Here is a 72,089-nt window from a genome sequence, read left to right on the forward strand (position 1 = left end):
GCACACACACACACACACACACACACAGACATGCTACAAAGGAATAAAAATGAACTGATTTCTACTTCACGACACAACTGTAAGGATCTTGCAAACACAATGCCAAACAAGAGAAATGAGACTTAAAAATCAATGTGATTAGACTTATAAAAAGTTAAAAACACAAAATTTTTGTATATGAGATGGAACTGCAAAGCAAAGTAAGCAGATATTTTAGCTAGCAATGGGATTCAAATTTTTTTTTTCTATGAATCATTCTAACCTCCCCCATAGCCACCTCTCTTCTAATCTCTTCTGCAGACCTATTCTACTTTTTTCCCCTCAATAATTTTATTTTCTTTTTTCTTTTTTTTTTCTTTTTATATTCCCCATACAATTGCGACCCCCTTATTTTGACCCCAATCCCTCCCCTCCCCGCCCCCCACCCCCCATAGAGTGTCTCTGGTTCATAGTTGTTTGTTGATTTTGATTTTTACTTTCTTATAGTTATTCTACTTTTAAGGACCCTTCTGATTACACTGAGCCCACTGGGATAATCCAAGAATAAGGTCTTTATGTTAAGGTCCTCTGATTAGCTAACTTTATTGCACCTGAACTTTAATGCCACTTTGCTATGTAACACAACATATTCACAAGTTCTATATATCAGAGAGCAGGAAAGCTGCTATTCCATCTACTAGTTGTATTATTTAAGTTTTGAAACATTTTTATGCCCTAAGTTTCTTTTCAGTTCACCTAATGTGACATCTTGAAATTAAAATCACATTTAAAATTGATGTACAATGTAATGCCAAATTTCATTACAGTTCCTCCAGTGGTTTTTACACATTTACTATGCCAATATGGAAATTAAGTTGAATAATTTCTAGCTCAAAGCCAAATGTAAAATGAAGCAAAATATGTAGATATTTTGTAAAAACATAGTGAAACTCTGGCATAACTGTACTATATACTGATATTATCATTATCTCTTAATTATCTTCAAATTCTGATACAGATATATCTTTGAATTAATTGCAGACACTGTCTAATTCTACATTTAGCAAAAAAATGATTTACCATATACATATTTTAGCAAAGAGCTTCACTATGAAATATGAAAGCAATGGAATATGAAATAAAATAGCATTACCCAATAAGCCTCCTTACATCTGTTATTCTCAAACAGCTAGCAAGAGTTCTTATATTCCCAGTAAGATAAGTTAGAAAATAATTGCCACATTACCAAGTGAGACTTTCTCAGCTAAGTATTGATCTATTTCCTGCATTTACAATAAGTGAAAACTTGTTTTTATTTTTTTCCACACATTAACAGCAAGAAATATTAAAAATATCTTTTTAGCAAAACTTGTAATAATACACCCAAAACATCTACTTCACTGATTTTTTTTTTGACTGTCACATTATTATGGAAGGCATTTCTTTCTTTCTTTATTTTTTTTTAAGAATTGGAAGGTACCATCTAATATGACCATTTCATACTACATAGAAGACAAAGCACAGGGAAGTTGATTTCCATAGCCAAAGAAGACGTGGTAACAGATCTGGGATTGAAATTCAGGCAAGAACACTTCAAATCACAGAAAATGTGCTAGAACTTTGGTTTCCAGACAGTGCTTCAGCAAAAAAAGGTTACTATTTGCAGAAATGGGCAACATAATTCTCCCTTAAAAGGGTCACTACAGCAACCAATCCATCCTTCCTTCCTCTCTTTCTTCCCTCCTCGCTCTCCCATTCTTACCCTAATATATGTACCGGAATTAAATGAACATCTGTAACCCAAACCTCCATGAAGATGACAGAAGTGCAATTTAAAAAATTCTTTGGAAAAATCTCAAAGTAACATATCCCTTCTTAAACCTCTGATATTGCTTTCCTTTACTGTCAGAAAATACCTTATTTTACCAGAGAAACATTTTTCCAGTCAGCATCCCAAATTATCAAAGGAAAGATTACTTTAAGGAATTTCTCAACACGTTTAAAAATTACGTTCTGCAAGTACTTTTAATACTTAGTGACTTATTCATTCATTCAATAAACATTTATTGGGAACCTATTATATAAAAGTAAACAATCTGAGATTTTAAAATATAATCAGTGGAATAGCACTTAAGAACACATCTTGTTTGATAGTTTCAATCATCTATATTTTATCTAAATTATTTTTTCACATAATTTGTGATTTTTTTCAGAATACGAATCACATCTCTGATTACTAAAGAGACTTGTTTCTAATATTACCCTGAATTTCTCCATGAAAAACTACTAGCATAATCCTAAATTTTAATGCATGATATCCCCAATTCTTTGCTTAGCATTTTTAAATCCCCCTTTTTATATACTTGTCCTTCATTAAAAATTTTATCACTTCTCAAAAATCTGTTTGCTGTTGACTTAAAATTCCAATGTGATTATTTTCTTCTTGATTTATTTCATTTAAGACTGCAAACTTCTTAGTCTGAATTTAACATGAAATAATTGCAAACATGAGAATTTAGTAACTCAAATATACATTTTTTGGTGAAAAATTACATTTCTGGGACTTGTGTTTAAGTGCTGTTCATGCTTCACTAAGTTATGAATAGAAGCCAATAAGTAACAGTATTTATTTTCATGGATAACACCCACAAATGACCCAGGTTCTATTATTTACAGTCTGGGACCCTGTTAGTGTACTAGGGCAGATGTAACAAAATCAGATGGACTGGGTGGCTTAAAACAACAGAAATTAATTTCCTCACTTTTAGAGGGACAAGTCCAAGATCGAAATGCCACCAAGATCAGTTTCTAGTGAGACCTCTTTGAGGTATGCAGTTGGACACCTGTTTGCTATTTCCTCAACTGGCCTATTCCTGTTATGTGCAGGCAGAGAGTGAGTGCTCTGTTATCTCTCCTCACAAGGACACTAATGCTACCAGAGCAGGGAATCACCATTATGACCTCATTTTATGTTAATTACTTCCTTAGAGGCCCCATCTCCAAATACAGCCACACTGGGAGTTAGGGCTTTGGACTGTGAATTTGGTAAGACAAAACACACAAATGATAACAGTTTAAATGGCCAAAAGCAGTGGTAATTCATCTTCTAGCATAATAAGGGAGTTCGTGTTAGGAGGGCTTTCCTGGCCAGGAGATGCCTGAATACACACAGGTACAGTAAACCTTTAGCAATGTGCCACTCCTGGGATTCTCTTAAAAATGACTCCACTGCACTGATTCATTAAGTCAGTTGTAGGCATAGTTTGTTAGTGAAAGATATCCCTACATAGCACCTTGCCCAGAAATACAGGCTTCTGAAAATAGGCCTGTCTGATGTAGCTATTACTTTCTGGCATGTAATCTATGACCAACATAAGCCACCATGAAGAAGGTAACACAATGTCTCTGATGTGGAAGTTTCCAGTCTGCCAAATTTGCTCAAGCTGCATTGGCCTCACTCACCAGATATCACAGCCACTCATGGTGATTTTCACCAACGTTTAAGATGTCTGTGATACACAGAGATTGTCATCCCAAATGCCTATTTCCTGGACTAGCAAATAAGGGAAGATACAACATGTGTGTTACATAACATATATGTTATGTATTATATGTCATGCATATACATGATACACACATCATGTGCATGATACATATGAGAGGAATTAAATGTGCATGTGTGTATATGTGTGTGTGTATCTATATATATGAGAGAGAATATGAAATAATCTGGCTCAGGATCCCATATTTTAAATTGTTCCCACAGAAAGTTCTAGCTTTAACAGTTATCTTTATTTGTTCTTCCTTCGAACTGGACGGCAGTGTAGATAGAAAAGCCCCGCTCTCCTTGGCATAGGACTCACCACAGGTTCCTCTAATTGTCACTCACAGCGACTAAACTGTTAAGTTCTGAAAGGAAAATGACTTTGATGTCACCATCCTTATATGCATGCCCGGAACCTATCACGTGTCTGATTTCACATCAGCAGGGCCACTTTGTCGTCCAGGTTGTCATTGCAAAACTCCAGGGGCACCACTCTCATAAATAGGATGTGAATGGCACCCCTGAAGTCATGCAGTGCACAACCTCACAAGCATTTATGGTGACCCTGGACCTCATCAATGTTTATTAAATTAATAAAAATATTTTCCTGCTTATGATTTGTTGTCAAATGTCAAATAAATATGCCAACTTGTGACACACATAAGAGTACATGGCAAGGACAATGGCATTGTATAATAAATAAAATGGATTTCTATTTTAATCTAAGACTAAGAGATGACTTTGAAAATTTGTGTTGATTTCTTAGTGAAGTGACAGCACAGGAACACCTCATTTGAAAAAATACTCTAGTTTGAGAATAAGTGCATTTCAGTTTCCTGTGAAAGAGAGGATTTCACAAATTCGAACTTTAAAAAATAGAGCTAAATTAGCAAACGAGATTCACTTACTTGGGTGAGCAGAAAGCATTGGGAACAAAATTTACAAATTTATATATTTTAACTTCATCTCCAAATGTCTCCACAAAATAATTTTAATACTTAAATATACTTTGAGAATGTAGCCACACTGAGCAGCAGATGGGCTCTAAAGGTAACGTAAAATACTTTCTTTCCCCAGTGAGGATCAAGTTCCCTTTTTTATAAAGATTTATTGATTTATTTATACAAGAACTGGGGTACAGGCCAGATGTGTGGGAGGGTGAGAGGATTCACCAGAAACAGAGCAGGGAACAGAACAGGCAGACAGACCAAAGACACTGCTGAGGGGGACAGTGGGTGCGACAGGAGATGTCTGCCACGTCATGTGGGTATCTCCCTGGCTGGCCGGGAATCAAACCCACACTGCAGAAGCTGCGGACAGCTTCACAGTGCGGCACGCAACCGCCTGTGCCACCATGGAGGCCCTGGATCAAGTTCCCTTTGACAGATACAAAATAGCAATCATGACAAAGTGATAAAGGTTCATGCCTGAACTTACAATGAGGCTAAGGAAGTGATTGAAAGCTTTGCCTTTTCCATTTGTGCAAGAGGTTTCGACATTTCGGTGTCTTTCTTAACCACTTTGGCTATGATTTTTTGCTCCTCTTATCAGTTCTAAGTTCATGTAAACTGTTAGCATAAATGTGTGTGTGTATGCGTGTGCACATGTGTATAAAAAGGATATTCAGAAGTGTTTTAGTTTGTATCAAGTAATGCTATCTATGCAAGTTTAACTCTTCCCAAAATGTATCCTTGCGATCATTCCAAAACTGGGATTCTATAATATAATGTAATCCTTTGCAACTAGAATAAACTGAATTGAAGTTATTTTACTCACAAACACAACAATTGTTAGAAACAATATGGGGGGCTCTTGGAATATGATATTCCCAACTAGTCAATGTTTGATGTCATCAAAGAGATGTAAAAATATGACTGACCAGTTACATGGGCCAAGCCATTTTCTTTAATGAAAAAATAATGAATTTGCTGATTGCTATTATAACTTTGGAATTCCATTTAAAGAAGATACTTGGGCCTCCCTGGTGCGCAAGGAGTTAAGACACAACCTATGAAGCTGGCCGCAGCCACTGCAGCAAAAGTTCGATTCCCAGCCAGGGAACTACCCACATGGCGCAGCAGACCTCACCTGACTCGCCTGCTGCGCCCCTCAGCAGTGTATTTCAGTCATTCTGCCTGTTCTGTTCCCTGCTCTGTCTCTGGTGAATCCTCTCACCCCCTGCATCTCTGGCCTGTACCCCAGCTCTTGTATGCATGAATATTTAAAAAATAAATAAAAGTAAACACTCTTTCAATATACATAAAGAGAAATTTAATTACTAAAACAACAAAAGTAACTCAGTAAAAAATAAACTGGATCTCAAAGTAAGGGCCACTTAGGGCACTGGTTAGAATTCTGAATTCCTATAATAAAATCCAGAATAAAATCGCAGGTGGATGGAAGGTGATGGGGATGTGATTATTAGGGAAGCTCCCGGAACATTCCTGTCCATGCTAAATCTTGAGAACAACTGAGTAGAAACCGCTTTCAAGTTCATTTAATAGTTTAGTTCATATGGCTGAAATGTTGGGGTACTTTCTTACTAAACATGAAGCCATTAACAAAGCTATGGGTATTTAAAATGAGACTCACATTTAGCTTTATTTAGCTTATAGTTAGATAAACGCTAGCTAAAACAATTCAATTTCTGCGCTGAAAGACAGAGTTACCAAAAACAGAAATGGTCTGAGATTTTCCTTGATTTGCAAGCTAACAGATTAGCCCACTGTTACTTCATGCATGCCATGGACATGGACAGGCCATCCCAGGTTAGAGACCTTGAGATGAAGAGGTTTACCCAGGAGAGCCTTGATCTAATCACACCAATCCTTAAAAGTGGAGAAACTTTCCTAACTGAGGTCAGACAAAGAGACAAGCAGATCAGGACCAGACACAGGTTGCCATGCTGGCTTTGCAAATGGAGGAAGGGATCCACAAGCCAAGGAAAGAGGCCAACCTTTCGAAGCTGCAAAGCAAGGACATGAATTCTAACTAGAGTGTTCAGAAGGTGTCCTTACTGACACCTCGACTTAAGGTGAGTCCCTTGTTGGTCTTGTAACCTCCTGAACTAAGATAATAAAAAACGTGTTGTTTCCTGTTACTAACTTTGGGGTCATTTTTAGCAATAGCAGTGACCGAAAACAAATACAAGCAGTGGTCAAAGTACCAGCATTTTTCGTGCCAATTCCCCCAGACCCAGCACCGACAGGGCATTTTAGGGAGGGCTGACAGAGACTTGCCTGCAGGACAGGAGTCCCAAGTTTAGGGGATCTGAACCTTCTGTAACAAGAAGCAAGTAAGCCTGACTTCTGCCCTAGAGGAAGATAGTCCCTGTCTCCCAAGGTCGTTTGTTCTACAAACATCCTTGAAAAAGATTGTCTGAAACAAAGGGCAGTCCATGTCTCACTTGCAAGATACAGACACCCAAGAGACCCACAGAGAATTGTTTCCCAACACAGGGTGCTATTGAAATTCACTATCCAAGCGTACCTGCATTATCATAGTTTTCATAATTTAAACTAAGTGACTGTGGGTTTTAGCATAACAATAAGTGATAAAATTAATAAAAGTCGATACAGTAGTGTAAGAAATGCCTGCAATGTGAGACTTAAAAATAAAATCCATATTATAAAGCCAAAATTAATATGTGCATATCCTGGGTTTGCTATATTTATAATGGTAAACACATGGCAACAAATGTATCTTCATTATTGAAATTACTGCAGGTGAGAAAATTTCATTACTGTGAGTCAAAACCTTTCGGATTGAAAACCACTTTCCCATTGGAAAGAATTGTTTCTGTAATGGAAGTTTTTGATAATGTGAATTTTTTTAGTCCTCTCACTACCATATTACAGGAAAAACAGACTGCTTTTTTGCTTTTTTAAGGTGTGATTTATTTTGCTATAAAACTTACAAATAGGTTTTTATTGGAATTTTGGTTAAATTGGCCCAAGTTGCAAAGGAATAAGTATGAATCGCATCTTCCAGTAAAAAACAGCTGAAAATAACGGTTGTATAATAACCTTTCTTGTCCTTCTTGAGTTGATAGACTAACTCAAACTGTAATTACTCATTTAAGAACTGCTTTGCATCTTCTAGCTGATTATTAAATGAAATAGTATCTACAGATGACGATTTATTTTCAGTGTAGGAAATATACTGGGTCAGGCAGTTTGCCTAAGAAATATTACAGTCACCATGGTGGGCATTATGACCCCTAAGTCACAAGGTCCTCCACTCTGCTCAGGTTAGCCAACATTTATAAAATCTTTTATGTTTTCTGCTATCAAAATAGTCTGCTCATGGTGACAACCAGGAAGGTCCCATGTTCTGTCAGAATTTAGGGGGAAGAAGTCAAATTTGTCATTTAGTCTCTCTAAAGATTAAAATAATAGCAGGGCAGATTAAGAACTGACCTATAACCTTTTTAGAAGATATTCAAAAGGTTATGCTTCTCAAGTTCTAGCTCAGGTACTTCCCCCCAAGCCCCAATCTGCTAGTTAAGCTGCTGCTTGTCAACCTCCAGCCCACCCCTTTGTCCTCTGCTTTGTGAAGCTCTAGCTGAGACCACAGATGCCATTTCTGCAGTTCTAATTGTTCCATGTTAGGCCATACCATTAAAAAGCGCTCTTGGGGGGGGGGGCTCCCTGGTGGTGCAAGGGGTTAAGCACCGCACTAGGAAGCAATCCGCAGCCTCTGTGGCACAAGTTCGATCCCCCGGCCAGGGAGGGAGCCACCCACGTGGAGCAGCAGACCTCTCCTGTCTCGCCCGCTGCTCCCCTCAGCAGTGTATTTCAGTCAATCTGCCTGTTCTGTTGCCCACTGTCTCCGGTGTATCCTCTTGCCCCCCCCCCCACATCTCTGGCTTGTGCCCCAGCTCTTGTGTGCATAAATGGATAAATCTTTTAAAAATAAATAAAAAGCGCTCTCAGGAGACAACAGGACTCATGGTAGACGGGAAAAAGGCTGGAGGAAGGAGGTACAGTTCTATAGGAATCTCCCTTCAAGACTCTTAATTTTAGTATCTCAGCCTCTGTCTTTTATTCCTCAGCCATCAAGATGGTAGCCGTGTTTTCCAGTTACTACCGCTCTTACCTTAGGGTCTTCCTTTGACCCTTTCAGTGCTCAAATAATTTAGAAATGATTATTTTAAAATAATTGGTGTATATTTGTGTTCCAGCTGGAGCCTGGCTGAGTTGGCCGCCAATGTACACATGAATCACCCCACAGTTAACTCTAGGGGAGAATGCAGAAGATCTTGAGGAAAATAAATTCCAGATCACACAGACCTTTCACAGTCCATACATCGTCTGATGCCTGCTACTAGGAGCCTTGACTTCTGTAAACATGAATTGATGACCAACTGTTTCTCGGGTGCATGTTTAATGGGAGGTGAACTTTGTTCTCAGGTAATGCATTTCCAGGATACTGACAGAGGCAGTGCCAGAAAGATCACCCCACACAGGCTCTGAGGGGTAAGGCCTTGTTAACGACGAAAAGGGGAAAAGATAGACAAGATCATGAAGGGACTTCTTGGTCTTGCTTAGGCTTCAGATGGCATCAATGATTCAACTCTGACCCCCAACACATTCAAGTCTTCTCAATGAAACTTTTTAGTGAAGTGCAACACATATGCAGAAAAGTATACAAACAGTAAATAGAAAGCTCAGATGATCAGAGGCTAGTGGGTTTAGTAGAAGGGTCCCCTTGGTTCAGTCCTGAGTTTCAATTCTGTCCTTTCAGCACTATCAGAATGATATAAATGGCTCTGCAGTTTTCCAGTGAGACAGGATGTATTTTTCAAAGCTGACCACAATATACCCCACCCCACGTTATTCTGGCAACATCGTGCTGACATTAGGAAGTAAAATCTATTCTTTGAACCTAAGTGGGTTGCTTCCATGGTGGAAGTGATATAACTCATTTCTGTAACTTAGTCACACAAGGAAACATGACTTCCTTCTGTCTGGTCCTTTTGGGGTCATTCTTGGAACCCAGACCCATGCTACAAAGAAATCCATCACGTACAGAGGCCACGAGGTTCCAGACAGTAGCCACTATCAAGTGCCCAGCATGTAAGTGGTGAGACAATGAGTCTTCATATGATCCAGCCCCTCAGTTTCAAGGACTGCAGCTTCCAAAGGCAGAACACTCTATCCCTTCCAAGCTTTGCATAAATAGCAGGAATCATGAGCAAAGTCATGCTGCCACTGTATTAAGCCACTTAATTTTGGGATATTTGGTTACTCAGAAATAGATCATCTCAACAAAAAACTTTGTTTAGATTTTAGCTGCAGAGAACAAATAGGCAGAGAAATACTATTAATTGCTCGGGGAAGAGGTGGTCACTGATCTGCCTTTTTCACCAGGATCTCAGCCCCAGACATTCTGGATTTCTGTCAGTCCCAAACACTGATCTTTCTTTCTTAAGTGCAAAGAGACTGCCCAACTCTGTTCACTTCTCTGTTTTTTTTTTTTGTTTGTTTGTTTGTTTTTTTTTTGTTTTTTTAAGGGAGGGAGGCTTAAATTGAGAACCTTGGGATTTTTCTTTTTTTCCCCAGATGTATGGAGGCCTAATTGACTAATAATATTGTACAGATTCTTCCTGGCTTCTTCATTGAAGCCTTCTGACAGAATTCTCAATCTTTTGCCACATGTCAAGAAGTGGTACATGCCAGAAGAGGGAATGGAGTTTGTAAAATGTTGGCTTACATCTCTGCACTTCCCACTGCACCTTAAGTGGTTATTTCTTATTTTTCTTTTTTTTTCCTGGCAACAATGGTCACACAAATTATTCCATCAGTGATGAAGATGGAAGCTCACACTGCATTTTTTAAGACCTGCCCCAGCCCCTCTCATTGCCCCCCCCCCAGGCCAGTGCTAACAGAGAACAGAACTATGTGAGCTTAACCTTAAATAGTAGGCAATGATCTGGGAGAGAGTTAGTAGATAGCGCTATAGTAAAAGTAGCAGGATTAGAAAATAATATTAAAATTAATTAACGAGGGCCTCCCTGGCGGCGCAAGGGGTGAAGCACAACACTGTGAAGCTATCTGCAGCCTCAAGTTCCATCCCCTGCCAGCCAGGGAGCTATCACATGGTGCAGCAGACCTCTCCTGTCTCTCCTGGCTGCTCCCCTCAGCAGTGTATTTCAGTAGATCTGCCTGTTCTGTTCCACACTCTGTCTCTGGTGAATCCTCTCACCCCCCCACCCCATACTTCTGGCCTGCACCTCACTTCTTGTATGCATAAATAAATCTTAAAAAAAATAATGAATAATTAGTGCCTACAATTTTCAGGATTTATGTGGGTTTAGGGGACAGGAAAGTACTTGGGAGATTTGTAGGAGTCTTGCACGAACACCGGGGTAGAGGGTAAGGCTTTCATTGAGATGAACCATATGTCACATCAGGGGGTGATACACAGGACCACCTTGGGAAGTGTGGGACTTGTTAGGTTTGAGTTGTTGTTAAGCATTCTAGATGGAAATGACCAATTGCCAGTGGATTAGGAATTCATAAAAGAAGCCTTGACTAGACAGATAAACATAACTGGGAGACCACAATATACCAGTGGCATTTTAGCACATAAATTGAATTTAAATCGCCAAGAAGAGTACATAGAAGAAAACAGGTTAGTGTCACCAAGAACCCACTTGCCCTGGCATTTCTCGGAAGGAAATAAAATAAAACGAAACAAAACAGCAAACATCAATTTCATGGTCTTACTTCCCTTAATTTTCTCATATTGCTTTACTTCTCCAATATAGACTTAGATGAATGTCTCCCAAAGTGCAGAACACCCTTTTATAAATGAAAAGAAGGAAAATCCTTGAAAACTGCTATGAGTCCCAAGAAATGGGAAGACTTTCCTGTGGTTCTCAATTTTAAACAATATTAACTGCCAGAAATAACTTGGATAACCCATTACATGCCCATATAACAAACTATGCTTATGATCCTGATTGACAGGTAAAAATCAAATACTCCAGAAAACACACAACCATAATTTCAGTGGAGTCATTTCAAAAAATCAAAAGTTAATAGAAATTTTATGAAATATAGATAAAACAACAGTGGCAAATACAAGAAAAATGTGTGGCATCACAACTAACATTCTTTTTTTGGAAAAATATCAATATAGAATGCACTGCTCAGGGTAGCCCAACCGTATACTTTTAATTGCTTGATCAAAAATACATTAAATACTATCCGAGCACTATTCATATTTAGAACATAATAATTCAACATGTTAGAAACTCCCACTTCTACAAAAGATGAAATTATTTAATCAAATTATTATGTGGTAAATGAAATACTATGACAATATATACTATGGATGGTAAACATCTGTGCTTGTTAACCTATCATCCGTTCTTCCCTCTTCTGATAGTATAATCTTCATTTTTCCTTGAACAACCCAATCTGACCACATATCTGATTTTGGAATCTGTTGAGCTTACTTTAACTTTAGAGACAAGCAAATGTTCTAATGCTGGCCCATTAGTGTATTACGTCTTTTCTGCCATATTTGGTTTGGGAATGCTCAAGTAACTCCAAATGAGAATTAACAAGCCCAGGTGAGAATGGAATATTATAAAGTATTTTCAGTGAGTCTGCAAAGTGGAGATTTGGAAGTCTGCAGTTAGGTTCATCTTGTTATAGCTCTTATACATCCCAATTACCCAGCACAGTCCTAGCTTCTACCTATAGTCCCAACATACTTACTGATAACATAGTCCTGGTTGGGATCATAAATTGTACAATAGGTTTATTCGTTGAAATAAATCTACCTAGGAATGAATTTTAAATGGGAGAAAGCAAGTGCAAGAGACGGAAAGCTATTGACAGATTTTTGCCAATATCATTTGACCACCTTGAGCCAGCTATGCCTGAGACCACATCTACATTTGGATTTTCATAATCAGTTTTAAATTGTATTTCTGTCACTTACAATTGAAACAGGACTGGTGATTACTATATTTTATGATTTTATGTTAAAGGTTTGCATAACGACCAGAAAGAAATACATTTATATATAGACTTACTTATGAGGAGAAGAATCTGAATCATTTTTTCCAAGAAGGAGGACACTCAATCATTAAATCCACATATAAGTGCAGTATATGCACTTTTCAGTGATTTTCAGGCATCTTCTGTCTGAAATATTCTGGCTTTCATTATTAGCAACCCCTGTTCATCTTTTAACGTCTATAAAATAAGCTTTTCAAGGATGCCTAATCGAACAACTAGGTGAGAGAACATGTCATCCTTTGTGACCTGAACCTTAAGATTTACCATATTTTAAAAATCAGTTTGATTGAGATACAATTTGCACATATTAAAATCTACCCAGTGGGGTTTCGTGATCACAAAAAATCTTCATTAAAACCTCTAGATCAGGATACACCGCTTTGCATTTAAAATCCACCACAAGAAACAACACACAGTAAACAAATATACAAAAGAATTCAATAACTTCCCAAACATCAATTTGTATAACAAAGCTTAATATATTACCTCGATTAAGTCTGAAATAAAATGTGAAAGTTAAACTTCATAGGCCATTGGCAGAATATAAATCTTACATAGGAGAACTTCAACAATGTTATGTTTTGTTTCCCTATTACTGCTTACTTGTGCTTACCTGGTTTCTGGTTGTTGCTCTTCATCATTCTCTGCTTTCAAAATAGGGTCACTTTTACATGCCAATTGAAAAATCCTTACATAATTACAAACTTAAGAGACTATTGATATATTTTATGCAATAGAAAAAGAAAACAATATTTACTTACCGATAGTACCTCTGTTGCTTGCAAGAATATTCAGTTATTTAACATGAATTTTGACTATAGTTATGTAAAATCTATACTGCTAGATTAAGACTGGTAGGGAACATAGAAAAAAATAAAATTTCTGAGCTTCAGTGTTGGGCTGCAATTACCATTTATGTTCCCTCTATTATCATTTTAACTTTGTCCAACAAATGTATATTAGAAACATTTTGGAAAAAAAGTTACCCGGTAGTTTATAAGTAATTTTAATCTAGTTCATTCTTTCTGATGGTGTTTTCATTTATTTGTTTTAATATTACTTTTAAAACATCAGATTTATGGTTAAATCATCCAAACACTTTTTTGTAACTACATTGACATGGGTCAACAGCAGTACACTTGTATCGATGGAACAATTGGGCACCGATATTGATTAGGTAAATCAAACAGGATTTACTTACCACAAATGAAAATCACTGCAGTCGAAGTAAATGGCCACCATATCTGCATCCAAAATCCTTTCCAGGTAATTGCACACTGTGGATGAGAATATATAAATGATGGAGGAACCCTTCTGACCTTATGGAAGTCTAAATACTGTCCTGCACCCAGTTTTATATACATAAATTGAATCAGATCTGAATGTACTTGTGTCTGGATATGAAAAGGATATAGGGCCTCCCCGGTGGCGCAGCGGTTGAGCGCTGGGTTGCGAAGCTGCCCGCGGCCTCTGCAGCGCCGGTTCGATCCCCGGCTGCTCCCTGGCCACCGGAGGAGGGTCCCGCTTGGCGCGCAGACACCTCCTGCCGCCCGCTGCTCCCCTCAGCAGTGTACTTCGGTCCTTCTGCCTGCTCTGCTCCCCGCTCTGGCTCTGGTGAATCCTCTCACCCTCCCGCGCTTCTGACTGTACCCAGTGCTTGTATAAATAATAAATAAATATATCTTTAAAAAAAAAAAAAGGATATAAATTCTCCTGAATTGGGAGTTTCTCATCAAACTCAATTAGATAACGTAGATCAAGTTCACAAAGGCTATTACAGTACAGGCCACTCAGAAATAAACATCTCTATTTTCCTCACCTTCCCAAAATAGCTACCTCCAGGTCCAAGAACATTCCGGAATTTCATATGCTATGCGATACATCAAGGATCAGTTAATCAGTTAACTTTGAGTTTTTAGACCATGTTAGTACAATCCTAAAATATGTATTTCTAGGGTTTAATCAGCATAATACCTTCAATTCTCCCTACTTTAATCCCCAGACTTCATGTTCTGAAAGCTTGTCCTCTCAACAGATGGCTTCATAGTAATTCACTTTCTCAGTTTTATTAAAGTCAAATACAAAAGCCGAGTTGCAAGTGAGCTGAGACGACCAGTTACATGCAACGTACGGAGATTTCCAAAAAAGAAAAAAACAAAACAAAACCCACAACAATGTCAGATTTCACTTGAGTACTGCAGCCTCAGCTTATCAGAATGTTGAGATTTGCATTGGGCTTTTCCAACAACTGAGCCCAACACAAGAGCCACCATTTTTGCGTTTGGTTAACTGCAAGCTACAGATACCCAAGATTAGAAATTACTACTTCAGTTCATATGGAAGATTATTTAGGAAAAAAAAAATGTTTTAATCATTAAGTTTCAAAATATTCTTAGAGCATTGCCAGTGAGACAGAAAGTCTGAGGAATTAGACACTAAAGTATATAAATCTGCATAATCAAAGAATTTTGAATAATTATGACAGAGCTAGATTGCAATAAAACATTTTTTCTTTATATATTTGTCTTTCTGTGTGTTGTGACTCATGCCAAAGTTTTAAATGGGATAAATAAGAAAAACTGTTGCATGAAATACTAAAGTAAGCAGTTCATGTAATAAAAACTGCATGCCACTTTAACTTAAAAATTAAAAATAAATCCAAGGATTCATTTAAGTTTGTGCTTATCTCAACAGAAGCTCAAATGGCATATTCATGATAGACAAGGTTAGCAAATAACATTCCACAGTCCATTGATTAAGTTGATGTTATCCATTTGAGAATGCGATAAAGAACAGTTGGACCTACTGAAGTCTAATTTGACTATGGTATAAAGAATAATCTGTACAGTTAAAGATTTGGAGTAGAGGAGTTAGAAGGACAAAGTGTTTGAGGAATATATTTTAAAAGCAGTGTCTTCACTGAATTCGTGACAAGCAAAGGGGTCAACAAAAAAATAGAGCTACACACGATCAAGTCCTTGTCTATCCTGTCTTGAAGACCAAGAAGTAACAGACATCAGAAATCACACAGATAAAAGTGGGAACACTTTTGAAAGTGTACACAGGAAATATGGAAAAATTTAAGACTCTGCCAAGGTTGCCTGGAAACAGACAATATTGAGGCCACAGTGTCAGTGAAAATGTATCTGTTGAAATGTTCAAAGTGCTACCTGAAATCACCCTGAAGTAGCATCATTCTAGATATAATGTAGGCCCTAATATTTTAATATTTTGTCAATACTTGTATTTTAATGACTCCTTATCTCTTCAGTCAAGTGGACATATTACACAATTATGAAAGAACTAAAATACTTTTCCTTGATACTTATATTCATTAGTGCTTTAAATAATTGAAAAGTATGTTTTCAATATTAATGACATTTCTCTAGAAAAGCCTGTATTTGCAAATCAGGTTACAAAAGTCTCAAAAGGAACTAACGAACAAAAAATAAATGACTTGGACAAATCGAGCTCCTCGTTTCTAAGATGGTATTAAATTAGACTAAAGAAATAATGAAAGTGAAATTCAATTCAATCAGCAAATATTTATTAATACTAAGCACTAATAAATAACTTCTACCACATAGAACATTAAGACAGGAAAGAGTTGTATCAAAACAATATTCTGCAAAAGGTATTATTGAACAGGTTTGCTGTTTCAAGTCTTAGATTAACACCTACATTTGTAGGTGGGGTAGGCAAGAGTATGCCTACCTCCCCACCCATATTCAACCATACTACACACTTTTACAGGTTTCCCCTACCATCCTAAAGTAGAATGTTTGTTATGATATAACTTGATGTTATTTGGGGCATTTGGGAAAGCTATTACCATTAATTTATATGAAAAAATCTTGAGCATTCCCAGAACCAAAAAATTACCCACTAACTCATACCAAATAGGAACATTCTACTTTTGGATAGTGGAGAAAACCTGTATGAATTGCAAGACACATACCATAGATTACTTAATTTTTTACTCTGACCAAATTATTATTTTTCCCAATGTTTAAAAAAGTGTGAACAGAAAGATGAATTATTTTTATATAATCTTGTCCATGTAGTAGATAGTAGCTTAACCTTGGCTGTGAACTCCAGGTTGTGATTTGTTACTCTCACTACTTTGCCCAATATACCATGTTATCTCTCTGACTATACTGAGCACTTAATCATTAATGGATGAGGAATTATTGAATATCCTGAAATAGGTATACTTAAGATAACTGTCTCTCTTCAGTCTCTCACCAATTATTTTTCTCTTTATCTAGGTTCTGTTGCTCATCTTGTCTAGTTTCAAAAATGCTCTGCAACAGGATATTTATTTTAATGAATATTAATATATGCAGAAAATTGCACTTTCTATGAATGTAATTTTTCATGTTGACATTAAAATAAAATGATAATCTATTCCATTATAATCAAGACTTTGCTTCTACTTCTCCATGACCATGGGATGAATTTGCACTAAATCATAGTGGAGTTGCGATGCTTTTGCTAGAGGCTCATACGCTTAAGTAATATGTTGTGTGTCATGTCATCAAGATGCTTTGCTGCAAGTGCTTTCATCACACTCAAATATTAGAGATGAAGTTTAAACTTCAGACAGAATCCTGATTAAAAACAGATGCACTGATGTGTAGAAACGTGAATGTTATGATACTTCTTGTGTACTGCAATTAAATAGTCCCTCTGGCTAGCATAGTGTGGGTGTTCTCTATTTTTCCATTTCACTTCCAATATTATATGAGGCTTGCTATTTTGTGAAAAGAACCTTCAGACCTCTAAGTAAATATGACTGAGTATGTGCATGTATCTGTTTCCTCCAAAAGTGCCACTAAAATTATAAAGGAACTGAAAATTTTATAAACGCAGAATGAAATTGAGAATGGAAAAGGGTAACAATGGACAAGATATGTCATCCAAGTTTTGACAGAGGAAAGGAAGATGAAATACTTTTATCTTGCTAAGGGAAGCAATAAGTTAAGTGTTAAAAGAGGGAGATACTGCTAAGTAATAAGTATATTTGCAGAATGCTGGAGGGCAGTGGACTTGGTGATAACAGCAAGTGGGGAGAACAAAGGTGCAGTACTCAGGTGAATATCCCAGTCACAACGTTTTCAGTGCTAAAGGTGTTTCTGTGCATAAAACAAACATCAGAGAATCTGTATTCTCTTTTTAAAAAAAGATTTATTTTTATACAAGAGCTGGGGTACAAGCCAGAGGCAAGGGAGGGTGAGCAGATTCACCAGAAACAGAGCCGGGAGCAGAACAGGCAGACTGACCAAAATACACTGCTGAGGGGAGCAGCAGGCGCAACATGACAAGTCTGCTGCACCATGTGGGACACTCCCCGGCCGACCGGGAATTGAACCCTCACTGCAGAGGCTGTGGACAGCTTCACAGCGCTGTGCTCAACCCGCAGTGCCACGGGGGAGGCCCAGAGAATCTGGATTCTTAGAGATTTGGGGTAACCTAATGGTGGGAGCTGCCTGCAGACTAAATATGGTGAAATACAATGTCCTCCTCATACCACCCGATTACTCTCGGATAGGAAACTAGAGTTTTCTGGAGAAAATGAGTAGGCAGGCAGAAAACAAACAGTTCTTCACCTGTACCTCAAATCTGGTCAGCTGTCTGGTTTCAACCTTTCTAGGAATTCAACCATGCCCATTCCCTTGCTACTGTCTGTGGCTCTGCTCCCACCACAACAGCAGCGTGGAGTCAGTGTAACAGAGAACATGCGGCCTAAAGTTTTACCCTCTGGCCCTTCAATGGGAAATTTTACCATTTCTCTAAAGTAAGACACTATTAGCAATAATCTCCATGTATATTGAGGTAACAGTTTATGTTTAGTGCCTTAAATATAAAGAGATCAATAAAGATCACCACGCATTGGAGGTGGTTTTCTAAAACAGAAGACATAGATTAAAAACAAATTACCCAGGGTCTCCCAGGTGGCGCAGTGGTTGAGTGCTGGGTGCAAAGTTGTCCGCAGCCTCTGCAGCGCCACTTTGATCCCTGGCCGCCGCCGAGGGTCCCACAAGGCGCGCGAACCTGTCCTGCTGCCCGCTGCTCCCCTCAGCAGTGTATTTTGTCAGTCTGCCTGTTCTGTTCCCCACTCTGGTGAATCCTCTCACCCTCCCGTGCTTCTAACTGTAACCAGTGCTTGTATAAATGAATAAATACATCTTAAAAAAATTACCCAATGATAACTGGGTCCAGGATGTCTCGATAATTAGGAAGTTAGAAGAATGGTCATTTAATGAAGTACCAGGAGCAGGTTTAGAGAAAGCAGATTAATAACAGAGCCAGAGATACAAGCACTAAAGTAGTTTACCTCCGGTGTACACTTTCCAAAGAAGTCCCTGGAAGATATGTTTTAGCAAAAGGGAAGGACTAACCTGAGACAAAGGGACAAAGGTAATCAGTAAAAAGAACGCTGGAGAACGTGGTGAAAGAATATTCCAGAATGACAACGAACACAAGCATTTGAGAGCAATAGTCAAGCCTGAAAATACAGATAGCTGGGGGAGGAAGGAATCTAGGAAAATAAAATGTAACTGATAGAATATTGAGAATTTTTTTTTTTTATCATGAGGAGGAAAAAAAAGCAACTGCCTTGGGAGAGATCTATTGGAGAAAAATTACTGGTAGTCAGAAAAACAAGTATGTAAAAAGACTATTATGAATGTCACGAAAATGAAAAGTGAGGTGAGGAAAGAAGGAGGTGAATGTTTTCCGGGTGTTTAATTAGAAAGTTTTGTTATGAATTATATCAAGAAATTGTAGAGGATAAACTTCCCCTCACCATGGCGCTCTGGCCTGCCTATGGACAGTCCTTTCACAAGCATCTCCCTGACCAGAACTAAGTGACATGAGCAAACTCTGCTTCATTCTTCTGTGTTACCAAAACCTAGAAAACACTCAGCACATAGTAGGTGAAAAAAAAATCTTGAAGAAATAAAGAGAACAGGTTACAAAAGCTTAAATGTTAATAAAGTGACATCGGGGCTGTCTAAATGTGATAAATTAAGAAATAGCAATTTAAGCGCATTAGCTGGAAATACATAGGTAAATTCCAGAGAAAACATGGAAAGGGGTGAGGTGTTACTTCTGCAGAGCGTGACTGGAATAAGAGGTGCATAAGGAAATGAGGTTGGGAGAAAAATGAGAATGTGGTTTTCATTAAAAACATTATGTTTGATTTTAACGATATGCATACATTACCTAGGTAAAAATAAAAACGAATTTGGAAGTTTTTTTTTTTTAATTTAAAATCACAAGGTTCTAAGGAAGTACTCAGGTCTATAATTATCTACTATCTTGTAATGTGCTAAGTTTTCTCTTTTTTCCCCTATAGAAATTCAATTAAAATAATAACATTAATAGGTCTCAGAAAGAATTTTCTTTACTTTATACCAATAGCATCCAATTGCTTCATGCTATAAAACTCTATGGCTATTCATTTAAGATTACCACACAATTACTTGGCCAAAATGCATAACCATATATATATATATATTTATTTTTGTATTATATTGAAATTCAATCCAGTTTATTGGAATTTTGGGGTTCTTAAATGACTCCTTGGTGCAGTAATTCATTATATCTCCCCTAGAATTCTCATTTTCAAACTCTTAAATATATTTTAATAGATTTTCTTCCAAATATAGGACAACAGTTTAATGATACTTTAAGGATTTATTTATTTATGCAAACAAGAGCTGGGGTATAGGCCAGAAGTGTGGGGGGTGAGAGGACTCACCAGGGACAGGGTGGGGAATACAACAGGCAGACTGACTGAAATACACTACTGAGGGGAGCAGCGGGCGAGTCAGGAGAGGTCTGCGGCGCCATGTGGGTAGCTCCCTGGCCGGGGATCCAACTCGTGCTGCAGTGGCTGCAGATAGCTTCATAGGTAGCATCTTAACCCCTTGCGCCACCAGGGAGACCCAATATTTTGTTAAATGGGATTTTGTGTAAGAAACAAGCCTGGTTTCAAATTTTGCCTCTCTCACTTAACTATGGAACTTTGAGCAACTTCTATTGATGTTCTTAGTATCAGATTTGCCACTGATACCATGACAATAACACACATTATCTCTGTGTTTTGAGCATTAGGTGGAAACTGTCTGAAAGGGCACAAAGGAGTTATACAGTGCAAATGATATTAAAGTGCAAATGATTTTTACAAAGTGGTTAAGAATATAGTACATATAACTGATATATGAGGAAACTGAGTCTCTGACTTATATTCTGTCCATTCCAAAGATCTCCCAAGGCTAAAGAAAAGTCAAGGTCTTTTTCCTCTAATAGAACTGTTCTTGTTATAAATCTCTTAGAGAAATTATAGTCTACTGGAAAAAGTAATTTTGTGACTCACAAAAGGTACAAACTCTTGCTGTGTGGGCTGAATTTGGTCCACAGAACTGCTTTATTTGGTTCCTTAGTATGTTTGTATCAGTTTCAAAGACCTTTGGATGGGGCATAGAGTCTTACATTTAACTCGGTTTTATGATCCCTTATTACATACCTGAATGCTGACTCTCACTTTTATCATCTGTCTTGTCCTAGAAGGCAGCTAAAACCCACTGCTTCCTCATCACCCTGGGTTCAAGCACTATTCCTCTTTTATTCCCCCCAAAACGCCAAAGTCAGTGCTTTTTTAATGCCTAGTTCATGGGTTATTGGCAGAAAGGTGCATTTATCCCCATCCCTCCTCTACCTCCAAACTTCTGGAAACATCGTAGATATGGAGCAGGGATCTTTATCAATACTTTTAACTATAAGTGAAGTTGGAGGTAACCCTTCTTCTAAAATACTATCAAAATAGTGACTTGTGGCTGGATCTTGAAGTGATTTGCTAAGTGGGAGAGAAAGCAAAAGGCAGTTACTGGATGGTTTTATTTATGGGTGGAATATAAATAACCGAAGAAACCAACTGGCAAAGCACAACAAAAATAATTCTTAGACTCTGAAAAACACATTGGTTACTGGAGGGGATAGTAAGGGGGCAAGGGAAGAGGGAACATGAAGGGGACAATGCACAGGAGATTTGGTGGAGGGTGAGTGAAATACTTAAAAATATGGAGGGATGAAGCTATACTTCACCAAAATATAGTTTTGTAAATTATTGGCAAATCAATAAATTTGAGGAAAACAATTTCTGACCTCAATTACTTTAGAATAGCAGGATTTGTGAAGTGGTTTTTACCCTGCTTTCCTTAACCCTGCCACACACACCTGCCTTTTTTCAGCAAGTTACCTACATGCATTTGTCTTAGGTGTGCATATCTCTGAGCAAACGGACATGGTAACACACTTCATGGTAATAGTGTTTATCAAAACTCATGCAATTTGCAGTAACATGGATGGACCTGGAAGGGATCATGCACAGCGAAATAAGCCATTAAGAAAAAGAAAAATACCGAATGGTCTCACTCATAGCAGGATTATAGAAAACCAAAATAAGGGACCAGGAAAAAGACTAATTATAATAAAGTAAAAATCAACAAGCAACTATAAACCAGAGACACACTACAAGGGGGGGAGAAGGGAGTAGGATCAAAACAAGGGGGGTGGGGCCACCCGGTGGGGCCTCTGCAGTGCCAGTTCAATCCTGGGCCGCAGGCGAGGGTCCCACATGGTGTGCAGACCTCTCCTGCCCCTCCCGCTGCTCCCCTCAGCAGTGTATTTTGTCAGTCTGCCTGTTCTGTTTCCCGCTCTGGCTCTAGTGAATTCTCTCACCCTTCTGCGCTTCTGACTGTACCCAGTGCTAGTATAAATAAATCTAAAAAAAAACAAAACAAGGGGGGGTTGGGAATTATATGGGGACTATAACCAAGAGGAAAATGCATACATTGTGCAAAAATGAAAAATGATGTAAAATATATAAAATTAAATTTAAAAAATGGTGTTTATCAAAATCAACTTGAACATGCGCTTAACATATAACAGATCATTTAACCTTCTCAGCAATTCTAAAAGGCATGCGCTGTTTTTAGCCCCAGTTTAGAGATTAGAAAACTGATGCTTAAAGAGGCTAGAAAATGTGTACACAGACATACAGCTGTCCAAAGAACCAGTTATTTGAATTACAAGCCTGTACTTTACTCTCCGAAAATGAAATATAAATAGACACCTGTTTGGAGGTATTGTTTTTAGTTTTTCTATGTCAAATTTGATGGTTTACTCATTTGAGTTTTAAAGTGACATAAGGTTACTCTATGAAAAATGTCTCTAGAGAAAATAATAGCCTATGCCACCAAGCGGAAGGATTATCATCTACCAAATGCTATGTTGTATGTGGGTTACCAAGGCATTGTTGACTTGTCACAAGATAATGGAACCAATGCAACAAATAACTGCATTTTAAAGATAATGTGATACCTGAAATTATTATATGTGAAACAAAACATTATCATACTATTGCAGAGTCCTTTCACTATTGAAGTACTTCTTGCTATTATGCCCAAATAATAGAACTGAACATGCTTTCAAGTTCCCCCAAGTCATTCTGAATAAAAAGCATAAAGACAATTGCACTGGTGCTTTTGAAAAAAAAAATAAATTAACTTTATTTTTAATGCTTATGCAAGAAAATATATACTCATTATACAGATTACAGAGTTGGAAAGATTATCAAGAAAGTATTGCCTCTACCTAACTATATCAATAAAAAATTTAGTGCATTTTTTGCCATATATATAAACTGTATTTTAATAAGAAGGTCAGGAGTCCATAGTTACATCAAAACACTACCACTAAACAGCTGTTGGATGGCAGGCACCTCTGGAAATTCCTAGATATTAGGTTTCTCTTAAACACAAGTGACCTTGATACCTCTTGGATACTGTCCATCTTTAAAGACTAACAAGCCTAGCTCCTATAAGAGAACCAATGAAATGATCTAAAAGTTTCTACATGAGGTTAGAATAAGCCAACCAGAATTCTGCAAGGCTAAGGAGGATATCATCAAATATTTCTTTAATAAAGTCACACTAACTGGCAGTTAATGTATGACAAAGGAGCCAAGTGCATACAATGGAGAAAAAAAGTTTTTTTTCAACAAATGGTGCTGGGAAAACTAGTCAGCCATAAACAAAAGAATGAAAATAGATCACTAGCATATCATATACAAATATTCACTCCAAATGGATAAGACACGAATGTAAGATCTGAAACCATAAAATGCATAAAACAAAGCAGAGGCAAACCACTCCAAGACACTGGTTTCAGAGATGTCTCTGGGGACTTGATTCCAACAGCAGGGGAAACAAAAGCAAAAAATAAATAAGACTATATCAAACACAAAGGTTTCTGCACAGCAAAACAAAAACAAAAACTATCATTAAAACAAAAACACTCCCTACAGAATAGGATATTTTTTTTTTGCTCATCAGACATCTGACAGAGGGCTAATACTCAAGATCTACAAAGAACTCATACGATTAAACAAAAACAAAACAAAAAAAACAGGTAATCCAATCAAACAATGGGCAGAAGAGCTAAATAGGCACTTTTCCCAAAGATGACATACAGATGGCCAACAGGCACATGAAAAAAATGCTCATCACTTATTATCAGGGAAATACAAATCAAAACTAGAATGAGATACCACCTCACACACAAGGGGATGACCCACGTCAAAAAACAAAAACAAAAAAAACAATCCATGAAAACAAAAACAGGGCCTCCCTGGTGGTGCAAGGGGTTAAGCACCACACTATGAAGCAATCCCACAGCCTCTGCAGCAAAGAGTTCTATCCCCCACCCGGACAGGGAGCAACCCACATGGCACAGCAGACCTCTCCTGACTTGTCCGCTGCTCCCCTCAGCAGTGTATTTCCGTCAGTCTGCCTGTTCTGTTCCCCACTCTGTCTCTGGTGAATACTCTCACCCTCCTGCACATCTGGCCTGTACCCTGGTTCTTATATAAATCCTTAAAAAAATAATAAATAAAAACACTAATTTGAAGGAATATATACACTCTGATGTTCACTACAGCACTGTTTGCAATAGCCAACACAACATAAATGTCCATTGACACATGAGTGGATTAAGAAGATACATACACACACCACTCAGCTACAAAAAAAAAAAAGATGAAATCTTGCCAACTGAGACAACATGAATGGACTCAGAAGGTATAATGCTAACTGAAATAAGAGAAACACTGCATGCTTTCAGTCATGTGGGTGATAAGCAAAGCAAATAAATAAAACACCTTAGATTCTAACAGCAGAATGGTGATAACCAAAGTGAACGTAGGGGTGGTTGAAAAGAGTAACTGTGATGGTGGAGGAAACTAGACATTTGGTAGTGATCGTAACATGGCATATGCAGAGGTTGAGCTATATTGCTGCACACCTGCACACAACTATATTGCTGCTGTAAGCCAAAGTGAATTCAACAAAAACTAAAAACAAATTCATAAATATCTTTAAAAAGTAAATGTCATAAAAGATAAGGAAAGACTCAAACTCTTCCAGATTAAAGGAGGTAAAGAGACTTTGTAAGTTTGTACTAACATGATTGGGTTTATTTTAATTAAAGGACATTAGAGAGACAATTAGTGGAATTTGAATTAGGTCTTCAGATGAAGTAATATTATGTCAGTGGTAATTTCCTTTTTGATAATTATACTGTGGCTATGATTGTCCTTGACCCTTAAATATTTCAGTGTTTACATATATACTATGAATGCAGAGAGAAAAGGTGGATACCAATACTTGGGAAATTTGATTGAAGGGAATACAGATTTCTTTGTGCTATTCTTGAACTTGTTTTTATGTCTCAATCTATGTCAAAATGTTATTACAGTTTTAGATATATTAAGTGAATATAAAAATACATGAGACATCATGGAAATTTAGGGATAATCAAGATATAGGCTCACCCTAAAAGAGAACAATCGTGTTTTTAAGTTAAATCCTTCAACAAAGAGTCAGTGCCTATTATGGGGCACACTCACTTCTGTATTAGAAATATTAACCAAAAAATAGCCAGAAATCCCAGCCTTTATGAAGCTTACATTTTGTGGCAGGGTACATCTAATGGTGTCAGTGAATTGGACAAACTACTTGTCTAAGTGAATCATCTCTCAGGTTCTTAATCACATTTTCAGTAGTCTGAAATATTCTTCCAATGAAAATAACTCAATAAGTGCTTTTGCCTCAATACTGTATCTCAATACAACTCCCACAGGTATGACCTATATTTGAATAATTCAAAAGATTTTAGGACATCTCAAATTTTTATCATTTTTTTCAAGTTGATGAAAGTAAGCATATATATTATATCATGTTTTTCCTGTCTTCTGTTAGATTGCAAAAACCCAAATGCATTTATTTCTTATTCTACAATGTATTTTCTTTATGCATCCAGAATCTTAAAAGCTACTCAAGTCCTTATTAGGTTAGCATTATTATTTTTATTGCTATCTTTCATTGTAAAAATATCCCCCCACCAATCATGTATAGTTTAATATTATACACTTGGCTAAAAAAAAAAAATCAAAGTAAATGCAAATATAATTACAAAAATATTTGGGGCAAAGTCAAAATGCTAGGATGGGAGAAGAGCTCAAAACAGAGACAACTAAAGTTAGCTCAGAAAACTAAGTGTGAAACTATCGAAGGAAATGGTAAAAAGGGATATTTGGAAGTCTAAGCACACAATGGAAGAGTCAGCTGGATGAAGCCCAATGGGATGACAAGCAGAAGGAAGGAATAAGGATTCTATAGAAGTAAGAAAAGCCCTGCAGGTTACTGCTAAGAACTTTGATACCTACTTTGGGCTAGATGATGGAGCTGAAGCTACTGCACTTAAATCCAAGATACCAAGTACCTAATATCTCCATTGACAGAGTGCTTGGGTGTGAATGTATATCCGGGGGTCCTTGAGGCAGAGGTGCTGAACAAGCTCGAAAAAGAAATATGCAACTTTACACTGTGGACATCAATGTCTCCCACAGAACAGAAACCAAGTACATCCTCTGAGTGGTGAAGGAATCACCATCACCTCCACTGCTGATCTGCAGGGGAGATTGCTGTGACAGTCACTGTTTTAAGCACTCAGCTGTGTATCTATTGTAATGGTGAAAAGAACGCCATTTTCAGTTTTAAAAAGGGAACGCTCAATGGCAGAGAGGTGAAGTGAGCTTATCCAGGGTCAAAGTCATGGTGAGTGTCAGAGTCAAGATCCAAATGTAGGCACTAAGAAGTAGCAATAAATAGAACGCTTGCTCCTATACTCCATGTTTTTACTTCCGGTCTGTTCTGTGGGGATAACTACAGAAAATGAGTCAAGAGAATCCCTGAGCCATTGAACAGGGCACCGGTTTACCACCCGGAGCATTCACTACCTAGTGCTTTCAGATGATGCGAGAGAGAATATTTGCTCCCTGTCTTCCTCTGCTTTCATTTGATGTAAGGCCTTTATCACTTGCAGCTGAAGAACATTACTCTTCCAATCCCCACTCTTGTATCTGCTTGCCTTCCCTCATCTTCACCTTCTTTGCAGAGCTGAAAATATAGGGGCAGTTTGAATACCCAGTCCGGGTTATGGAGGAGCATAATTTTCTTTCTTTCTTCCCATGCCTCAATTCCCTGGTGCATTAATAGTATATATTACTATTTTATGGCATTGCAGAGCTTTCTTTGCTTCCTCTGGACGCCACCTACTCCTGTATTCACATCTTTAATCTGCACTCTGCTCTCCATAATAGCATGCGTGTGGCTGCCTTTCAGTATTATCATTATGCCTCCCTTATTTTATTCCCTGCGCCACTCTAAGATTTTACAATGTTTTATCATTCTACTAGCAAATCTTGAAAAATGAGAAACTCCTTTGAGTAAGAGCATATAAAGTTTTAATGCTTTTAAAATTTTTATTTTATTTTGATTTCCTGGCTGACATCTTACTGGATTTTATTATAGATTATAGTCTTACTCAGTAATAACACATTTTGAAGTAGAAACTTTTCATTGTAAAGTCCTCGTAAGCCACTCAAAATCATCATAAATTTAATTCAAGGACTTCAAAAATTTGCATACTTCATGTGGGTCACTAACTTCTTCAGATGTCCTCAAACATCAAACACTTACGGGCAGATCTTTCTAAAGAGGATTTTGGTTGAGAGAAGGGGGGATCATTTTTTTCCCTAAACTTTCACAGCAACTGAAACATACAATTGTCCGCATTTGCCAAACAAAGTAGAAATATGCAGCTCATTATGCAGAGGGTGTCATCCCAGATGATTGTATAACATTTAAAGCAAAATCACACCACCTACCTATTACTAACAACTTAGAAGTAAACAAAATGGACTCTTTCTCATAGTAAACATACACAAACTGCTGAAAATTAATGTCAAGTTATTTATGAAGAAGAGTATGCATTGGTGTCTTAAACCCTGGGTAATTGTTGTATATGGTGATTCTGAAGAAAGCACCCTTCAAATTCCTTTCTTTCTAAAACTTCACTTTGACCAAGATGACAACAGGCTCAATCCTTCTTTTGTAGAGCACATTCTAAAAACACCATTGTCATGCAGTGAGGTTACATCAGCTATTGGAAACAATAAATTCAAGTCCAAATACGATTAAAAAAATATATTCTAGTGTGTCTAGACCAAAGGGTATTTAAACCTCTTGCCTGGATTTGAAATGGCTGCACCCATCCCAATCTCCTGGAATAGTCTAAAGCATTTAGAGGGAGGAAGACATAGGTGTCAGCCACCTAACGTTTTCCCAGCACACTGGTTTTCAAAGGATAGCCCCCAGACAGCAGCATCAGCATTTCCTGGAAACTGGTTAGACATGGAAATCCTCTGACCCCATCTCAGACCTACTGAATTAGAAACTCCAGAGTGCAGAGCCCAGCAGCCTGCATTCTAACAAGCCCTCCAGGTGGTTATGCTGTGCCTTCAACTTTGAGAACCTCTGATATTAGACAACTTAATTAGATGGTGTCTTGTCTTGACTCCCAGATCTATTAAACTTTGGAAAGCTGTTAGAAATCTGCTCTGCCTTTAACTTGAGATTTTGCTGACTAGTTAGATTTTAGGGATAGTTTATTGAGTTTTAGAGTTTTCTTAGTAGATGCCATCTCTATCCTTAATTACTAGAATTATTTAATTGCTTTTGATAAGTGCCAGTGAGAATCGGGCTCAAACATTCCTTCTAGAACCTTTAAATTTTCTGTGTATTGCTCATTTGCTTGTGCTTCTAAATAAATACTATATGCATGCAGGACGTCTGCCTTTTTTTCCTAGTGCATTTATTAAAGGCAAGTTCATTTGAATTTTCTCTATAGGAAATAGCTAAGAGTTCCATTGTACCACAAATTTCACTTTTATTTCTCACCCTATTTCTAACAGCCCAACAGAAGAAGGTTTGAAGGGACCTTACCCCATTGTGAACCTCTGTTCACTACCCACTGGAGCTGAGCAGTAAATTCTTTTTATCATACTTTGCTTCGTGATTTCAGTCTACGATGTGCTACATTCTGAGAGCCCCACATATTTTCATTGAATTACCAGCTTTAACATTATACAGGCATTGATTTTACTTTTCCCGGAATGATTTGATCATAGTAACAATTTATGAGTGTGAAATTGAGGACAAATAGCCTCTCAAAGCAGCAAATAGAGTCATGCCTATTAAATTAGGCATGTTTATTTTTTTAAGAGAGCTCAAAATCAAGTATGTATAGATTCACTACGTTAATGTACTTCCTATGGCAGACTGCTACTTCCATAAATGGTTACATACTAGTAAGGGTATTAAAACCAGACTTCATGTATTTTCTTTCATCTTTACCTCCTGAATAAGAGAGGAGTCAGAAGAGTATTCACTTGGAATCCAAATATCTGATTGTCACTTGTCACTTCCATATAAAAACATACTCATGCACACATGAGCGTGCACACACACACACACACACACCTGGTGACCATTTCTTTTAACGTTCTACAAATAAGGAAAACAAAGGATCAGATAAGTGATAGCCCAAGGTCACAGCTAATACCTGATTTCAAAATGTCATGAAAATCTCTCAAAAATACGTGCGAGGCTCCTATTACAGATCAGCATTTTTTTTCTATGAAGGTCTAGACAGTAAATATTTTAGGATTAGTGGCCCAGATAGGCTGTGTCACAACTAGCCACCTCTACCATTGTGATCGGAAAGCAGCCATAGGCAACACTGTAATTAATGGATGTGACTGTACCAATGCCACTATATTTACAAGAACAAATAGTGGGCCAAATTTGATAGTGAGCCAGTAATTTACCTTATGCAGGTTCCTGCCTTGCATCTCAATCTTTAATGAACCTATAAATATTCTTGGGGTTTTTGATATAATGCATATTTTGATTCCATGAGTCTGATTTCAACTTCTAAAATGCAGCTCATTTTGGACACTGCTAGTCCATAAGACCTCTATCTGAGTAGTGAGTCTAGACTTTAGAAAGCCTTTCACATTTTTTGGGTATCATCACAATAACTTCCTCCTAAACAACATACTTATGTTTAAGGAAGATAAATTAACCTAAAAGTATCTTTGTCACAATTCTTTCAGGATGCTTAAAAAAAGTTTAAAGAGATTCAGGAATAATTAGGATATAGCATCACAAGGACAATTGTTGGCTATCTGCATATATAAACATTTTATAACTCACTTATTAAAATGCCACAATAAGCGCTTGCTTTGTGAAAATCTCAATTACAGGCTTGAAAGAGAAATAAGTTGAGACTGTTAACGCTGTGGAAATCGGTACTTTGGACTTGGAATAAAATATTTGATGATAATGTGAAAGATTAAAAATCCTAGAAAGCAAAGATATAAAGAATGGGAAACTATTAAAATATTCAAACAGTGGTTGCAGACAAGCTGGGGAAATCCTTTCAGTTATCTATTAGAAAAACATAATTTAGCAGCTTGACGGGCAGCCTTTGATTTGCCCAGGATTCCATAATTTGGGCCAGGCTTGTGGTGAATGGTTTGTCTCCTAAGCATGTAAAGGTTCGAGTGTGGTTCTCATGTCTATGATTGTCTCCCATTTTAATCACTCAGTAGTACAGCACAAACGAGAGTGTGGCACTGGTTTCAAAGAGTGAATAGTCTGTATAGGATCAGCCTAAATATTCAAGCACTTATCAAGCTCCATTAACCAAAGCAAGACACAAGGAACAAACCCAGAGAGAAAAGAAACTCCCCCAAGCAGATGGCGTGGTACATTGGGGTGGGGGTGTCACAAATTTAACAATCTACCACCAATAATGATACCAAAAATATAAGTGAATAGGTGAGATAAACTTGTCTCGTGTAATGTGAAAAAGGAAAAGACAGTGTATCTAAACCAATGTTTTATAACATGTATTTAAATATGCAATCATTTAAATATCTCAAGGAGAGACTTTACCATTTCATTGACAAACTAGCATTTCACATTTGTCTAAATTTTAAAAATATCTCATTAAAAAAATGGAACACTGACTTATATCCAGCTTTCCTTTATATATTTTTAGCTGTGTTATCTAAGAAAAGCTACCGAGCTTCTATTCCCTCATTTTTAAGACAGGGATTACACTGGCTTGTCATATTGTTATATTATATCGGTGGTGGGGATTAGAAGAGAGCAGAAGTAGGGACTAATTTAGGAATAAGATCCAGGTATGGAGAAGCAGCTCTGTGTAGCAGAAAAAAAAAATTGTTTTTTTCCTAATACTTCGTGTTTCCATGCCTCCATGCTACAAATAAGTAAATTAAGGTAAATTCTTTGAGTCTTGGGTGACTGTGATAATAAATGGGATAATACTTGTAAATGTTCTTTACTATTGCAAAGGGATATGTAAAAGTAAAGAATTATTATTCAATTTTGGTAAGAGGCTTAGAACACTTTTCTTTTAGCTTAGAGCACAATCACACTGATCTCTCAGGATAGGGATGGCCTTATTTGTCTCCTCCTTAATAAAAGCACTTGCCAGAGAGCATGTAGTCAATACATATGCATTTGCTAGGTTGAAAGTAGATAATCATGATATTTAAATTATTAGAAATTCATTTTTTCTGTTGCTAAAAACAGGAAGCAGTTAAGTTTTTTTTTTTGTGCTCTCATTGAAGTGCAACTGGAGAACCACACATGAAAAATTTCAAATAATATCCCTATATTAGAATTCCCTTTAAATTCCTGGTCACATATCAACTCATTGCTTATCATTTAGTTAACCAAGTAATAAATAAATATTGGCATTGACAAGAGAATCATGAGAACATTAATAATAGTGTGTACTTTTTTTTAGATTTATCTTCATGACTTGCACATGGTTTTTAATTGAGATAGAGCAATGCTGTCAAATAAACTTGACAGGAATCATTCAGTTAACTTACACTTGACGTAGTAAAGCTCACATTGCATTACTGCAGGCACTGAAATGACCTCTGTTGCTGTTGGTAATACAAAGGGGGGAAAATTTCCAATTTGAAATATCATTAATTTGACTTCAAGAGCAGGAAAATATGAATAACATATGTTTATGTTAAATCATAAGTTATAATACACACAAATAACATACTTCATATCAACCACTTGAAATATAGGAACAAATGGTCATTTTTATATTTTTTTTCTGTTTGTTTCCTAGCATTTTTTATTTTCTCTGAACATAGTAGTCCTGAACATATTCAAACATTAATTTATTACTTACTTAATTTTATCCTACATTTATTATTGCTCCTTAAAATTGGTACATGAATGCCAGGAAGATTTATTACTAATCATCACTATTAAAAAGTAGAATAAAGAGGAAAATATCACTTGAAGGAGATTAAAACACTGAAAATAGTCAAAAAGAACAGTAGTGCTGATCTCTTTGTATCAACATGATGCTACGCCTTCTGTTTTTGCTTAAAGAAAATTTATTTTGGTCCTCCCTGGTGGTGCAAGGGGTTAAGTACCACACTATGAAGCAATCCATAGCCTCTGCAGCACGAGTTCAATCCCAGGCCAGCCAGGGAGTTACCCACATGGCACAGCAAACTTATCCTGACTCATCCGCTGCTCCCCTCAGCAGTGTATTTCAGTCAGTCTGCCTGTTCTGCTCCCCGTTCTGTCTCTGGTGAATCCTCTTACCCCCCAAATTTCTGGCCTATACCCCAGTTCTTGTATGCATAAACAAATATTTTTTTTAAAAAAAGAATAAGCAAACTGGTTAGGATGTAAACTGATTCATCCACTGTGGAAAGCTATGTGGAGGTTGCTCAGAACACTAAAAATTGATCAACCATATGATCCAGTGATTCTACTCCTAGGAATCTACTCAAAGGACACAAAAACACTAATTCGAAAGGAAACCTGCACCCCTATGTTTATGGCAGCACTATTTACAATAGCCAAGATATGGAAATAGAAGAATGGGTCAAAAAGTCGTGGTATATTCATACTCTGCAATCAATAAAGATGAACTGATGACATTTCATTTGTGGCAATGTGGACGGGATTATACTAGCTGAAATCAGTCAGAAGGAGATACTGGATGGTCTCACAATTGGAATATAGAGAAACCAAACAAAAGATCAAGGAAAAGTCAAAACTAGCAAGCTGACCATAGAACTGAGGCATACAGCAAGGGAGTGGGGGTAAAATGGGAGGGATGAACACAAGGGAATGTGGTGAGGGTTCATGGGTGATACAGTGGCAGGAGAATTATGGGGACTACAATGATGCAAGAAAAAAATTAAAAAGATAAGCAAACTGAACATAAAAGTACAGAAAAACTGTTTCACATCCAATACATGATTCTTTTCAATAGGCGTCAGAGCCTAAAAATGCCTTCTCTGACCTTAATAGTTTATTAAAAAAAAAAACCAAAAAACTAAAGACTGGAATTGTTACAGTCTTTTGACCATGATTTAATTAAGACAATATTGTTCAACTCCCTGCCATGAAACAATATCATTGCTTACTTTGCCCTTCATATCCTTTAATCTCTATTATATTTACATTTTTAAGACTTATAAATTTTGCATTCTATCTTGTAACTGTAAGTGCCCTAGTTGTTTTGTATTAATTCTGTTACAAAGTGATTTAATAATTTTGTTTAGCTGTCCCTTTCTTTTTTAAAAAGAATTATTTATTTATGCATACAAGAACTGAGGTAGAGGCCAAACTTGTGGGGGAGTGAGAGGATTCACCAGAGACAGAGTACGGAACAGAACAGGCAGACTGACTGAAATACACTGCTGAGGGGAGCAGTGGGCGAGTCAGGAGAGGTCTGCTGTGCCATGTGGTAGCTCCTTGGCCAGGGATCGAACTTGTGCTGCAGAGGCTGTGGATAGCTTCATAGGTTGTGTCTTAACCCTTTGCATGACCAGGGAGGCCCTAACTCTTCCTTTCCAGAGATCTTCATCTTAGTTTTTTCAAATGTCTAGATTTCAATCATGTAATGGAATGTAAATTAACTTCCCCACCATCCCCCAAATACAAAACAAAATGGCATTAGTCTTTTTATGAACCCAGTGGATGCATGATACTGTGGTGATTCCTTATCTGGTAATACATTTTCCAGTTAAAGTTTCCCTTAAGGGGCTCCCTCGTGGCACAAGCGGTTAAGCTCAGCACTGTGAAGCTTTCTACAGCCTCTGTAGCATGAGTTCATCCCTGGCCAGGGAGCTACTCACATGGCACAGCAGACCTCTCCTGACTTGGCCGCTGCTCCCCTCAGTAGTGTTTCAGTCAGTCTGCCTGTTCTGTTCCCCGCTCTGTCTCTGGTGAATCCTCTCACCCCCTCACACCTCGGGCCTGTTCTTGTATGCATAAATAAATAAATCCTTAAAAAAAATTTCCCTCAAAAATGTGGCCATTGTTTGGATTTTTCTTCATGCCAGGCCCCACCAAGACTTAACAGGGGACCTAAGTTCCAGTTCAGCCTCTACAAAAAGTTGAATTTTACACAAGTCAAACTGGAGTTTCCTGGTTTGCACCAGCGAGGTCATCTGCATTATTAAAACCTCCGGCCTTCCCCTTGCGGCAAACACCATTTGAAGATGCAGTGCAAACCAGCCTGCAGCACACTCTGCTAGCCTGGACCACCTTTTACTAACAGGTACTTAAGTCCTATGAGCAATGAGTCACCTAGGCATTCAGTTTCTAAAATAAACAAACAAACAATGATTTCATGTAGTGGACCTCAAAATTAGAAAGACAGGAGGAAATGCGGGGAAGCAGCAAATATCAAAGGAGATTATTTGTCACATATTAGGGAAGAAGTGACTGCCATTCAGCTCCTCTCCTGGCCTCTCCTCCCAGCTTATCATGCCTCTACTACCATTGCCTCCTCATGTTTCCTAAAAGATCACAAGCACATCACAACCTCAGACATTGCACTTTGTTATGGATTGAATATTTGTATTCTCCCAAAAGGCATTTGTTGAAATCTGTGAAACTGTGTTGAGTCAAAGTCCTATCTTGTCTCTAAGCTGCCATGTTCCGTCTTCTAGGTGAAAAGTAAGCAGCTTGACTCAGCAGCCTGACTCAGCTCCTTATTGGCAACTAGGAAGGAACACCCACTCACTGGGCTCTCCTCATAGACAATTACTGAACAACAGCGACACCCCATTCCCTCCTTTTCAATGATTAGGGGAAGAATAAGAAGGCCATCTTCTCGTTACAAATGACTCCACACACGGGCCTCCCGTGGTGGTGCAGGCAGTTGAGTGCAGTGCTGTGAAGCTGTCCGCAGCCTCTGCAGCGTGGGTTCGATCCCAGCCAGCCAGCGAGGGTCCCACATGGCGAGGTAAACCTCTCCTGTCTCACCCGCTGCTCCCCTCATCAGTGTCTTTGGTCCGTCTGCCTGTTCAGTCCCCCGCTCTGTCTCTGGTGAATCCTCTCACCCTCCCGTGCATCTGGCCTGTACCCCGGTTCTTGCATAAATAAATAAATCTTTAAAAAACAGAAACAAATGACTCCACACTGCAGGTTTTTTTTTTTTTTTTTGCTTTGTTTGAGAACTTGCACTAACTGATTGTTGTTTATTATTGAGGCAACGCTGGCTTACAACACCGTATATGGTTTAGAAGAATAGGTTCATACCTCAGATGTATGTTACCACACCACACCCACCACCAAAGCACCCATAATCCCCCACCACAGTCCATTGGGTCTTCCCACACACGCTCTTTCCATGCCCACTCTCCCTCCCCTCCTAGTCAGCTCAATTCTGCAGCCATATTTGTAGTCTTTCCTTGGGTTTAATTTGTCATTTCCTTTGTTTTGTTTCCCTATTTCACATCTGAGTAAAATGATCTGGTATGTATTTGTCTTTCTTCTCACATCTTTGTGTAATTCCCTCCTGTTCAATCCATGTTCCCACACTGTAACTCTCTGTCAATCAATCCAAAAGTTTCAAACAAATAACAAATTTAGCTAGACCACGCCCCCCTTGTGTGATGCTTGAAGATTTCCCTATGCTTTTTAGACCCTGGCAGAACACACCTTGGGACTACTCCTTAGCTGTGAACCTGAATCATGATTCCTATTCTGGAGTAAATGCTTTATTGATTATATTGCAATCTCAATATTTCTTGGTCAACAAATCCTAACTCTCAATATCATATTATTGGGAGGTGAGAGCTTGGGAGGTGATTAGGCCATGAGGTGGTGTCATACCCCTATAAGAGTCCCAAAAGCTCCCTCGACCCTTCTGCTACATGAGGACACAGGAAAAGACAGATGTGCATGAACTACCAACTGGTTTTCACCAGACACCAAATCTAGCAGCACCTTGATTTTCGACTTCCCAGACTCCAGAACTGTGAGAAAGAAACATCTATTGCTCATGTCACTCAGTCTATGTTCTTTGTATTTATGATAGCCCAAAAGACAAAGACACGCTTGCTCTTCCCTCTCCTGGAAAGCTCTTCCTCTCGATTTTGTCAAAAAACAAATCTAGATTTAGGTAAGGGAAGACTATTCGCAAGGGATACTATTGGATGGAGAGGGGGGACCCTTATCATGAGGTCTACAAGTGTCCTCAACATCAGGCAGAAAAGGTTGTGATTTTTTTTTCTTAATAGGGAGAAATACATAAGGCCAGAAAAGTAGGCATGAAAAAGGGGACAAGGAGGGTGGCATGATTGGATCAGAGAATGTATGATTGGATCAGAGGATGTTTTATTCTCAACTTGGCCTATTCTCAAAGACCCTCTAAGGAGGAGCTGTATGCTGATTCATGTTGAGGACATATTAAAATCAGGATCTGGAAAGAATAATTAACCAAACTTTTGGTTAACAAGCATTTTGTTCTGATTGATCAGTGGGGGGCGGGGGGGCAGATCATCTGTGAGGTGAAGAAACTCAGTGTTGGAAAGATCTGTGTTTGGCCTTGTCATAGGTAAACAAACTCATGCATGAGTTTTTACCTAAGTCACATGGGAAAGAGCTTCCTAGCAAAAGCCATTTTCTGAGATACAAATAATTGGGAACTACTTATCCAGTGCCTTCTTCCAGGGTCACAGGTTTCCCTTAAAAACACTGAACATAACCAAATAAGTTCCCCAGCCCAATATCTCAAAGCATGGGATTCAGTCATCTACTCTCCTTTTCTTCCAGTTTATCTTGCTGCTACTATAGTGACTTATTTGTGGCAAATATCACAAGCACATTCCAACTTTGTAGACTTTGTGCTTGCTGTCCCCACTCGTGGAATGCTTGCTCTATCAATTTCTATTCTGAAAAGCTACCACTTTAGAAATATTATTTCCACCATATTTAAAATAATGACATTTCACCATCATTAAACTCCCTTTCTCTTTTACCCAGTCTTTACTTAATACGTAGCAGGCACTAGACAAATGTCTATTGAATAAATATATTTTTATACTTACTATCTATCTTTTCATCTCTAATAAATTCTCTTGAGTTAAGTAAAGGATATTGGAGTGATCATGCATTTAAATTGAAGTAGTATATACTTATTTCATAAAGCCAATTAAAGGAAAACTCCAGAAACTAAATATCATATGTAGTAAGGTTTTATCCATTAATGATGATTTAAAGCTCACAGCCAAAGTCTAATTTTAACCATACAAAACTTTATACAATGATAGAAAATCTGCACTTGTCGGAGAGTAGCCAGATATCAAGAATTGATAGAGGATTCTATTCTGCCTGACCTTTACTAGTCAATATATTCACGTTCCATTCTGAAATCGGTATTTTAAGATGATTTTTCTACATCTAGAAAAATAATGATTTTTTTGTTGTTTTTAGTAGAGAAGTAGGAAACATTTTCTTTCTTTAGACATGGTCACTCATATTAAGCATGATGTATTTCTGTGAAGCATAATACTTCATGTGCATATTTGAAGTCCATTTTTCTCTTTAGATTAAATTTTACGTATTTTATGAATAGTATAGCAGCATCATTAAAAAAAGCTTTACTGATATAAAACTTGCCAAGCTAATATTGTCAAGTAATTCCTTGTAATATCTATGTTGATATTAGTATTAACTCAACTCTTGAAAACTAAGCAGCAAGCAAGATTTTGAAATAACTGTGTGTCTGTTTTTAAGGACATTCTTTATTTTTCTCTGAACAAGCCTGTTGTAGGAATTAATGAGGACATTTGTAATGCAATTTGTTCTTCCTCAGAGAAGGTATTATCTCTTAAAGGAGTGAGAATAAGATGTAACTCTATTCATTAGTTCCAATTCTCACAAAAGTTGTGAGAATAACCCTCTAGACAAGGGCTTACAGAAGGAACATTAAATGGATAAAAGAGTTTATATCCCAAAGTGACTGAAGATGTAACATGGGCTATGATTATCATCCCTTAATAGGACTTGCCATTCTGAAATATAAATTCTATTCAAATATGAACTAAAACCTTTCAAACTACTCTTATAAAATCCTCAAGTGCTTTGGCCTTTGTTTAAAACTATGCAAACTAATGATCTTAAGGTAACAGAAAAATCCATGGGCACTTAATATACAACTGCTGAAAATCATCTCCATTATGTTTTAATAGCTTTAAGCAGGTATAGCTTATGCACTATAAAATTTAGCCACTGTACCTATATGATTCAATAGTTTCAGTGTATAACAGTACTGAATAACCATCTACAAAACCCAATGTTAGGAATTTCCACCTCTCCAAAAGGTTCCCTTATTCCCATTTGCAATTTATTTCCACTTCTACCCTCAGTCATAGGTAACCACTGATCTGTTTCTAGCTCTTTAAATTTGCCTGTCTAAATATCTTATGTCAATGGAAGAACATATAATATTTTGAATAGGCCTTTTTTCACTTAGTGTAATGTATATTTTTAGCATGAATCAGCAGTTTGTGCCTTTTGATTGCTGAGTAGTTCCCTGGTATATAACTATACTGTTTTCTTTACCAGTCAATGGACACTTAGATCATCTGTTTGTTGTGATTATGAACAATCCTGCTATGAGCACCTACTTACGTGTGTGTGTACATATGCATTTTTATTTCTCTTGCATAGATTCTTAGAATGTAGTTGCTGGAATGTATGGTAAGTTTATGGTTGACTTTAAGAAACTGAATTACTTTCTAAAAAGCAGAAACATCAATGCAGGATGAACCCAGTTTCTATTCTGTATAGAGTAACTATAATTCAGGAGACAGAAAAATACTAACAGGTGTAAAGTAGGGGTTCTTCTGTGGTTTTATTTCCCTGGTGAATAATGACAAGCATCCTTTCATCTGCATATTAGCTACTCAAGTATGTCTACACAAATGTTTTGTCCATTTTAAAAAAAGGGTTGTTTGTCTTATTGAGTTGTTAGAGTAGATATCTGGATATAAGACCATTCTCAGATATGTCACTTGCAAACATTTTCTCCAGGCCTGCAGCCTGCATTTTCATCTCAATAGTCTCCTGAATCACAAAATTTGAGTTTTATGAAATCCTATATACATTTTTCCTTTCATGGATCATGCTTTTGGTGATGTAGGTATAAAATCTGCCTAATTTAAGATCACAGAATTTTTGTTTTCTTCTAAAAGGTTAATAAGTTTAGCTCTGAAATTAGTATCACTGTTTAATCTTGAATGAATGCATGGTGTCAAGGATGATAGTTCACTGGCGTGCATGTGGAGATTTGATTACGCCATTTCCATTTGTTGAAAGGGTTGGCTTTTCTCCAGTTAAATATCTTGAAATTTTGTCAAAAATCATTTAATGATAAACACAAGGGCTTATTTCTGGATTCTCAATTACATTCTAATGACCCATATTATCTATTCTTAAGCCAATACCTCATAGTCTTGATTACAACAGCTTTGTAGTAAGTTCTGAAATAGAAAAATGATTCTTTCAACTATGTTCTTCATTTTCAATTGTTGCTTTTGGTATTAATGTTCCCTTACTTTTACCAATGAATTTTCGGAGCACCCTGTCCCTTTCTACTATGATTCTTACTGGTGATAAGGATTCCGTTGAATTTATAGACCAATTTGTAGAGAATTACCATCTTTACAATAATGAGTATTCATGTCCTTGAACATGAACTGCTCTCAATTTACTCTTTGACTTTCTACAATGTGTTGTAGTTTTCAGTGTACATCATGTATTTATTTTGTTAAAACTTAATTCTATATATTCATTTGATGATACTATATAAATAGAATCATTTCCTTAAGTTCATTTTTGGATTGTTTGTTGCTAGTATGTAGAAATGCACTTGATGTTTTTATTTACTCGTATTTTGCCACCTTGCTAATTTGTTAGTTCTAGAAGGTTTTTGTCGATTCCTTTGAGTTTTCTAGGGAGAAGATATTTTCTATATAGATATATTACCTGTGAATAAAAATAGCTTCACAAATTTACTTCCTTTCTGGTCTTTTTGTATGTTTCTTGGGTTTTGTTTTGTTTTCATTTGTTTTTTACTTTTTTTATTTTATCTTACTGCACTATCTAGAGCCTCTGGTGCAAATTTGAAGTAATGAGATCAAATATCCTTGTCTTGTTATTAGGAAGAGGGCATTTCTGCCTTTCACAATTAAGTCTGTTACCTGTGGACTTTTCCTATGTGTACTTTATCTCCACTACTATTTGAAGCTTCCATAACACATAAATTATATATTCTCATCTGGACTCACATTTTTCTCATCTTCAAAATCATCTGTCAGTGCCAATTCAGGCAGCCATCATGGAATTTTTAAAAAGATAGGTAGGGATTTGATGAGAGGAAAAAGGACACTCCTACAAGGCCAGTGGAATAGTATTACTACAGTCCAAATGTTTCCTTTATCACTAGGTATATAGCACTGTATTAACTTGCTTTATATGGGACTTGGATTTGTTTTGAGAACACGGTCCTTAACACTAGATTTAGTCATGTATCCCAGCCTCTTAACTGGAATATAAGCTAGATTTATTTAGTGTTTTCAAAATATATGGCTATAAATATTTTAAATACATAAAAATGGTTATTTTCTAAAGCTGAAAAACAAGGCAGGTATATACAAAATCAAATATGATTTAATTTTTGAAATTATTTTTAGAATGAACTTGAGATATGCTTTACTGTGGCTAAGTTTCAAAAACATAATATTGAAAATGACATGCCAAATAATGATAGATACATAGCATACCAGTTATAGGACATACACACACAAAAATATATATTAAGCTCTTCATCATATTGCTTGATGTATGTGTGTCAAAAAATTAAAAATATTTTTATTTCTAAGTATGTTGGTTGAGATAACATTGGTTTAGCGTTGTATTTTTTAGAGATAGAGGTTTACAGCACTACAAGCGTATGTCATCATACCACATCATGCCCACCACCAAAGCCTCAATAATCCACTGGCTCCTACTCACTTTGCTCCCATCACCACCCCCATCTGGTAGTCAGTTCTGCAGTCAGATTCCAAGGGTTTATTTTGGTTTGTTCCTATCTGTCCCTTTGCTTAAACAATATTCTACATGAGTGAAAGATCAACTCTTCCTCCTTCTGACTGATTAGTCTTTCTGACTTACTTCTCTTAGCATAATTCCCATTGGATATCATACATTTTATAACTGAGTATTACTTCATTGTGTGTGTGTGTTTGTGTGTATGTATCCCACATCTTCTTACCACTCATCTGTTGTTGGGCACTTAGGGTGCTTTGTCTATTGTAAGCAGTGCTACAAAAAATGTAGGAATGTACCTATCCCTTTGAATTAGTGTTTCTGTATTCTTCAGATGCCCAGGAGAGGATCTGTTTTTACTGTTTTGAGAAACCACCATACTGTTTCCCATAGAAACTGGACCAGTCTCCATTCCCACTAACAGTTATGAAGGTTGTTTTTTTTTTTTTTTTTTTTTCCTACACTTGGACCAACACTTGTTATTTCTGGTCTGTTGGATACAGGCCATGCTCACAGGTGTAAGGTGGTGTCCTATCACGATTTTGATTTGCATGTCCCTGATGAGTGATGAACATTTTTTCTTGTGCGTGTTGGCCACCTGATGGTTGTCTTTTTTGTAGAAATATCTATTTAGCTGTTCTGCCCATTTTAATTTACTCTTATAAAACTACAACCTTAAAAACATACAATATATATACACATACTGAATGTCTATAGTAATTCTTCATGTTAATGTTTATATCCATGCTTTAAATGTATAGTTTATTTGAATGCTCTCAATGATTTGAGATCCTTTTTACAAATCTCAAACATTATGTAAGTGCATACTGTGAAAAAATAAGACTGGCAATGCTAGTTATATAACCTGCACTCTCATGCTTTTCTTATGAAGGCAAACTCTTTTATTCAGGAGACCCATATGCACTTTGAGAATGCAGGCTTCTGCAGGCTCCTTTGCAGCTAAATGTGGCCTTGTGACTTATCTCTAAGAAACTCGACAAAGGCAGAAGTTACTGGGTAGGTTTTCCGGAAAGTAATTTTATGATTAAAAAAAAAAAAAAAAAGAGTCTCAAGGAGCAGGCAAATTTGTCCTACAACTTTTCTCATTTTCTTGCTGCCTGGAACCTAGACTCAATTCCTAGCGGGAGAGTAGCCATTTTCGTAATGATAAAGACTAAACCTGCACATCAAAAGATGCAGAGAAGAGAGGAAAAATATCCAGTTCCTTGAGCAGCTGCTTTGGCTCTTGCTTGCCCATTTATTGATCTCCTATTTTGTGAAAATAAGCAAGCTTACTTCAGATTTGATTAAGGCACCACAGTCAGCTTTTGCTACATGCTGTTGATACTCTCCTTAAATAAGACATATTCCCTTAACTGTCCCTCAGTGCCCCAGCCTCCCTCCCCAGAGGTAACTGTAACTAGCTGTTCATATTGTAGTCTTCCAAAGAAATTGTATGCATTAGATTCCATTTTAAAGGGTAGATAAGAATTGTATTTTCTTGATACTCATGATGCACTTTGAGGATCCTGGATTACCAGAAATGTTAACGTAACTTAGATATTATTTATAGTTTCTATGTAATTAAAAATGGAAAGTATATCAAGCAACTATATCATGATTTGGAACATGATCAACATGAGTTTTGTTTTGTTTTATTTTAATCTAAAAGGAAGGCCTGTGGAGCAATTGCAGAAAATAGGTCACAACCCAGATAACTACTTTCAAGACCAGAAACTTTGCGAAGAAAAATCTAGCACTAAGGACGTAAGGAAAATATATGAACTGGATAATATAGATGACTTTAAAATATTCTTATAACAAAGACTTTTGCTACTGGCTATGTAAAAAGTAGCCTGCATCAGACATACCTTACTATGGAGACAAAACTATACAGGCTAAATAAAATATTGAAAGCATCAAAGAATAAACAAGACAGAATAAAAGGAACCAAGATCCAGGAAAGAAGGAACATGAAATCAGAGCAGACATATTATTTGTTAACAGTTTTCCTCTAGAGGCATCTGCTTATCTCATTGAATCCAGAGGCCTGACCAAGTGCAATGGGCTAGAGCTTACAGCATCCTCATTAGTGCAGAGGGGCAAACACTGGCACTTGGAGCTACAAAGACAGTCAATACTTCAGCTGCCAAAACCCTATAATTTGAGCATATCAAAGAACTCAACATCTGCACTCAATTTTTCCTTGAGAAATGGAGTGAGAGGCCAAGAAACCAAGGGAAAAGGCAGCTGCTAAGGGGCTACGATGCCAAGCATATATTTGGGCAGCCTCAGCACCCAAATGCTGTGCTTGGGAGACAGATATTGAAGGAAGAACCTGCCAAGGTGGAGGCCTCTGAAGGGTATGCCCTAGGGACATGACAAACAAACAAAGCAAAAATTTCCAAAGCTAAAAACACAGCCTCAAATCACATCAATATATGATGAGACTGAGATGGTGTTTTGAGTCTAATTGGATACCAGAAGAAAACTGAATTCATTTAGTATCTGACATTCCACCCAAAAATTTTAACTCATTTTGGGGAATAAGACAACAGTGACTAAAAGCTGCAAGAAAAATATTATATACAAATGGATCAGATAAAAGCAGTATGTTTTAGAAGACACTGATTTTATAATCATTAATATAGTCAATAAAATGAAGGATAAGGTGGAAAATTTCACTAGATAATGGGGGTAAACAAATGAATCAAATACAACTTCAAGAACTGAAAACACCATGACTAAAATTAAGAAATAGATGGGTTTAACAGCATAAACAAAGAGAATAAATGAAGTACAAGTATTTCAGATGGAAGCACAGTGAAGAAAAATTAAATAAATATAGAAAAGAGGGCCTCCCTGGTGGTGCAGCGGGTTGAGCACAGCGCTGTGAAGCTGTCCCCAGCCTCTGCAACGTGGGTTAGATTCCTGGCCAGCCAGGGAGAGTCCCACATGGCACAGCAGACCTCTCCTGTCACGCCCGCTGCTCCCCTCAGCAATGCTTTCGGTCTGTCTGCCTGTTCTGTTCCCCACTCTGTCTCTGGTGAATTCTCTCACCCTCCCGCGCATCTGGCCTGTACCCCGGTTCTTGTATAAATAAATAAATCTTTTATATATATATATATATATATATATATAGAGAGAGAGAGAGAGAGAGAAAAGAACATGAGGGAAAAGATACATGGTTTTAAAAAATCTAATATTCATGCAATTTGAGGAGAAAAAGAGAAGGAATAGGCACACTTATTAGATAAGCTACTGGAAATCAAAATCAAAGCAAACTTAAAAACAGCAAATGTTGGGCCTCCCTTGTGGCCTACAGGTTAAGTCTCAGCACTATCACTGCCACAGCCTGAGTTTGATCCCTGCCAGGGAGCTGACCCACATACCTCGCAGCAGGCCTCTCCTGTCTTGCCTGCTGCTCCCCACAGCAGTGTATTTCAGTAGATCTGCCTGTTCTGCTCCCCACTCTGTCTCTGGTAAATACTCTCACCCCTTATACCTTTGGCCTCTACCCCAGGTCTTTTATTATTATTTTTTCAGATTTATTTATGCATACAAGAACTGGGGTACAGGCCAGTGGTGCAGATGGTGCGAGTGGTTAAGCATATCACTGTGAAGCTATCTACCTTAGTTCTTCTACCAAAAAAAAAAGGCAAATTTTATTTTTTTTAAGATTTATTTATTTATTTATATAAGCATGGGGTACAGTCAGAAGTGTGGGAGGGAGAGAGAATTCACCAGAGCCAGAGCGGGGAACAGAACAGGCAGACTGACGAAATACACTGCTGAGGGGAGCAGCGGGCACGGCAGGAGAGGTCTGTCGTGCCATGTGGGACCCTCGCCAGAGGCCAGGGATGGAACTGGTGCTGCAGAGGCTGTGGGCAGATTCGCAGCCCAGTGCTCCACTGCTGCGCCACCAGGCGAGGCCCAGAAACAGCAAATTTTAAAGGATAAATCCAATTGACCACCTAAATGGGTCAACTGGATGGTGGAGGCTGGGAACCAGACCTTAGGTAAAAGTGGTGTGGTGTATACATGTCAGGATGGAAAGCTGTTCTCCTGCAACTTAAATCATACTTTGAAACAATAGTAACGCAATTAAAATAAAAAGACATTGCTTTCACAGAATAAGACTGACAGCCAGTTTCAAAAGACAAGAGAGGCCAGATGTTAACAATATGATTAACTTGAAAATCTCAAAGAAAATAAAACTGAACTCGAATATATCAGCAACATATTAATTTTAAATATGCTCAGCACATACCAAAAAAAAAAAAAAGTCCTATTTGGATAAAAAGTAAACTGCGATTATATGCTGTGTATAACAGAGGCACACTCAATATGAAGACACAAAATTTGAAAGTAAAGATAAAAGGTTGACAATGCACACACTAAAAAAGCACCAGAAATAAAAGATATCTGGAGTAACCAAACTAGTATCAGGCAGTGTAGACTTGAAAGCAAAAAAAAGCATTACTGAAGACAGATTTTGTAATGATAATAGGGTCAATTCAACAGGAAGATATTAAAGCACTTCATTTATATCGAGAATGATTTAATCTCAATAAATACAAAGCAAAACTTATGAAACAAAAAAAAATCCAATAACAGTAGAATATTTTATGACATCTCTTCAAGAAACAATACAATATGCAGGAAAATATTAGAGTATATTACAAAATTCCTAATTGGCATACTTACACTGAATGCTAGCAAGGTAATTTTTTAGCCTGTTATATAAACTCACAAATGAAGCTCAAAGAGATTATAAGCAATTATTGCAAAGTTATGTAAGATTAGTATGAGTCTAGTTTCAAAACTAAATCTAACACTAAAGCCCATGATCTTTTTTCCTATAAATCATTCTATCATAGATTTGAAAGTGATTTTTGTGTTTTTGCACTCTACCAGGCTTTCCCGGTGCACCATACTTCTTAACAATTTGTCCATGAAGAGATGTTCTAGAAAGCAAAAAAAAAAATTCCATAGCCCATTAGGAGGGGTCATAACCTCTCATTGGACTTCACTATTTTAACTTAGCCCTAAAAATCCCTGTTATCTTGGAATCTCTTCAATTTGCTTTCAGTTTTTCCCAAGCTTGTTTGAACTCTGATCAACCCTACACACACACACACACACACACACACACACACACACACACACACACTCTTTTGTGATGGTATAAATCCAGTAAATACTGTATCATGTATATATATAGTCAATATATATCATTTGAATATATCTAGATATATTAATAACCTTATTATAGTTATATGAATAACCCTAATAATTATATTAATTATTTTTAAAGATATATATTTTATGCATACAAGAACTGGGATGTAGGCCAGTAGTGGGGGGTGTGTGTGTGTGTGCACACGTGCACCGGGGGTGACAGGATTCACTAGACACAGGGTGGAGAGAACAGAACAGATGGGTTAACTGAAATACACTGCTGAGGGGAGCAGTGGGAGAGAGAGGTCTGCTGTGCCATGTGGGTAGCTCCCTGGCCTGGGAGTGAAATCCCATCGCAGTGGCTGGCAACAGCTGGATAGCACTGAGCCTTCAACACCTGTGCTACCAGAGAGGGCCTATATTAATAATTCTTTAATAGCCTCTTCCAAGAGTAGCTCTCTTACTTCAGAGAAATAATCTTCCAGATTTTCTAGTGAGTAATTTTTCATTTTTCCAAATGTATGGTAAGTTGGGGTATAGTAGGATGGCGGAAGAGAATACTATTGACTATAAAAGCTGCTCATGCAGGTGCTGGTGGCTTTATGGCTTCACTGAGGGTCCTGATAACTGACAAGGACAGTGGAAAGTTAACAAGTCTAGTATCATCTTACACTAGTGGATTGCAAGGAATATGGTGAAGACCTTGTCAGTCTTCAAACAGCCTGTTATAACTCTCCTGCCTATCTCTGTCCCACCCTTAGTTTCCACTGTGATTTTGCATAATTTTTACCTCTTCTGGAAAAATATAACTGAACAATAGAGGTAATATAAAGATGTTTCCATATTTATGCTACCTCTTTGGAGTAAGCATTCATATCTGGGACCACCTTTTAACTGATTGGTTTCACAGAAGAAGACTTTATTGTAAAATCTTGATGATGCGTCAGCATGTTTGAAACTTGAGATCAAGTTGTCTGTTGGCAGGAAATCTTCTATCTGTAAATTCAAATATCACTCAATAACCCATAGCTTCAAATGAAAATCATGAGAGGAAAAATATGGCATTTGTCTTAATGAATCTACTTTATATTTGATATAAATGCAGACTTTAAAGATCTAAATGAAACCTTTCTAGACAAGATAAAAAGTTCATATCTGAAGTTACAAAAGGCAGTCTTCCCTCAAATGCATTAATAAAAATTATCAGTGAGAAAAAGTCAAATCCAAAAAATAGCTTCAAATGCGTTACAATCCACAGGAAAATCATCACCAGAATCATTCAAATCGACTCCTACCTTTCAACTCAAGACAAAATAATTATTAGTGATGAATAGTCTGAGTCACCTGTTCTCCTAAATTAAACACAATGGCCTACTTAAGGTACACACACACACACACACACACACACACGTGGACAGCTCTGAAATTTTAATCTACAATCGATAGCACTAGTAAGGAGACCATATGATTGACTGTTTTGAAAATTAAATGAACCATATCATGGTTTTTGATAATAAGGCCCCTCTGCAATTCATTCTTTCAGTTTAATTATGTGTACTTTCTCATAAATGCTTGTTTATGCATGTCTGGGAAACAAACATTACTCAATCAAATTATAGCTATTCTATACTGAACTTTTGTGTGTCTGTATTAAATCAAACCTATTCAGTGGTATTTAGAAACAGCTATATGCCAAGCCCCTGTGCTATTTGTTGGGAGATAGAAAAACAAGTATGGGTTGGCACATAAGGAGTCATGATCTACTAAGATCTAGTGAGTTCATCTTAATTGGAATTGAGGTCACACTGCAGTGGGAAATATTTCAAGAGGATTTTAAAGTATGAAAGGAAACCTTCACTTTTGGAAACCTTTTGCGTTCCATGAATACTGTGTCAAAAATGTTTAACAAAGGTATTTGTGGGCTTTCAGAATATGAGTTGGTACAAGTATTTAGTTTGTCTTATAATCTGAATAGCAGAGAAACACTTGAATTTTACTCTCCCCCCCTACATATCATGGTAAAATGCATTTGAGGTGAATGATTTGCATCATGAATAAACTTAACTGTTCACCAGACAGTTCTTTAATTATAAATCTTTAAATGTTTGGGAGGATTGCATTTCACTTGAATTCCTTTCACACAATGTCAAATTGTGAAAATACAACTTTTGTGTTCTATAATTAGAAGATATTGCTAAGGAAGGCCAAATGACAAATTATTTCCTTTAAAGTGTACATATTGGTACAAGTTTACATGTTGTCTTTTCCATTGCCTTTAAAATTATATTTATGCAGTGAAGATGGCAAAGTGTCTAGCTTTTAAAAATATATTCTTTCTGCAGTACAGAACACTTTAACAAAGTAATGCTGGATATGTTTCAAGTCAGTAACTCTAATGGCATTCTTCAATTTCTCATATTACCAAGCCCTCAGAACAAAAGTGCACTATCAATAGGGTGCAGATTTTCTTGCTAACTCATTTTGATTTCCATTGAAACCTTTTCTTCATACTTACATGGACTCTCTAAAAAGTCTCCAAGCTTTTTAAAAATTTTAAATACTGGATGTGAAGACTAAGCCAGAAGCTATTTATTTGGGAAATGAATTATCCTAATCTCTTGCAGCCATTTCCACACTATAAAAATGTAGACGAGAAATGAAGAATAACAACAGGAGGGACAAATAAGCAGTGACAAAACTGAAGCCCAGTTTGAAGGAGATCACTTTAGATGTTTAAATGAGGATTTAATGGTAAAATGCAGGACTGTCCAACACTAGGTATCCAGTGTGCAGTTGTTAAAATGTAAATGACTTGCCTTAGAAATTGACTCAGGAATGTAAAATACCAATGACTTCACAATTCAAACCTATATAGATAACACACATAATCAAAACATCAAGTGCATTCCTCAAGTCCCTCAATATATACTAATATACTCAAGTACGTACTAAGTCAGTAAGTCAGTGGTTCCCAAACTTCTGCATGCACCAGAACACTGGAAGGCTTATTAGAACACATACCACAGGGGCCTTCCTGGTGGCCTAAGGGTTAAGTTTCAGCGCTATCACAGTGGTCTGAGTTACATCCCAGGCCAAGGAGCTAACCCACACATGGCACAGCAGACCTCTTCTATCTTGCCCGCTGCTCCCCTCAGCAGTGTATTTCAGTAGATCTGCCTGTTCTGCTGCCCAGTCTGTCTCTGGTAAATCCTTTCACCCCCTGCACGTCTGGCCTATATCCCAGCTCTTGTATGCATAAATCAACAATTTTTTTTTAAAAAGAACACATACCACAGAGCTTCAACTGCGGAGCTTCTGGATATGGGTGGGGCCCATATCAAGAATTTGCATTTCTAACAAGGGCCCAAATGTATTTGTCTGCTTGGTTTGTCACAACAAAATACCACTGACTAGGTGGCCCAAATAATAGAAATTTATTCCTCACAACATTCTTGAGGCTTCAAGCAAGGTATGTTTCATTTTTTTTAAATTATTTATTTATTTTATACAAGAACCAGGGTACAGGCCAGATGCGTGGGAGGGTGAAAGGACTCACCAGAGACAGAGCGAGGAACAGAACAGGTAGACTGACAAAATACACTGCTGAGGGGAGCAGCGGGCGCGACAGGAGAGGTCTGCCACGCCATGTGGGACCCTCACCACCCGGGGATTGAACTGGGGCTGCAGAGACTGTGGACAGCTTCACAGTGCGGTGCTCGACCACCTGCACCACTAGGGGAGGCCCCAAGGTAGGTTTCATTTTGAGGCCATTTATCTTGGCTTATAGGCATTCACCATCTCAGTGTGTGCGCACATGACTACTTTGTAGATATTGGGGGGGGGGTGGGCGGGAAGAAGAAATGTCTCTTGTCTGTTCCTCTTCTTATAAGGACACCAGTTAGTTTAGGGATCTAGCTTTATGGCCTTATTTAACTTGGATTTGAACTTTAAAGGCCTTACCACATTAAGGGTTCCAAGATATAAATGTGGGGGAACACATTGCAGTCTTATACACCATCTGATGCTGTTGCCATGGTTTCAGAAACCATATTTTTAGAACTAGTATGTTAGGTACTATGATGAATATAAAGTTATGTTTACAAAGGCTACTGCCCTCAATAAGTTTCCACTCTTTGGGAGAAGACAGGTCTAAAGAACATAAAATATTTAACAAGCAAAATAATACCGCATACAATCTGCAATAGTATGTCTGGAAAAATATGTTATGGGTACATGGAATTAAAATAAACAAAATCAGAGCCACAGTGTCACTAATTTGGAAAAGCAAATAAGGTAATGTACAGGCCTAGGAGGAGCAGCTGAACACAAAAGGGGAATGGAAAGAATAGAAATTCAGACGCACTGTTTGAGGACCTAACAAAAATTTTTGATTAACAATTAAACTCAATGAGAAGTTCAATCAAACACAGAGAGTAATGGGCCTCCCTGGAGGCACAGAGGTTGCGCGCTGGTTTGTGAAGCTGCCTGTCAGCCTCTGCAGTGCCGGTTCGATCCCGGGCCACCAGGTGAGGGTCCCACATGGCGCGCAGACCTCTCCTGCCGCCCGCTGCTCCCCTCAGCAGTGTACTTCGTCAGTCTGCCTGTTCTGCTCCCCGCTCTGACTCTGGTGAATTCTCTCACCCTCCCGTACTCTGACTGTACCCAGTGCTTGTATAAATAAATAAATCTTTAAAAAAAAAAACAAAAACACAGTGTAGGATCTTAGAGACCCAGAAACATAGAGTCCCTCAATATTAAAAAAAAGAAAATCACAAAGACACTAAAGGAAGTCAACATTGGAAGTGTGTTAAAGGTGACAAGAATATTTTGGAAATTGAAGATACAAATGTACAAATGACCAAAGTGTAAGAGGAGAGATGAGGTTTAGGAAAAAAAATGACTAAACACTCTAAAAAATACCAGGATCCATTTGAAGAGGAAACTGTATGATGGGCATTTCAAAAGATGGAGATAGAATGAAGCATAGACCTTATTCAAAGAAATAACATAAGAACTTTCAGCACCTAAGGATAGACTTGAATGTGCATGTCCAAGAATAGAAAGGACACCCAAATTTCTAAATGCAAAATGACCTTCATCAAGACACATCATTGTTAAATTATGAAAAGACAATTATTTAAAAAAAATAAAAGACCAGTAGGGATAAAAAGAATGCAGCATTCAATGATAACTTGATCAGATTTTCATCTGATTTCTCAGATACTTTTAGGCTAGAACACAGTGGAATGACATACTAAAAATTTAAAAAGGCAAAAATGCCAGTCATGAATATACAATCCTGCAAACTTATTCAAATATGATGGAAAAAAGGCCTTTCCAGATAGAAAAAAAAGCTACTAGAGTTAATCACCAGCAAACCTCCATAAGAAATGTCGACAGGAGTTCCACAGGAAAAGAAAAAACACAAAATCTTGATCAGGCTGATAAGACAGAATCAGAAGCACAAATAAGAATATGAGGCAACACCAAAAAACTAACAGGAAGGATGAAAAGGCCAAAATCTTTACAGCCAGATGAAGAATCATTATCAGCACAAAAAGGCCCATTTTAGATATATAAAGTATGATACAACTTAAATGGTAACCACAAAACCAGAACTTGAACAGAGACACATAAAGTGATAGAGCAAAGAGAACCACCAGGGAAAGCCATCCAAATGAAAAGACAGAAACACATGGTAATAGAAACAAAAGATAAAATAAACCTCATATCAACAATTACCTTAAACATAAATGGGTTGAACTCGCCAATTAAAAGACACAGAATAACACTTTGGATTAGACAAAAAGCATGACTCAGATAAATTATGCATACAAGAAACTCACTCCAGATCTAAAGACAAACACAAGCTTAAACTGAAAGACTTCAGCAAAGTATTTCAAGCCAATTAACACACACACACACACAATGAGGACCTGCTTTTCTCATATCTGGTAATTACATTTTTTTGGCTGAAAGTTTAATTTAGGGACAAATATGGGCACTATATAATGATCAAGAGGGCAATTCATCAAGAACATATAACAGCTATTTAATTTACACACCCACAGATGCACCCATATACAAACTATTAACAGAACTAAATTTAGCAACACATTGACAGCAAAACAATGAATTTCAACACATGAATTTCATGTGTTCAATAAATTGAAAGAGGAAGTAATAAGGATATCAGGGCCTCCCCGGTGGCGCAGCGGTTGAGCGCTGGGTTGCGAAGCTGCCCGCGGCCTCAGCGGCGCCTGTTCCATCCCCGGCTGCTCCCCGGCCACCAGAGGAGGGTCCCACATGGCGCGCAGACCTCTCCTGCCGCCCGCTGCTCCCCTCAGCAGTGTACTTCGGTCCTTCTGCCTGCTCTGTTCTCCGCTCTGGCTCTGGTGAATTCTCTCACCCTCCCGCGCTTCTGACTGTACCCAGTGCGTGTATAAACAAAAAACAAATAAATAAATTTAAAAAAAAAAAACATGCCTCTATAAAAAAAAAATAAATAAATAAAACAAAACATTTAAAAAAAAATAAGGATATCAAACCCTTAAATGAAGCTGTGGATCAGATGGACTTAGTAGATATTGACACATCCTTCAATCCCAAAAGAAATTAATATACTCTCCTCTCTCCTCCCTCTCCTCTCTCCTCTCTCCCCCCTCCCCCCTCCTCCCCCCTCCCTCCTCCCCCCTCCCCCCTAATGTTACAGCTGAAGGAATTAGAAAGAGAATGAACAAATGAAAACAAAAATCAATAGTAGGAAGGAAATAATAAAATTAAGATTAAAATAAATGAAAGATGATACACTAACAGGCAGTTCATTGAAAGGATAAGCAAAACTGACAGCTAGCTAGGCTCACAAACAGAAGAGAAATCCTAAATAAAAGGATTGAGAAATGAAAGATGTGACATTTCAAAAGATATTGCAGAAATACAAAGGACAATAAGAGACTATTATAAACATCTATCTGCAAACAACTGCACAACCTAGAAGAAATGGACAAATTATTAGAATCATGAAACTTTTAAATACTGAACCAGGATGAAATATAGTTTGAACACATGAATCAGAAATACAAAAATGAAATGAATAATCCAAAAATTCCTTAAGAACAAGTCTAGGACTAGATGGCTTCACTGATACAATCTACCAAACCTTCAACAAAAATCTACTTACCTATCCTTCTCAAACTGTTAAAAAAAAAATCACCAGGAAGGAAAGTTTCTAAACACATTTCTCAAGGTAAATATTACCTTAATCTTCAAATAAAGCAAGGAAACACACATATATACACAAACTATGGAATTTTATCTTTGATGATGTGATACAAAAAAAATCTTAACAAAATCTTGTCAACAAGAGAGAAACGTCCACAATGACCAAGTGGGATTCATTTCAGGGATGCAAAGTTGGTTCAACATATGCAATCAATGTCATTCACATTAACTAAAAGATGAAAATCACACGATAATTTCAATAAAAGCTGAGAAACCATTTGATAAAATTCAATACTCATTTATGGTCAAAATTCTCAATAAAATTTTAAAGGAGAGAACATATCTTAAGATAATAAAGGTCACATATGAAATCTTACAGCCAAACAAGGACCAAGACAAAGAGGTCCACTCTAACCACTGCTGTTCAACATAATGTGAAATCCTAACCAGAACAATTAGGTCAGAAAGGCATAAAATGAATTCAAATCGAAGCAGAAGTGAAATTATCACTTTCACAGATGTCATGAAAATATACATTAAAAAACACAAAGGCTGGGCCTCCCTGGTGGTGCAGCGGTTGAGCGCTGGGTTGCAAAGCTGCCTGCAGCCTCTGCAGCGCCAGTTCGATCCCTGGCTGCTCCCCGGCCACCAGAGGAGAGTCCCACATGGTGCACAGACCTCTCCTGCCGCCCGCTGCTCCCCTCAGCAGTGTACTTCGGTCCTTCTGCCTGCTCTGCTCCCTGCTCTGGCTCTGGTGAATTCTCTCACCCTCCCGCACTTCTGACTGTACCCAGTGCTTGTATGTATGTATGTATGTATGTATGTATGTATGTATGTATGTGTAAATCAGTCAATCAATCTTTAAAAAAAAATACGAAGACTCTAGCAAGAGACTACTAGAAATCTAGAAGTAATAAATGAGTCCAGTAAATTGGCAGGATATGATGGTCAACACAAAAATCTGTTCTTCTATAGGCAAACAATGAATTGGAGGAAAGAGAAACTAAGAAAGCAATCGAATTTACAACTGCAGCAAAAAGGATGAAATACCTGAGAGTAAAATTGGCAAAGGAGGTGAAAGATACTTTAAGACATGTCAAAGGACATAAAACACAAAGAAATGTAAATTTGTTCTATGTTCATGGATTGAAAGAACATTATTAAAATGGCCTTATTACCTAAAGAAATAGATAGATTCAATGTGATGTGGATCAACATAACAGGCGAGACAGGAGAGGTCTATTGCGCCATGTGTGTTAGCTCCCTGGCAGGGGCTTGAACTCATGCTGCAAGTGGCTGCAGATAGCTTCACAGTGCTGCAACTTAATCCCTTACACTACCAGGGAGGCCCCAACCATAACTGTATTCTAAGTCTAGAAGTCAGATGTCAGTCCTCCAGCTTTGCTCCTCTCCTTCAATATCATGCTGCATCTTCTCAGCCTTTTACCTCTCCAGATAAACTTTACAATCAGTTTGTCAATGTCCATAACATAACTTGCAGGGATTTTGATCAGGATTGTATTGAATTTATAGATTGTTAGGGATAACTGACATCTTGACAAAGAAATTGTCATATCCATGCAAATGGGATCGCTCCATTTATTTTTCATTTTGTTCATTGTTTTGTAATTTTGCTCATAGAGATCTTTGTACACACTTTCTTATATTTGAATATTTCACTTCTGGAGGGTGCTAATGTAAATGGCATTGCCTTTTTAATTTCAAATACCACTTGTTTATTGTTGTTTTTCAGGATTTTTTAAATTGCAAAATGTTGATCAACACTTACATTATTTCTTAGAACCACAGTGCATGGCAATCTTTCATTCTTGGCTTACAAAATACAATCGACAACAATCCTACACTTTACAAGTTAGACAGTGCCAAAGAGCAAAGCACAAACTATGAACAGAATTTTGTCAATTTCTGAAATGTATTCTGTATGTTTAGTCAACATCACCAAGAAATCACTTGTTAGACTTTGGCAGACACTTTAGAAATATATGTAACTTAATTTGTAGAATATCATTTAACTATAATTACTTCTAGTGAATGTAATTATGCCTTTTCCATAACTTTACCACCCTTTGTCCATTCTCAGTAGAAAGGACAGATACTATACTATTTTTTTAATGAAATGAATGATATCTGTGATTTTATAGTCATGCCATATATGTATTTGAAATCATTGTTTATTTTTGCTCTCTAGGCTTATCTGAAGAACAAGTATGGAATGAAGGAAAAGATGATTTCACAATTCATCTGTATGCTCAGAAAAACAAAACCTTATTTTAATGGAGACAATTCCACAATGCATGAAGAAAGACTGTTTCTTGGAATTCCTCTTGTAATATATTTCCTAGGGCAGGAACATCCAAAAGTACAAATAGAAGTCTCCAGAGAAGATGCTGTCATAAACATCATGTTTGGGAGAGGAATCATAATGCCATGAAAATGTATAGATGTTTATTTCAGTTGGGACTACAACCGATAAAATTATTGCCAGGACTAATATGTTTGTCACAAGTACTGACTCAACTTGCTCACTAGGAAGGCACAGCATCAAGATATGGTATTATAGATCTATGAAACACATTAGGAAGCATCTCTTGTTGCTTTCTGCTGTGTGACTGTTAGAATGCCACTGAAAGTATGGATTTCTTAAAGACTGGGGGGAACTCACCCAAGGATACCCGCTCAGTTGCTGTTCCAGGGGGGATAATTCTTAAATAGCTCCCTAAACTTCTTCTACAATACAGAATTCTGAGAGCTTCTCAGTTCTGTTCATTTATATTTTACTAGAAAAACTTCATTGCCGGGAAGAGCATTTCAAATTTTATTGCCATATGGTTGCCTTTTATATTTTCAAACTCCTTTGTATATGTGGTTATATATTTTTCATTCAATCTCACATACTTCATCTTTAGTTCTTTATTCGAGGCCAGCACTGCTATAGTTTTATATAATTTATTCTTCTAAAGCTCTAAGATCTGTTAATTTCCTATTTTCTAGTTTATCTTAACTGTATCATATCCATATTCTCTGAAAAAAGATTTCACTAGTCCTCTTAGTAATTTATATTTTAATCTAGGTTTAAATTTTGGAATGATTTTTACATGGGTCATAAAATAAAAAAATAAATAAAACTCAACAAATATTGAAAAAATAATAAAATATATATAGTAAGTGTACACATGCGTGCACACACACACAATTCATAGTTGTAAAAGTTCTCCCAAGTGTTTGCTAAGATAGTTTTGGTCATATTCTGTATCCCTAAGTCGCTTTCCTTTTGTGGTACATTATGAACTGGAGAGTTATTTCTTTCCCAACAAAATTACCCAGTTATCAAGAACATTTTTGTTTGGCCATTTTGTACCAAATTTCTTCTGACACTGTCGCCCTCTCCCCATTGAATGGTACCCACTGACTGCAGAAACAACCTAGTCTGACTCTAAGAGTAGAGAACTATAAAAATTACCTAAGGGAATTACCAACAATTCCCTTGAAGATGGTAAATGTTTCTCCAAACTTGTCAACTTAATATCAGTCCCACCGTTCTACACTGCATTTCTTCTTTTTTTTTAAGATTTATACAAAAACCAGGGTACTGGCCAGATGTGCGGGAGGATAAGAGGATTCACCAAAGACAGAGTGGGGAACAGAACAGGCAGACTGACGTAATACTCTGCTGAGGGGAGCAGCAGGTGAGACAGGAGAGGTCTGCTTAGCCATGTGGGTTGCTCCAAAGCTGCCAGAGATTGAACCAGCACTGCAAAGGCTGCCGACAGCTTCGCAGCGCTGCGCTCAACCACCTGCGCCACCAGGGAGGCCCCCCTACACTGTATTTCTGTTGAGCTTTTCTTGCCTGTCCAGAAGGCTCTTTCATGTAACTCAGGAATTCTCTTGCAACTGTGTCTCCCAATCTGTTCTTCTGATAGGCGCATGAGTTCAAAAAAAAGAACATCACCGATTGTCCTTAAAAAATCCTCTCTAGTACTCAAATTTTCCTTTTAGTTACTACATGCTAGAAATAGGCTACAAGTAGTACAATTTGTTATCTTTAAAGTTCTTCTTTCTACACCCTGTATAATCATTTTGTAACTCACCTTGGGCATAATTCACACTGAGATTGAGTAGTTCCATTTAACATCCATAAACTACTTATGTTATTTCCTATAATTTCCTTATTTGATCTTTCAAAACTTAGGTTTTAAATATTCTGCCATGTTTGCACATTTTCCCAATTTTATTTTTTTATTTTCTATACTAGTTTCCCACTGCCACTGTAATAAGTCAATGCAAACTGAATAAGATTATTGTTTCAAGCCATTAAATAAGGGCTCAATAAACTACAGCTATTATTTTTTCCTATTCTCCAAAGACTTCTTCCATTTGAAATTCAGTTCTTTCTTGTGCTCATGAAATTTTCCCCTTCTTGCTTTCCCCTTTGTTCTCTTTATAGAATTTTTATTGTACACATTGGATTTCCTGGATCTGTCCTTCAGGTCTCTTATCTTTTCACTCATCGCCTTCATTTCATTAACCTTTTCCTCTGACTTCTGAGAAAATGTCTCAGGTCAATCTTTTAAATTAATTATCTGGACTACTGCCGTATTGAGTGTGTTTAATGTCTATTGAATTTTTTTTAATTCGATCAGCATGTCTGATTTGTAAAAGCCAAAATAAGTATGTGGAAATCGCCCACTGTGACTGTAGTTTTATCAACTACTTTGAAAAATCATTTTGAATGTCTAATTGATTCCTTTCCATAGAAAAAAATAATAATGTTCTTTTTAAAGCTAAATTTTAGAGATTTAAAAGTGGTTTCTATTTTTTCCCCCGAAGAAGACTATTTGCTTGGAGTTGCCAACACCAAACATTTGTATTTTTTCCTTTCCCCTTTCTTCCTCTGGATCTTAAAAGAACTATTCCACATCTATATTCAAATGTTGTAGTAATAGACATGGGAGAGGAAAATAATATTGTTATTTTGCTAAAGTGTAACTTAAAATGCAGATACTTTATTACTTTGTTGGGCAGTTAATTTTCAGTATTTTATATGCAGGCACCGTTGGATGAAATACCCTAGATCCTCCTGGGATTGCAATTTGTTCTTTGTCAACTGCTTCAGGCAAAAGTTTTCCTCTTGGGTCAACATGCCAGAACTGGGAGCCCTGACTGCTAAGAATGCCAATGCCCTTTAAAGATGTAGAAGTAGTCGCCATGAAAAGAAAGCATCTTTTACTTCCCCTTGTGCATCTGCCTATGGTTGTAGGGTGTGTGTGTGTGTGTGTGTGTGTGTTTTGTGTGCGTGAAATGCTCAAATTGTGTTCACAGTATAAGTGGGCAGATTTGGAAGAAGCTTGGAAAACAGTTGTTTGTATGTTGTACACAAGCCTATAAATACTGTTATCAGTCACCAGGCTCTATGTTAAGAAGGAGGAGGAAGAAGGGACAGGAAGAAGAGAAGGAAGTTAACACTGAACAAAGACTATTTTACTATTTCAAATGACCACCTGCATTTAAAATGCGCTTCTGATCATTTCAATTTTCTATTATACTTCATCTTTAAACAAGAAACATATTTCAATCAAAGCAGAATTTGCTTTGGAGCAAATCTGAAGAATCTGGAATAGGTATTTCTCTAAAGTTCCCCCCGGTCCAGCTTCCAATGTTCCCTTTCTCTAAAAACTGCCTCATTGCAGAGAAATGTACCCGTATTTTGTGACTCCAGTTCCTTAGTTAATTCTGAGTGATCTTGGAGTGGAATCAGGGCCAAAACTAGGATGATTAGATACTTTCTCCTTGGTAATATCAAGAGGGAAAGAAGGTGAGGATTTCAGTTATGCTCACTGAAGTGGTCCTATTGATTAGCTCCCTGAACTTTCTGCAGAGCACCACCGGGCTCTTTGGTTTCACTCTACGCTTTTCCTGCATCCTGCTAGCCATCACTTTCAACTGAAAGATTCAGAATTTAATTGACTTTATTATCACTGACACTAAGAACATTTAAAGGCAAAACTCCTGACTGTGTATAATTTCAAATTATGAGATGACAAAGACACCAATGGAGAGATGTGCTTCAAAGGAATGTGTAACCAGCACATATGAACTAAACTATAAGCATGTCCACGAATAGCCAACGTTTTGCTTTGGTTCTCTTTGGGAGTTCAGTATCTACATCTAAGAGAAAAGAGACTGCTGGGGAGCCAGTCAATATTTATATCAAATATTTTATGATTGGATTTTTTTAGGACAAAGAGAATATCCATCTTTTTTGTAAGATTAGGACATCAGAATACATTTTTATATTCACATTTTCAAACCCATTCACCGTAAGTTTATCCTGATCATGCTGGTTAATATAAAATCAAATAATTTCATACAAGGAAATGCAAAGCACAGCAAAGAGTCCTTAACTTGGATTTTTAATCAGGGTTGTTGCTGAGTCAAGATAACTCCCCATCATGCAACTTTTAGGACTGTGAAATTAAATCTGAATTTTAACAGCTTCCTTAGAACTTGACAAATACCCTCAGTTAAAAATTCAAGGACATGGGCCTCCCTGGTGGCGCAAGGGGTTAAGCACCACACTATGAAGCAGTCCACAGCCTCTGCAGCAAAAGTTCAATATCCAGCCGGCCAGGGAGCAACCCACATGGCCCAGCAGACCTCTCCTATCTTGCCTGCTGCTTCCCTCAGCAGTGTACTTCAGTGTATCTGCCTGTTCTGTTCCCCATTCTGTCTCTGGTGAATCCTCTCACTCCCTGCATCTCTGGCCTGTACCCCAGCTCTTGTATGCATAAATAAATAAATCTTTAAAAAATTAAAAAAATAAAAATAAAAATTCAAGGACATATAAAAGCATGGGGGTTATTTGTCCAAATGTATTTTCACATGACCCAACATGCGAGGTTCTCTAAGAAGAACAGGAGTCAAAAGCAGATATAATGTGTAAGTTCCAGAATTATAGGCACTGCTGTAGCTCTAGTTCAACTTGTTCTCACATTAAGAGAGATACAGATGATCTACCTACATCCACAGTTATATTAAGGAAGTTACCATAGGGCTTATGTTGTGATTTAGTTTTATACACTTTGAAGCCAGATAAATGATAAAATTTTAAAAGACCTATCAAGATACCTAGATCTTTTATGAAATATTTGAACATAGCAACTCAAATATCAAGGCCATTGTCCTATAACTTTTTTTTTTTTTTACTTTCCTCAGTTTGTGAAGAAAAGGTCACTTAAGTGACAAGTTCTACTTTTAGCCATCTTAACAATTGTTGGTTTGACAGTGGAATTCTAGTACTGTCCTTAGATTGACAACCCTCACCCTCACATTCTGTAAAAGCTTTTGCTATAGGGGCCTCCCTGGTGGCGCAGGGGTAAAAGACACAACACTATTGCCAGTCACTGCAGCATGAGTTTGATCCCCGGCCAGGGAGCTAACCCACATGGCACAGCAGAACTCTTCTGTCTTGCCCTCTGCTCCCCTCAGCAGTGTATTTCAGTTAAATCTGCTCTTCTGCTTCCCACTCTTTCTCTGGTGAATCCTCTCACCCCCTATACCTCTGGCATGTACCCCAGCTCTTGTATGCATAAATAAATATTTTAAAAAGCTCTTTTTTCCTGATCATGCAGGTTAGCTGCAGTGACTCAGCTCCATGTACTGTTCAGGTCAAAGTGACTTGTCATTCTGGGATTCAGGGTGAATGCATGTTTCCTGTCTACAATGAAATGTTCTCTATACACAGAGGAGAAGAACAGGGCTGACAGAAACATACAATACCTTCAGGATTGCCCCCCTCCAGTCCATGACCCACTGATCAAGTTAAAAGATGTGGTAAACCCATCACCATCGGATGGGGGGGGGGTATCTACTGTTCTGATGGGATGAAGATTTCCTAAACACCAATGTAATCTAAATATTCTCTGCCCCACATATGAAAAAATGTTCAACATCACCTGTAATCAGGGAAATGCACATCAAAACTACCATGAGATACCATCTTACACCAGTGAGAATGGCACATATTAAAAAAACTAGCAACAACAAATGTTGGCGAGGATGTGGAGAGAAAGGAACTCTCCTGCACTGTTGGTGGGAGTGCAAACTGGTCCAACCACTGTGGAGAGCTGTGTGGAGATTTCTGGACCTACTGAACATAGAGCTTCCATATGATCCAGGAATTCCACTCCTAGGTATTTACCCAAAGGACACAGAAACATCAATTCCAAAGAACACCTGCACCTCTATGTTTATAGCAGCACTGTTTACAATAGCTAATCTTTGGAAACAGCCCAAATGCCCAAAAATAGATGACTGGGTAAAGAAGATGTGGTACATATACACCATGGAATATTACTCAGCATTCAAAAAAGATAAACACATGCAATTTGCAGCAACATGGATGGCGCTGGAGGGGATCATGCTCAGTGAAATAAGCCGGAAAGAAAAAGAAAAATACCGGATGGTCTCACTCATAGCAGGAATCTAGAAAACTTAAATAAGGGACCAGGAAAATGAGTAACTATAAGAAAGTGAAAATCAAAATCAACAAAAAACTATGAACCAGAGACACTTTTTTGGGGGGTGGGGGGTGGGGGTGGGAGGGGAGGGATTGGTGTTAGAATGGAGGGGTTGAAATTGTATGGGGAATATAAAAATAAAATTTATTATTTAAAAATAAATAAATATTCTCTGCCCCAGACACTCCTGAATTTTTAGGTAAGGACTGAGATCACAGACAACTGGCAGATTCGAAATATTTTTCCACAAAAGAAAATAAGAGGACTTGGGAAGCTGTAGGAGCTTTGGTGAGATAATGAAATGTCAAAAGTTGATCAGCATACATGTACCTGCCTAAACTTAGTCTTATTCAGGTATATTGATCTATTATCTCCACTCAATTTGTTTAATTGTCTCAACATGTATCAATAGTATGTACCTTAACGTGTATCTATCCTAAGAAGTGCCACAACCATATTTTTTTAAGTTTAAATTCTGAATAAAAATAAGTAACAAGTGTTCAGCACTTTATTATACATCCTCTGAGTGAGATAACATATGCTGGAATTTATTTCCTCAAAAGGTGATGTCCATTTTCCAGGCACATTTCTCACAAATATGCCAGTTCGCAGGACACATATACAAAGCTGAGATTTAGGATCCCGCTTATTGCCATTTTTATTTTTCTCTGCTTTAATTAAAGCTTTCATTGATGGTGAAATTATTGGTCCTGGAATGACTCTTGACAATGTCTGAAAAGAATGTTTAAACTCATTGTTACATGGTGCTTTTGAACAAGCTAGCAAGAGAAGAGCAGCTATTACATTGCACACAACAACTAAATTTTTATTTGGTAACTGCCTCAAGGAATTTAACTCAGAAGCTACTAAAATGTATGTAGAGTCCTCGTTTGCTGACAATTTATCTTTTGCTTTTTTTTCTTTTTAATGCAGACAACTGCATCTATCACTTCACTTTATTTTTTATACCTATGGAAATAAACAATTTTGTTAGGTTTTCAAAATAGAGCTGTTTCCTTACACTAGATGATATCATTACACTCAACTTTTGTCATCAAGCAGTGTTTTAATTTTCACTAAGATTTGTGTGTGTGTGTGTGTGTGTGTTACTTAGCTGGTTGTTTTATTTTTATTTTGTTGTGGATACTCCATGTCAGGCTGCTAATTTCTCCTTTGGTGACCTTAAAAGATATTTCCGGACTCAGATTTAAATTCAAATCCCATCTTCCAATTCCAAGTATAAGATTATTAAATATTTCAGTGAATTTCTCTGAACTTCACATATTTTCTCTTGAGAATGGAACATTCAAAGCAGAGCTAGAGTTTGCTATTAGATTTGTAGTAAAGCAAAGCAGAGTGACTGTGGTTTAAAGACACATGGAATGCCACCAAATTAAAAGTGTGAAGCTGCCAACCGCCTGCTCTCCTTTTCAGAAACATGTGCAGCAGGGTAAGATAAGCGCCTATCACCTGAGCGCTTTCACTGAATTAAGGTGGAAGCCTCACGAGGCCATGAACGGCCACTTCTGTTACAGAAACTGGAACAGGGATCATAGCCTCCAAATTCTGACTTGCCTGTGTTCCACCAAATTGATTTGAACCCCCATTTTGGTGCTCAGCCTGACCAGCTAACTTGCCTGACAAACCTGCCCTTTGCTCAGACTGCCTTGGCTGGTTTTCCTAACATATCTTTAGTCAAAAAGAAAGGCAGGAATATGAAGTATAAAGTAAGGGGTTCAGGCTGAGATCTTGACATTTCCGCTTTACAGATCCCTTTTTAGCAAACAACTTGGGGCACGGCTCACAGCTGCAGAATCCAAATGTCTGCCTCAAACGGCTGTTTAACTTATGGGGTACAGAACACAGATTCTAAGTTTGACTCTTAACTCTGCCAATGTGTGATCTTTATCATATTACTTATCTGTGCCTAAGAGTCCCTGGTAATAGAAGCAATGTATTAATAATATCTACTTTATAGAGCTCTGATGAGGCGTCAATGAGATGATATAGGGAGAAAGCAATTCACAAGTGTTCCAGTCATAGTAAATACTCAATAAATGGTAACTTGCAAAGATTGTTCAGTGAAATTATAACCCGTCCAGGAAGAAAAACAAAACACTATAAACAAAAATGTTTGTTGCTAAGTTAGATATTTCTCTTAAGGAGAATCAAGTTGGTCAGGGTAAAGGGAGACAAGTAAATTACATTCTTGCTTGCACATCCTTTCTCCTTTTAGTATACCATTTAGGACAACATGAGTGAATGGTTTGTAGGGGGTGCAGTTTTGTAGCTGCTTCTATTCTGAACAACAGTAGAAGGACTAGAAAAATTGCTGTCCTCTAGAAGTACAGTGCGAGCCACCGAGGCTTATTTTAATGATCTATTCTGTTCAATTTAATGTATCTAAAGTGCAATTGCATGCCATTTATATTATTGGGCTATTTTGCCTCCCCCTCCCCCCTTCAAAACCCTTTATGCATTTTTCAGTTACAGCACATTTGAATTCTGCCCAGCCCACCGCACTGTAAGTGTTCAATAATCATATATGGCTAATTTCTACCATATCAGACAGCACAGGAATAAAGATGGGGAAGTTGAAGAAGAAAAGTCGGGATGGAAAACGGGATTTAAAGCAGTCTAGTGGTAGTGAAGCAAATTTTGTGACCAAATACTTTGTTTTCAGGCTGCATGATGATAAGCCATGTTCGTTCAAGGCTGCTATAAGCCATATTAACTTAAGATATAAGTCTTGCCACTAAGAAAATCTGACCATCTCACTAAGACATTGATCAGTTGTAAAGCAGTACTGAAAATGTCTTTTGTTGCATACTTAATACATTTTAAAAGGTGTAGTGGCTCAACACCACTCACTTTCATCATAAAGGACCTAATAGGGCCAGACAATTCCTTCAACACAGCTGATTAAAACTCTATTGCATTGTCTCCTAGCCTTATCCTAACATTCTTTTCCAAATGCACCACTGAGGATGGCTCTGTAACAGCCTATGGGCAGTGTGCTACATATAGGAATATTGATCACTTTTATCATAGTCTCTTAAGAATTACACATTTTATTGTACTAATGCTTCTTACAGTAACTATCATATTAAATCAGAACTTTAACATTATGATTCATAAATAGTATGAAACTTGGCACCCATAAATCACAGTACTAAATTGGAAGTTTAAAGTTAAGATTTATAAACTAACATACTAAATCACAACTTTAAAATTTAGGATTCATTAATAAGAACTTTTATATGCATGATGTATAAATCAAAGCACTGTACCTGATTCTTGGAAGTTAATGCATGTAAATCATAATCCTGAAAGTTAATATTAATAAATCAAGGAAATGCATTCTACTTGGTAAATTTCTTTTTTAATCGAATAGTTCCTACATTACATAATGGCACTATCGCCTGAAAAACATGAATCTCAAAGCTTCCTTTGATAGCCATTTCTAGAACAGCTTTCTTGTTTTATTTAAGCCCATTTCTCTCATGCAAACATGGAAATATCTGATAATGCACCTTGTTCATACAGACTCTCATTCTCTTAAACAGTAATTAAATTTACACTATGGGTTTTCTGTTTCCAAGCTAGAAATACCCATAGAACTTAGCTTTCCTCCATAGGAGATATTTTCTGCACCTTTGATCATTTTTAACAAGTGTCTACAAGTCCTTTTGAGGATGATGTGAGCAAACCTGAACAAAATGTTCTTACATGGGTCCTATTAACACAGAGTGTGGTGGATGGATTACTTCTGGACCCTCATATGTCATACCTGTTTGTAACAGTCCATTTATATCTCACAGCCAAAAGAACAGGAGCAACTTCAGTCTCCCATAGTAATATGTGATCGCGAACTCAGGAAGAATTGCTTTACTCTCTTCATGCTTAGATTCCCTAGCCTTTGAGTAATCAACCCCCCCCCAAAAAAAAAAAAAACAAAAAACAACTGGCTTCTGTCTCCTCCATTCCATAAAATAGCTCTTACTAAAGTTTCCAAAGACCTCCATGCTGTCCTTGCCAAAGACCAAAAAACGAGAGAACCCTTATCTCCTTCAACAAACATGAATATGCATGTAGTCATTGACACTTGGCACTGTTCCCTGTATGAGTGTCTGGGACACCTTTCTTCTGCCTTTCCAAAAGCTCCCTCCAGTCTCCCTTATGACACTATTATCCTAACACCTCAACCTCATAATTTAAGTATTGTTTTACATTTATCTCCTTGAGTTTCTTGTTTTCTCACTCTCTCTGTTCCCTCCTCTTTGCCCATGGGATCCACTACCAGTTAAATATTTATTTACAGAAATCTTAAGATCTAAAAATATTTACTTGGTATTTCTTCCTTGATGTGACACTAACCCTGTTGAAATCTACATGCTCAAACTGGGTTTCCTCATTTCCTTGGGCAAGCATTTTCTCTTTCTTCAATCCCATCATTTTCCCCAAAGTCTAATTAGCTCAGACGCTGCTCAGATTTCTTCCATCCATTCCATCTAGTCTTCCATCTATTCCTCAGACGTTGCTCAGATTTCTTCCATCTATTCCTACAGTCACACTTTTAGCTTCGGCCCCCATTAATTCTCCCTTGGACTGACTGTTCTATAGTTTCCTAACAACTCAGTACTCAAGAAAGGTTATCCAAACATATAACCCCCATCACCTGCTCCTCATATATATGGCTCTGATAACCCATCTGCTTCTACCTTCTCAACTCCATCTCTGCCTCCCATCATACTTTTCAATTTAAATGAGTAGTTTTCAATCTGGGGAATTTTGCTCCCCAGTGAACGTTTGACAGTATCTGAAGACATTTTTGTTTGTCCCAACTACAGGCGGTATTGCTACTGGTATCTTGTAGATAAAAGCTCCAGATGTGTTTAATGTCCTTCAATGCACAGCATAGGTCCCTGCAACAATTCGCCAGTCTCAGAAGTCAGTCAAGCAAAAGTTCAGAAACCCTACTTTACACAAAGTATCCATTCTTTATCAAGGTGATTGCAACAGATTTTGCAACAGCTATGTGTGCCAAGTCTTTATGCCACAGAGGTGCAACCTCCTTTTCCTGAAATACTCCACCAAGCTTTATCCCGCATGTCCCAGTTTAATGCCTCCTCCTCTGAAAAAGGGATTTATCATCCTTCCAAACATCAGTAACCTACCAATATGGCTTTATAGAAAAAATGTGCATGGGATTCATAGTCAGAATGAGATTGCCTTGAAACATGGTTCCATGTTACTAGGGCTGTGTCCTGGGGCAAATTAACCAGAGTCACAGTTTCTTCTTCTAAGAATTGTGAATAGAAAATTCCAAACTGACAACTTTATCACTGAGATTTAATCACATCGATGCAAGGGATATCAAGCTCTACATTGTCACCCCAATGACCACTAATATTAACTTGGCTGGTTTCACAGTTTGTTCTTCCAAAACAAAAGGATCAAGTCACATGAAGGATGAATTCTTCAATCAGGGAAATAGAAGTGACAGAGCTCCCTGACTAGACCCTCCCAATAGGCTTTCAAGGTCTATTTGCAGGGAAATAAAAACAAGAAAAGAGTAAAATATGTCTAATATATGTCCTGGGCTTCACTTTGATACCTGGGTTGTTCCAGTAAGATTAACTGGATGACACTAGTTACATCTTCTTTTGGAAATATGTTTCATTATGTAATATACTTAAGCCAGCATAAGAATTTTCAGTTTAGGGGGGGTGGGTGGAGGGAGGGGAGGGACTGGGGTCAAAATGGGGGGGTTGAAATTGTATGGGGAATATAAAAATAAAATTTATTATAAAAAAAAGAATTTTCAGTTTAGTTGGAAACATTGGACTGGAATTCTAAATCAGCCAGAAGGACACTTTAACTTGTAATCCACTAGTAAAATGAGGTCATAGAACAGTACCACATACTTTTCTATACAATGTTTTAAGTAGTGAAAAGGTACACAGATCTCTATCAGCTTAAAATGAGGTTAAGTCCTGATAAGCCCATCATAATTTGATAATGACGTAAGTTGAAAACACTGACAACACAGAGCAGAGTTCACTGTGGGTGAACCCTTCTGATCATGTAGCTGATTGGGAGCTGTTTGCTCTCTGCTCCTACCCAGCATCAATAGAGAGTATGGGACCATGTATTGCGAGCCCAAGAAAACATCAAAAATCAAATATTGAAGTCTAGTTTCTACTTCAGTATGATTGTATATTACTTTCACACTATTGTCAAGTTGAACTATCTTAAATTGAACCATGGTGAGGCGGGAACCACCTGTGCTCACAACTTGAAATGGAAGTGTATGAAATGGAAGTGTATGAAATGGAAGCTAGTGTGGCCATTTATGTGAATGGAACCCTTCAGGTCTGTGTACTTATTAGTCTTTTCTGTTATATCCAAAGACTTCTTTTAATGAGCTAATTTGTAGCATGGAAGATGCAATATGCAGTGTATAACACTCTTCTGTACTAGGGTTAAAATATAAATTGGTCAGAGTGAGGTAGACCTCTAAGGAGGACATGTGGAAATGTATTTGAAATGCTCAAAACTGTGAATGTGATTCATTCTTCCACTGAAGTGCCCACAAATGTTTACTTGAGAATTTTTTGAAGCTTTTTAAAAGGACTTGCAATGAATTCAGCATTACAGTAAGCAGAGCCATCCTACCGGCAGTAATGCTCTTGCAGCTTCTCAGCTATTCCCAGAGGAAATAATGGCTGAAAGGAAAATCAAGTGAAAAAGAACTTTCATCAGATCTACTATAAAAGGCTTTTCTGACATCACAGCATATGCAGATTTCTTTGATAGTCTGACTCTTTGGGTATAGTTTAATAACTTTCTTTTTCCCCCCCATCCCTTACTTTCTCTAAGTAATCTGACATGTCAATAATTTTATGCATAAAATTATACATTTTTGTGAGGTAATACACACTGATACCATTTCAAGCACACCACCAGGCAGACCTCATGAGAGTTTAGTAACATATTTGTGATTCTGAAGTATATTATAAATTTCTAAAGAGTAGTTCTAATATTTACTTGTTTTATTAAGAATTGAAAGTTTGAAATGTGTATTTTTTATGTAAATGAAGTGATCTGATTTTTTTTAAGTGGTATTCCTTATTACCAAAGGAGAAAAAGCTAAAACATTATTCCCCTTAGAGATTTTGTCACTAAGCACCATCACATAGTCCAGAAAGTATCTCAAAATATGAAAGTGATATATTTCAATATAAATCTATAAAAAGTCCATATGCCATAAACATGACTGAAAAATGAGTGGTACATGATGGCCTAGGTGAAACATTTAAACATTAGGGCAACCAAGGGCATTCTAGTTTATTACAAATATGTTGTCACAAACAAAAATGGGGGAAATAACATTTGCAGGATTATACAAGGATATTTATAGTTAATTCAACAAGAGGCAAAACACAAGCAATTAGTAACATAGAAAAAGTCTTAGGTTTACCAGTTATTTTATAAACTGCAACTGGAGCAACTATATCTATTTGCCTTCCAATTCTTTCTTTGATGTGATGTTTCTACCCAGGACTGACTGGCACGTGAATAAAAGGAATTGGTCATTTTATATAATTCTGGTAGGTATATAAATCAGTAGTACAGCTTTCTAGAGAGAAATTTCTCTTTAACATGTTAATATATTTTGACAGAAAGGTTTCTAGGAAATTACCCTAAGAAAATAACTACAGCCGCAAGATGTCCTTTGCAACGTTACTCAGTACCCACAATCATCAACCTAAATATGCAAGAATGGAGATAATTTGAATAAATGTTGAAGAATTACAATGTGACTGTGAAAAAGTTATTCTGGAAATAGAGTTCCTTATATAAGATGCTCATAACTCAGGGTTGTATGGGGAAAAAAAAAGAACAACACAGCTTCCAAGAACATGCACACCGCACTCCTGTGTTAGAATGTTTTAGCCACAAGAATTGCTTAAATCTACATAGGTAGTAAAATTTTATTATAGTGTGTGCCAAGAAAAATGAGGAGCCACACAAAACCCTTCTCAATAGCTACTCTTGGATGAAGACAACAATGGTCCCTCATGATTCCAACGGGGACAGGAAAGCAGCCCTGAGGAATCAGTTACCACATCGTCCGGAAGTAGGCTTCTACCATTCTCTAATGATTCTGCCTTTTGTGCCTTCCCTCTCTCTTCTAATATCTAAATTTCTTATTTCTTTTTCCTATGCTCTTTACTTCTACTATCATTATTGCTTTTGTTTCCGTATGCATCCCTATTCTTTATTTTTTACATCACTGTGTAGTCCCCGTAAAATTCCCACCACTAATTCACCCATGAAGCATCACCATAGTCCCTTGTGCTCTTCTCCCCCATTTTGATCCGTTTTCTCCCCCTCCCTCACAGAATGTCTCTGATTTATTGTTGTCTGCTAATTTTTCTGGGTATTTTGATTATTTGTTATTTTTTTTTCTGATCCCTTATTTTGTTCCCTATATTCCTCCTGTAAGTGACACTATCCTATACTTTTCTTTATCCTTCTGGCTTATTTCACTGAGCATGATCTCTTCTAGCTCCATCCATGTTGCCGCAAATGGCATGAGTTTATCTTTTTGATTCCCGAGTAATATTCCATTGTGTATATGTACCATATCTGCTTGATCCAGTCATCTATTTTTGGGCATTTGGTTGTGCATCCCTGTTTTTTTGTTGTGTCTCACAAACAATCCCCTCAACACCTCAAGAGAGGATCCTATTGACCCTTCATTTAGCATCCAGTGTAGTGTGTCCACACTGAGTACAGTTCTTATGAGGAGCTACTTATTTAGCTCCTGGGCCAGTTTTTAGCTGGTTATGTTTGCTTTCAGCACTGCTTCATGATCCAATCAAATTTCTCTTGGACAGCAGAGTCACATGAGATGAAATCTAACTTATTCAGAAGAAGCTACTAATGCTTTCCTGAAAATGGGAGTTATAGATCTGGATGACACTAAGATACCTTTCTATGATGAAATTATAGAATCCACAGAATAGAATCTCAAATATAGGTCATTTCCATTTGCTACTGATTCATTTTATATTAAACAATTTTATTACCTACCCATAAAGAAAATATAAGTATTCAGTTTTAGTAAGTTTTATGTTTTCAATAACTTGACCCAGTCTCATGCCTAAAGGCTTTATCTTTTCCAATGATCATTTGTAAATATAGGCTTCTTCAAAAATATCTACTGAATCATATGTATCATTCCATCATCTATTCTAACTCCCCTTCCCATCCTGATTCCTGGAAAAGCCTTATCATTAATACTTAGTAATGTGGGCCTCTCTGGTGGCCTAGGGGTTATGTCTCAACACCATCACCATTGAGGCCCGATTCAATCCCCGGCCAGGGAGCTGACCCAAATATGGCACAGCAGACCTCTCCTGTCTCGCCCGCTGCTCCCCTCGGCAGTGTATTTAAGTCAATCCATCTGTTCTGCTCCATTTCTGGTGAATCCTCTCAATCCTCCTGCCCAACCTCTGGCCTACACCCCAGTTCTTCTGTAACATATTTAAAAAAAAAAAAATGCCTAGTAATGTCAGCAACAACTAAATCCTAAAACACTCCCTTTATCCATGCTACATTTTTTTTTATCCATGCTACATTTTGTTTCATTTTGTCTTCCTCTTAAAATGTGTATGAATATTGCAGTTAG

This window comes from Talpa europaea (genome assembly GCF_964194135.1).
Source record: "Talpa europaea genome assembly, chromosome: X".
Taxonomy (NCBI): domain Eukaryota; kingdom Metazoa; phylum Chordata; class Mammalia; order Eulipotyphla; family Talpidae; genus Talpa; species Talpa europaea.